At 43.0% G+C, this 72089-nt stretch overlaps 2 protein-coding genes across 2 annotated transcripts; both read left to right on the top strand.

Annotated features, from left to right (window-relative positions):
• Positions 1 to 21115: 21115 nt before the first annotated feature.
• Positions 21116 to 62760, top strand: LOC147611068 (Peptidase C13 family). The gene is made up of 10 exons (XM_086785716.1): positions 21116 to 21312; positions 21413 to 21454; positions 21555 to 21699; positions 54159 to 54388; positions 54541 to 54598; positions 54927 to 55004; positions 59803 to 59891; positions 60135 to 60216; positions 61944 to 62123; positions 62237 to 62760. The coding sequence occupies exons 1-10, from the start codon at positions 21158 to 21160 to the stop codon at positions 62378 to 62380; spliced, it is 1203 nt and encodes a 400-aa protein (XP_086641842.1). The 5' UTR covers positions 21116 to 21157; the 3' UTR covers positions 62381 to 62760.
• On the top strand, positions 38667 to 42063 carry LOC147611069 (uncharacterized). The gene is made up of 4 exons (XM_086785714.1): positions 38667 to 40544; positions 40675 to 41020; positions 41176 to 41337; positions 41469 to 42063. Exons 1-4 carry the CDS (start codon positions 39070 to 39072, stop codon positions 41889 to 41891), a joined length of 2406 nt encoding a protein of 801 aa, XP_086641840.1. The 5' UTR covers positions 38667 to 39069; the 3' UTR covers positions 41892 to 42063.
• Positions 62761 to 72089: the final 9329 nt, after the last annotated feature.

Genomic DNA, 72089 nt, shown 5'->3' with positions numbered 1-72089 from the left:
TTCAGTCCTTCTTTTTGCTCACTCTTACCTCCCTCCCTCTCTCTCTCTCTCTCTCTCTCTCTCCTCTCTCTCTCTCTCTCTCTCTCTCTACCCTTCTCTTGTCTCTCCCTCTCCCTCTCTCTCTCTCACTCTTTTCCCCAGTGCATCATGTTGCAAGGATCAATGATATAATTAGGTGACAAAGGTTGTGTATGATTTTGTCTAACTATACTTGTGAATGTAGCAAGAGTATATATCTATATATCTGCACAAGAGTATGAGATGATTTTTTGTAGCAAAAAGTGATGCTCAATGGCAACCTCTATGGTTAGTGTTGCTTACCTCTTGTCCAAAGGCCCTTCAATCTACGTTGTACATCGCACATTCATCAGGGTGTCTAAGGAGAAGCCAGAGCGCTTGGGTGTGAGCTATAATGGTTTCCATTTGATACACAGTACCGAGACGATGACAATAATAGAGCCATTTTTATCTAAGATGGTCTCACAAATCTGAAGCAATGCATGATCCTCTCCATCTACGTGGCATCAAAGTGACACACAAAAAATGTAAGCATGACACACACGCAACATATGCACAACAACATATAAGGTCTTAATGAAGGAAAAAGCATCTCATCACTCACATGTGCAGAGAGTCCATGGTGGGATGATGTCATTGGGGTAGCCATAAACAGAACCTCCTGTGGGGCAACCTCACTATAATACAATCACACGATGTGTTTATATTGACACCTTTAACAATAAAGGTCCTGTCTCCCCCACGTTGACCTACAACAACATATCAAAGACATGTTCTAGTAGGAGCTGCGATGGATACTGTTGGTTCAAAAGTGCATGGCCTATCTTCAAAGGATCCCGAACATATGCCATCATCTTTGTAGAATGATATCCTGCCACACCATGTTGAGTAGAGTTATACATCAATTGTTATTACAGGATATAAGACACACCTTTACAATCTTTTCACATGTGGTTACAATTGATTATTACACTTGTTAATGCCAAGGCTTCTATAACGATAGAGGAGGTAGCACTTTGATATTCTCTGGGAGCGCCGAGGACTACTGTCGTGGTACAACAAGACACTCCTACAAAGTATACCTTTTTTAAGTGCATGCACCACACAAATACTTTATATTGTCATTACCAACAATGAGTAAAATCATACTTGGCAAATTCATTTGGATTGGAGTCAAGTCACCTAGGCTAGGTGGATTAATTGGTCGTAATGGTGCATTTGGCGTTTCACCTCTTGCCAAGCTTATCTGAATCCATAACTTAATCTATGTTAGTATCCAAACAATGTAACAATAATACCAATGAGCCACAAGTAAAAGAGTGCCCTGCTTATGTTGCTGCATGACTAACTTCTTCAACCTTTGGGGTTGCCTCGATCTTGCGACTGCTATATCAGTAGAATCACTTTCATCATATTATGATAGAGAGGTATCAAAGTCGTCCTCTTCTTGTAGTGACTTTCCTTTACCCTTTCCCTTTGTTGCATCTTTTTTGGGCACTTTTTACCCTTCATCATCGTCATCCTCTTCATCTTCATCATCCCCTTCATCTTTTATAAGACCTTTGCCCTTGCCTTGAACATGTGATTTGCCCCGTAGACTTCTATGCTTCACAATAGAATTCACGATTTGAAAAGATATAAGAAACAATATTTAAAATAAAGCAAAATATTTAACTGTATAGTTCATACCATGGTTAATTGCTTTGCTTTACAAGAGCCCGAGTATACATCTCCTTCTCGCTCTTGGGAAATTTACCACTTGGAAAGTCAAGGAACAATCAAATACTTATTGTCTGAGGAATCTCATGTTGGTGTTCTTCGTAGATTGTTAATAGTTGTTAATAGCAAGCACACATATTGAGAAAGTAGAAGAGATTTCTTAAATCTATAAAAGTAATGTGGCTTTTGAGGTACCGAATGTACGTGATCCTTCAACCTCTCCAATGCAAGGAATGGAGCAAGCACGTGATAGCCATTGTTGGGTGAAACTTGCAGAGATTCATGTGAAGTTTCCTAGAGTTGTATGAAAGAGTTCTTGTGGAGGCTTATTTGAGTACAATTATCTCTTGTGTGAAAGCAGAACTATGAACGGCACATCGAATACAACATCATGGATTGGTAAGCTTATTATCTTGGCTTAATTTCAGTAAAATTTGATTTATAAGAGTATTTATTGAAATTTTGTAATTTTTCACATAATAGGCAAGTTCACACAGAAACTTCCCTCTTTGGTCTTAACAACGGATGGATATGGATCACTAGCTTGTTTCTACTCTGCAAGAACAAACCTGTATGTAGAAGAATGTGTGGTGCTACGGTGTACTATTGTATGCCTATACTGATCCACATGTGTTGAGATTCATGATACATTAAGGGGAACATTTGTGTGAGGTGCAAAGGGACACATCAATGCAGGCATTGCAAAAGATAAGAGAACTTGTACAAGAGGCAGTTTCAAAGGTGGCTACAAGTGGTCCAAGGAAGGTACAAATGGATATCACCAAACAACTCGTATTGGATGCAGTTGTCAGGAAGCATAGGAAGAATGAATCAAATATTAGCAACATGGAGTTGTCACTATTATTGGAACACATGCATCCCCTAATTCAATGTCAAAGGTAATGTTCTTTCCATATTGATTTTAATTATTTGGTAATTCATGAATGAATGTTTACATAGTTTGTTAAGTTATCCAATTCTCTTGTAGATTTAGGAGGATGGTGCGTGCTTCTAGGATCAATGGTTTAGTGCAAGGAGTAGAGTCAAGTATCCTAGAATTGAAGAGAATTTGCTTTTGAGTTCTTCCATGATGGTAGTCGTTTTCCTGGGCAAGCTTTGGAAGGGTCAGATGGATGTTATATGTTTAAAATGTTAACCACAAGTCTTGCATCAGGTTTAGATGTGGTGAACCGTATGTGCCAAATAGGAGACGGGGATTTGAGGAAGGCTTGGATTTATTTCATCACGTCAGGCATGTGCAAGGATGGACAACAATGGCTGCACATGTATATGATCCAAGGTACAATTTGGTCTTGTAAAGTTCTTAAAAATTTTGATCTTGTTTTTAGTACTTTTTCAATCGTCGTATGATGGTATGCAACGTGCAAGAGTTCATGACAATTTCAACTTGCAAAATGAAAGAGGAGGACATTGTGGCACATGTGCTTTTCTGGGAGATGTTTAACAATGTTGTGGTCCAAAAGGATTTTCCAAGCTAGATTTTTTTAGCTTCATGGTGGCTGATGAGGCTGGCTGGAGCCAACTGCTGCAGGAGGGTAGTTAGGATAGTCTATAATAATGGACCAAAGAATATATTAGAAGGTCGTGAGCGTTCGTGTATTTTTCATTGGGAACAAAGCTTGAACATCCATACAGTACAATATGTAGTTAGGAATTTTCAGGAAGAGCACAAGCGACTATGTCGTTAGTGGTGTTGTACACTAAAGGAAGAGGCACTTTTAAAATATAGACACATTAGATCGTGGTGGATGAACGGTAAAGTCGCTGATGCAAACTTACCAGCCATGGATTGTTGGCTTAGTTGGTGGCATAATAGATATCCCCATTGGAGGAAACATCTTGTAGGGGTAAGTATTATTTTCTTGGTTTTCGAAAAGAATAGCTTGTACTTTGAATCTGAATTATCAACTTAACTATCTGGTTATAGAATGCGGTTGGAGCTTGCAATTAACTTAATCTCCTGTTTTATAGGATTTCGACGATGCTTGTGTGCCGCACATGCCGACTAATAATCTAGCAAAAACAAAACATGCAAGTTGGTTTAGCAAGAGAGGGTTTCAAGGGAACCATCTCTTTATATGATGTAGTTGTTTCAGACCTCGCTAATGCCCTCTTGCAATCCACAAAGAAGCATGCATTCATGCAAGGTAAATATCACAGAGCAGGCCCTATAATAACAAAGTTGATGGAGAAGGCTAGAATATCAAAAGCTCCAAGTCCGTCAACCACGTAGATTGGTGGGGGGGGAAGCAGTGAGTAGCACACCATTGCACGTATAACTGAATTTTTTTGGTGATAACATTACTGGTTAGCCGATGTCAGAAACCCACATTTATAAATATTGAGGAAGATAACTCATCACATCATCCAGAGTATGCCATAGAAAACTAGCCACACAAGAAACAAGGTACGAGATTAAGCTTTCCACACTCACTATGCCTTTAGCTACAGGTGGTCAACACAATGTAGAGGGAGAGATAACTGAAGCAGAGGTGATGTTCAGCAGCATAGCGGGAGAATAATGTGAAAAGGACCTAGTACTGTTGATGACATTGTACTGTAGTTTGGAAAAGATCCTTCATGTTGCAATAATAAAAAATCCTTTGTCTCAATTCTCTAGCGGACTATTTACTTTTTCATTTTTTTTAATTTTTTAGCAAGATAATTAATATGGTTATATGTCAATGGCTTGAATATGTTCATTCCATTCATCTACTTTTTTGAATATTCAAGTGCAGCAATGGTTTTTGAGCATTTGGTCATTAAGGTCGGACAGATGGAAGTTTTTGTAATTGAGACTGAGGAATCAGTAGTACGCAATGAAAAATAACAGTCGAATATGGGAAAAAATCCATCGTGCACATGTCTTGATTTTCAAATCAGGGTAGGTGTTGGACGACCATATCGTGCACATGTCTTGATTTTCAAATCAGGGTAGGTGTTGGAGGACCATATTGTGCATGCAAGCACCTTTATTTTGTATATTTGCATATCTTTGGGTTAGTTGCAAACCATAATATGCTTGTATATATCAATCCACTCTAAAAAAGGAGGACCTAGTAAGAATGTTCAGCATAGCGAGAGAATAATGTGAAAAGGACCTAGTACTGTTGATGATGACATTGTACTGTAGTTTTGAAAAGATCCTTCATGTTGCAATAATTAAATATCCTTTGTCTCAATTCTCTAGCGGACTATTTACTCTTTTTTTTTTTAAGCAAGACAATTAATATGGTTATATGTCAATGGCTTGAATATGTTCATTCCATTCGTCTACTTTTTTGAATAAAGTGGATAGCCATGCATCTACTTTTCTAAATAAAGTGGATAGCCATGCATCTACTTTTCGAAATAAAGTTGATAGCCGTGCATCTACTTTTCTAAATTTAGGGAAAAGCCATGCATGTACTTTTCTAAATTTAAAAAAAATCCATGCATCTACTTTTCTAAATTTAGTGGATAACCATGCAAAGTACCTTTTTGCTTTTTGCTTTGTGTATCTATAAATTTGACCCCTGCGTCTTACTTTAATTCTCACTTCTAAATCTTGTTGCCTCCCTCTCTCTCTCATTGTATTTCTCTCTCTCACTATCGTTCTTTTCCTTACAACCCTCACCACCATCAACAACTAACCTTTGTTCATCTCTAATGGCTTCTTCTAATGGCCCCCCTAGCTATACTTTGAAGGAAACCCTGGAGAAAGGGAGATGCAATAGAACATCTCAAAATCACGACAGAGGCCCACAATCTTTGGACGAACATGCTAGCGGATAAGCCTATTGATTCTGGAGATTTGTTCGTGGTGGAACATGAAGATTGGAAGTGCCATCGACACTTGACAAAGGTTCAGATATACTGCCAAAGAGGCAGAGGAGTCCCTTCGGGAGGAGTTAAAGAATAGAGTAGCCCAAAAAAGTGTATAGGTGTAGGATCCGTAGGTAGTTATGGTATATTTTCAATTTTAAACAATGCTATATTCCAAAAGCCCATGTAATAACCTTTTTTGGAATAAAGTGGTCTCAATTATAGATCGCCTTGTCTTTTGTATTAATTACCGTGGTAAATTTTGGGTTTTTTGTTGTTCTGATTAACTATGTCAAATTATCGGTTTATTGTATGTTTTGAATAACAGTTATGATAGAAGAGTTGTATTTGGAAGGTATATGCAAATGAACTTGGCTTTATCTGTAATTGAAAGCGGTATTTTTTATCCTAAGGATGTAATGTCATCATGTTCTTATCCCTCTCACTCCCTCTTCTCTCTCTCTCTCTCTCTCTCACTCCCTCTTTCTCTCAAATAATTAGGCCATGTTCTCAATCATAATTGAATAATTATTGACCTTAATAAATTTACATTCTTCATTGTTTCTTACGCAAGGCATAGTAGATATCTTGCCTAGAATGAAATTATCTTGTACGTATAATTCTTGAAATCATTCAATTGCACCCCATGTCATGCAAACACAAAAATACAAATGTAGAAAATAAACTCATGTGCAATGCTATGCAATGCATGTGAAGATGAGGGAGATAGAGAGAAATGAGGTGGAAGAAGAGATCATGCATAGGGAGGGTGGGACAAGGAGAGAGGGAGGGAGAATGGGAGAGTGAGAGAGAGAGAGGGAAGAGGGTGGACAGGAGAGAGAGGGAGGTTGGGAGAGCAAAAGGAATGGAGAGAGAGGAGAGAGAAGGTGGGTGGGAGAAGGAGAGAGAGGGAAGGTGGGAGATCGAAAGGGAGGGAGAGAGAGGGAGGGTGGGAGAAGGAAAGAGAGGAAGGGTGGGAAAGCGAAAGGGAGGGAGGGAAGGGAGGGAGGGAGAGGAGAGGGAGGGAGGGTGAGAGAAGGAGAGAGTGGGAGGGTGGGAGATTGAAAGGGAGGGAGGAAGAGAAAGGGGGAGGGAACAAGGTGGGAGAAGGAGAGAGAGGGTAGTGTGGGCTGGGCGGTGGTGGGACAAGGAGAGATAGAGAGGGAAGAGGGTGGAGAGGAGAGAGAGGGAGGGTGGGAGAGTGAAAGGGAGGGAGAGAGAGGAGAGGGAAGAGGGTGGAGAGGAGAGGGAGGGAGGGTGGGAGAGTGAAAGGGAGGAAGGGAGAGAGAATTGAAGAGGAGAGAGGGGGGGGGAGAGGATATAGAGAGATACCAAATAGAGCGAAGGATAGAGAGAGTCAGGAAAGAGAAGGATAGAGAGAGTCAGGAAAGAGAAGGATAGAGAGAGTGAGATAGGGAGGACACAAAGAGTGAGAAAAGATAAGGATAGAGAGAGTGACAGGGGGAGGATGTAGAGAGTTAGCAAAGAGAGACAAGAATAGAGTGTGAGAGAGGAAGAGTGAAAGGGAGGGAAGAGGGAGAGGGGGAGGGAAGAGAGAGAGGGAGAGGGAAGAGGGTGGGAGAAGGAGAGAGAGAGAGTGGTGTGGGTTGGACTAGGCTGGTCTGGACTAGGCTTGCTGGGCAAAGATGGTGATGGCAATAGCTAGAGAGAGATTATTCAAGTAGAGAGAGAGGATAGCCAAGTAAAGCTCCCTCAAAAATCACACTTTGTAACAACCTTTTTGGAGTTACGTGAGGCTATCATGTTGTCTTTAGTAAAGTATGCAAGGATGCTTGCTGTAAACAACCTTTTTGGAATAAAGTCTTCTTTTAACTATAATTCGCCTTGAATGTAGAGAAATATCTAAATGTAAGGTTATCATGATAGTCAAAGCTCCACATAGAAGGAGATATTTTATAATCTCTAGACCTCGAAGGGTACTCTCATACATATCCATTTTGTAAATGTCTATTCGATAAAATATGTCCCAAAATACTTATTCAATCTTTTTACTTTTTAGAAAATGTAATTCTTAAATCTACTTGGAAATGGGAAAGCTTCACTTTTCCTTGACGGTTTGACCAAATTCTACAAAGCCTCTTGTGTAAACCAAAGCAAACGTTTGTGCAAACTGATATGTTTACTTGTTTTTGCAAGGTTACTTATGATCTTAGCATAGTACAAAAATAGCGCATGCATTCACACACACACACACAGAGAGCAACCGCCATAGAGAGATATGGCATGAAGAGACATAGTGTGTGTGTGTGTGTGAGAGAGAGAGAGAGAGAGAGAGAGAGAGAGAGTGAGAGAGAGAGAGAGAGAGAGATGACGAGCTTGGCTAGGCAGGCCTAGGAGGAGGATGTCGAGCTTGGCTAGGTGGGCCTAGGAGGAGGGGAGGGGCTAGGCTAGGTTATCCAAGTCTTGAGAGAGAGAGAGATGACGAGCTTGGCTAGGCAGGCCTAGGAGGAGGATGTCGAGCTTGGCTAGGTGGGCCTAGGAGGAGGGGAGGGGCTAGGCTAGGTTATCCAAGTCTTTCAAGAGACATTGTATTTTCATTGTTTTTTTGGAACTACCTAAGCTTTAAGTCACTTTTCTACACAAATCCTTAGCTTCCATTCATCTTGGTTACTACCACTTTAGGAAATAACTAATCACTATTAGTAGATACTTCCAAGGTAAAACTCTGTTTTCAACAAATTATCAATATCTTCCTTCACCCTCTTACCATAGTTGGGCTTTATCCAATGCATCCCAATAAGATGAGCATTGTGTTTTAGGGGAATCTTATGTTTACACACCTTGAGATCAACTCCTTTTTCAAATCAATCTGCTTCCATGTAAATATAATTTATACTCTTGGAATAGCTTTTCCATTTCTTTTCTTTAATCAACTTGGGTAGGTTTTGATTGAAAATCATTATCTGAGGTTCTTCTTTTATGTTAAGTTCGACTCTTAGGTTGCTTGATACTTGGGGATTGTCCACCACCCCTGTCTTGAGCTTCTCTTTCACTTAAGCTTTTTACTTTTCTTTCCCCTTCTTTGGATTCTTGAAAGTGCCTATTGTAAATTGAGCACTTTCAAGCTAACACACACACACACACACACACAAGAGTAGACAAGCACATAAGGGAGATGGATGGCTGAATTTTCTTCTCTTCTCTAAAACCACAACATAAAGAGATAAGATTACATACTATAATGGAAAGTACTCTCCTACTATAATATACAAAGATCGGTCCATAGTGTGAACTCGACTACATGAGATGGCATTATAACTATTATGCCATAACTCTCCTACTATAATATACAAAGCTCGATCCATAGTGTGAACTCGACTACATGAGCTGGCACTCTAACTATGCTATAAATCTAGTACACCAAAGTGACTTCATATATCTTGTAAACCATTGGTGACATACCACCCAAATCTCACCATTGGTGGCATACCACCAAAGTGACTTTATATAGCTTGTAAGCCACTGGTGGCATACCACTCATAATCTCACCAACAATGCTAGTGGCATACCACTCATAATCTCACCAACAATGCTAGTGGCATAAGTGTGGATCTGTCATCCTGATGTGTCATGTATATCCACACTAGTTGAGCTCGATATCTCAACATCCCCCCTTGAGCTCAACTCCATACCTTGTACTCCATACAAAGCACGGTCCTTAGTAGTGAACTCGACTATATGAGTTGGCATTATAACTATGCCATAACTCTAGTACACTAAAGTGGCTTCACATAGCCTATAAAAAAACCATTGGCAGCATACCACCTATAATCTCACTAACCATGCTAGTGGCATAAGTGTGAGATCTATCATCATGGTATGTCATGCATATTCACACTAGTTAAGCTCGACATTTCAATACTCCTTCTTGAGCTTAACTCCATACCTTGTACTCTAAGTAAGCTCCTCAATTTACATAGCTTCTCTGTACCCAATGCCTGCTTTCTTGGGATTTGCATGAAATGACTCACTAATCCAACAACATAGTGCAAATCTAGCCTGGTGATAGTCATGTAAAATTAAACTCCCTATAATGCGCCTATACATAGTAGGGTTCTCCAAAATATCACCTGTATCTATAGCTAAGTTTATGTTCCAATGGCATCGAGATTAGTTTAAAACTTGTCATCTCGTACACTTTAGAACAGTATGCCCAAAGCACCAAGCATACTACCTCTCAGAAGCCAAATTCCATCATGTGATCTTATTACCTCTATACCTAGGTAATATCATAGCTCACCCAAATCCTTCATTTCAATTGAGTTCTTAAGGAGTACCTTCACCTCATGAATATCACCGTCATTTCCCCTGTGACATTCAGGTCATCAATATAAATGACTACTAAAACAATGCCCCTATCGATCTTTTTCATATATAATGACAAATCTATTGTAAATATATGAAATAAGATACGCTTCTATCTTGTTTAACCATGATCTAAGTGTCTGTGTTTCAAGCTATACAAGGCTTTACGCAACCTATAAATAAACTCTGGGTGTGCATGGTCCTCATATACTAGTGGCTGCACCATGTAGGCCTCGTCCTATAATCACTATGTAGAAATATATTCTTTACATCCATCTGATCTAAAGACCATTCCTTAGTTGCTCTCACGATTGCCATCCTAGCAATCGGACTGAAGGTCTCCTCATACAATTTTGCCTTACACGTGCTCATAGATCTATATGAATCTTGCTTTACTTTTAAAGACCCACTTCCATCCAATTACCTTTTTCTCCTTAGGCAAAGACACTAAATCCCATGTCTCATTTGCATCCAATGCAGCTATCTCTTCATCCATGGCATCTTCCCAATGTTTATGTCTAAGAGCCTCCTCAAAGCATGTGGGCTCTATCTATTGTGTTGCTTTGACCATATAAGTATAATGATAGGTTGTATACCCAGCATATCTTAACTTGTATGTTGGATATCTAACCCTCATAGACCTATGCACACTTAGATCACTAATATGTGTTAACACAAATTTGACCCTTTATGCACTAGGTGTAACAATATTTGGGATCCCAAACTCCTCATCAAGGCTTTGTTCTGAGCCACTATCCCCATCAACAATGACCTACTAAAACATCATGTATTATAAACAATTGATCCAGCTTCTCTTTTTCCTTTTCTGATACATGTGAACTTGCTAAATTTTCAGCACCTATAGTACCACCAAATAACATGTCAAAATTCTTGGCATTCTACCTTAACCCTCTTGACCAAGGTTTACCAATAGACTCCCTCCTAAGGAACACTCCAGGTCCACTAAGCATACGTGATTGATGCTCTCCATTTGCTACAACCATATTATTATTTGCTCTCCATTTGCTACAACCATATTATTATTTACATCAACCTCTATGGGATCAACCTCCACTACTAAGCATATGTGATTGCTGCTCTCCATTCACTATAACCACATTATTGTTTACATCAGACTCAATGGAATCCTTTACTAGTGTGTACTCATCTCATAAAAAATAGCATCCTTGCTCACTTGCATCTCAAGTTATAACATATATAACACATTGAGATTTTAGTGATCTAGCATCCATTTGTATTAGTCCTTAGTGGATAAATGCTAAGTGCACCTTAGGGATAGAAGTTCTAAGGTCATAAGGTCTCCAATTACCATGGTTAACTAGAGTAGGCATGGTAGGTATCACCCTTGATTGAGAAGGAGCAGGATGAGGAGAACAAGAAGAAACAAGATAAGCAGCATGGGAGCAATCATCATGAGGCCAATGTGGCCACTGCAATATACACTTTTTAAAAATCTTTGCGCTACTTATATTTTTAGGGTCTGTGTGACACTTATTGTAACCCTTTTGAGTACACACCTTGTGTGGTATGGATGTAGATCAAGAGAGCGTGTTGAGATTTTAGTGATCTAGCATCCATTTGTATTACTCCTTAGTGGATAAATTCTAAGTGCACCTTAGGGATAGAAGTTCTAAGGTCATAAGGTCTCCAATTACCATGGTTAACTAGAGTAGGCATGGTAGGTATCACCCTTGATTGAGGAGTCACTTTATGGTGGGTATGGTAAGACAATCAGGGGAAGGTGGAGGCATCTTAGGGAGCCTAAGCTCTAAGCTTTAGGAGATCTATATATTTGAGTTCTCTACACTCATTGTATACATGAGAGGAGACTTTGTAATTGCTTTGTGTAACATAGCATTTGTTTGCAATATACATGGTGGTTCCTTTGTGGGAAAAAGGCTTCTTTCTCTTGTATTAAGGTAATCATGGTATTGATTGCTCATCATTTCTATCCATGATGTCTACTATCTAGTAACTTATATGCTTGGTGCATCTATTCACTTATTACACTAGCATTGTGTATGTTTATGTGTGGGATTGTTTATGCTTCTCAATCTAAGTGATTAACATCATTAGCATTGCAATCTCATCACGTATTTTCTAACATAACATTTATGCTCAAGGGAATATCTAATAAAGATACATTTTTCTTCCTTGGGATGATCTAGTTTGCTTCTCACTTTGTCTGGAACATGTACATAGGCAATGTAGCCAAACACTTTGAAGTGTGCCGAATCTGTTTTTCAGCTGTGCGAGTAAACTTCTAATCATGCATTATGTCATGAATTGATGTAATGGGGTTTCTGTCCATAATGTAAATTATAGTTGCTAGTACTGCTTCATCCCAAAAGTAACGAGGCATCCCTTTCTCATTCTTCAATAGACGTGCAACTTCTATAATGTGCATGTTCTTCCTTTTTGTAATCCTATTTTGTTATGATGGAGTGCACTTATATGTGAACTGCCTGTTTATATTGTGCTCTCTTAGACAATCACTGAACTCATTTGGAGAAATAATCTCCCCCACAATTTCAACTATTCCCTTACATATGCAAGTAGGCACAGGCTTGGTTAGCACAAGGGGACCCAAATTTTCTCACACAACCTAACATACCCATAAGATGCATTTTATGTGCATGCCTTTGTCTTTCTCAACCATAGCCCTAAAGCTTTAACATTGTAAACACTTTTCTTTTCTCTTTCATAAAGTAGATCCACACCTTTCTAGTGTGGTCACATCAATGAACGATACATAATATCCTTTGATTGATGCCATTTTTGTTAGATCCTAAACATCAGAATGCACCACATCCAATGGTCTTTGACTCATATTCATATCATGTGAAAATGATTGCTTAGACTATTTTCCCAATTGACATGCTTCAAATACCTTGCGCATTCCATCCACTTTAAACTTTGACAAACTTGTAACAATGCTTTGGGCTTGCATATTTTCTAGTCATTGAATATTAACATGACCAATATGTTTTTATGTCAAATGTCAATATCTACATCATACATGTACTATGTGCAAACATTGCAACCTTCACTTCAAGCATGTTTACAGCCAATTTAAACATGCCTTCACTACAGGTAGGTTTATATCCAATTTAAACATTTTGCCAATCATGTTTTCCTTCATAATTTGCAACCACATGGAATTGGTTATTGAAGTCTTCTACATAACATCCATGAGTGTTAAACCTCACTTGAACTAGTTATTGAAGTCTTCTACATAACATCCCTGAGGGTTAAACCTCACACTTGTAGAACCTACTCAACCATTTATCCAACTCAAACTAGGTTTTTTGCAATATTTGGAACATGAAGTACATCACCCCAAGTGCGTTATTTTGCCATCCTACATAGATAGTGGCACCTTACAAACATGCGCAATAATATACATAGTATCATTACTTGTTTCCACATACCCTGGCTCTTTCATTTTTAACATCTCTCTCTAAACCACTCTCCATGAATGATCATGTGTTTAGAAGCACCGATGTAGCTTTCCACTTTTAATGTCATTCTACTCTTATAGCACTCCTTTGCTATATGACCTCGTTTGCCATAATCATAACACCCCATGCTATTTCCACTCTGATTTCTTTGTCATCCACCCTGGCCTCTTTGGCTCTTCTTATTTTTGGAGTAGCCTCTTTCACCTATTTATACATTAGATTCATGTTGCTTGGTCTTTTGCAACTTTGCACTGATCCAAAAATTGTATATATATAGTCAATAGACACTTTCACATGCCTGCAAAAAACTTATAAAGCCAAAGTGGGCCGTGAAATGGCCTCGAATCTAAATTCTGAAATCACTATGATATAATGCCTCTTTGCTTCACTGTGAAGGGCACCTCGAGATATGACTGCACCTTACTATTGTGCCTACCTACTACTCCAGCCTAGCAGCAGCTACCTGTAGAGATTTGCTTCTAAATTAAAGGGAAAAAGATGAAGCTACTCTTACCTGTGTGTACCGCTTCCTTTGCTTACCTCTTGCTTGCCTCTTGGAGCTCTTCACATGAGACGATATCATTTTTACCAAGCCAAAATATACATAATATGCCATGAACCAAAGGAATAACCTTAAAAGCATGAAATGTGGAGTGGCCATCAAGGAGAAACAGAATCTCATTTGTCTTTGACTTGGAGAACTCTAGATGTCCACTAGCCATTTCTATCTCTAATGATTTCTTAGTTTCTTTAGCCTTAATACCAAGAATTTTTAGACATCGAGGAGAGATAATGAATGCGAGCTACCTAAATCAATTAATAGACGAAAACTTTTACCTTTGAAGGTGGTCAGAATCTTGATGATGGAATATTGTCTATTAAACCCTCAAGGTTCCACAATTGCATGGGGTGCCTCATGATTTTCATCAAAACTCTTGTAGCATTTGTTCTCCCTTCTTGGCTCTTTGAAAAAGTTATGGAGAGAGATTAGTAAAGGAGAGTGGGGTATTCCATTTTCTCAAACCAAGGGGCCTTGGAACCTTGGCCAACATTCGATTATCCACTCCCAGGAGGAGGAAGTGGAGGATTTTTATTCAAGAGGTAAGATTTATTTGAAGCTTGACTTGCCCAAGCTTGCCTTAACTCCGCATGGCTTTTTCCTTAGCCTTGGTCTAGAGTAGTGCATCTAAGATTGAGGTCCGTTGGAAGGCCTCTATTTTAGAGTTGAGAGAAGGTTTGGAGTATTGCATCTAAGATTGAGGTCCGCTGGAAGGCCTATATTTCAAAGTTGAGAGGAGGTCCCAATTTGGTGAGATAAACAACCTTAAATATTGTGCCTTTGACATGGGATGTGCATACTTTGAGAGTTGAATAAACTCTAAATGATACACACCAAGAGATTTGCCTCTTCTTTTGACATTCAAGAAAGGCATCCATCTTCTATAATTCAAAATTGATGGGGCGATACCTTTCCTTAAGAATGGCTTTGATTTGCTCCCAAGTAAGGTTATTCTCATTAATGTGCTCGGTCTGCTAACAAGTTGATTTCCACCATGTCTTGGCCAGTCCACACAGCTTTAAGCGAGCCATGATTGATTTATTATCCTCATTGTAAACGACCATGGAAAAGTAATCTTCCATGGAGTTAATCAATTTACTGAGGACCTCTCATATGTTGGAGCCTTCACTCGATAATGTCCCTAGTTGAGCACCACACAAGAGATCGTCATGTATGAGACCTTTGACAGCTCCACCAATTTGGCAAGGAATGGTTTTGAAAAAAATTATAGAAGTCTTTAGCTAATTTAATAGCTTCTTAGGGAAAAATCGCTCTCAAGTAAAAACTTTATTTATGTAAAGTATTTGCATCACTAAAAAAATCTTATAAAGCTTATTTATAAGCTTACAAATAAGCTTATAAAACTTATTTGCATCACTAAAAAATAAGCTTAATTATTTATATAGCTTTATAGCTTCTGAGAGAAAAATCAATCTCAAGTAAAAACTTTATATATGTAAAGTTTTTGCATCACTAAAAAAAGCTTATTTATGTACAAGGATCCCTTTCTAATTTTTTTAGAAATCCCAAAGATCTTATAGAATTCTAATCTTTTTTTCGGGAATGATTATCTTATGCGCATGGAGGATTTGTCTAAGCTCAGTGATTTCTCTACAAAGATATCATTCTTAGAGACATTATCAATGACTATAACCTAATAATACTCTACTAGCCTCTTCTAGTTGATGAGACAAATGATAACATTCTGGACAAGCATTTCTATGTCCCTTATTGGGATCTTAACAACACAAAGACGGTACTGGTCATCCCATATTTGGGTCTAAGAATCCCACCCACTATCCCCAAATAGCTCAATTTCATATTATAGGATCTGACAAACGGTGTGCGGATGTGGTCCCTTACATGTAGTTAGTTCACCCACTCATTGTAGTAAGAGAGCTTTGTCTTCTAGTAGTGATGCTTTCTTGAAAGATAAACAACCAAGGTTCTCAACCTCTTCATTCTTTTTTAAGGAATAATTATGACCATGGATCTAATTTGATACCACTTCTGAGGCCACTTGCCCTCAACTCCTTGACTACTTGGCATGTGTGGCTTGCCTCTACTTGGGTCTCAGAATTGCATTACCGAGACCAAGGGGTGAGTCGTAGCACAAGAACCTGCGCGGACACAATTTGAAAAAACATAGATAGCATTGATTTCATTCATTTCTCATCACTGGACAACAATCAAGTTGCATCTTTTTCTTTGAGGGCTGTTTGGATGACTCTGTTGAGCCGAAAATAAGAAAATAGATACATGTGAGAAAAGACATGAAGAAGTAGCATAAACAAAATGGCATGAGCCAAATTTGTAAAATTAAAAATAAATGAAAATGAGACAGTGAAGGAAGTAGAGACTTGAGCTTCTCACTCTTGCCTTGATACCCCAAAGGTTGCTCAAATTAGCAGCTCCATCTATAAGAGTGATAATCCTAGGCATTATGACATTTGAGGAGTGTCTCGGACCTTCATGAATAGGGGAGATGGGAGAGGAGTGGCAACGAGGAGACATAGAACAACATTGTTCTTGTTGGAATTAGGGTTGCAGGAAAGCACACAAAGCTTGGAGAAGAAGAAGCAAGAATGCACACAACACACAATGTATTAGATTGTGTCAATGTACAAAAGATAAGTTAACCCTAGAGTGATGGGTGTATATATAAGCCGGGGGAAAAAACCTCCTAAGGAGGGAAAAAGTGCCTCGGCGGTCCTAAGTGTGTTCACACACATCACTGCCTATATATATGGCAACAAATCTCCCTTGGGAGTGATGGTGTGAATGAGAGCTGGCACTCATGTATAGGGAAGTGCCATGCCCAAAGTAGATCAGTCCATAAAGGGGAGCAAGCCCAAAGCTTTGCGGAAAGCTTGAAACTTCTCACAAGGAAGTGCCTTAGTGAAAAGATCGACGAGGTTGTCCTGTGGTGTTGGCACATATGCCAAGCTGATCTCTCCTGCTGGCTGAGAGTCTCTCCGTGACATAGTGATAATGCACCTCAATGTACTTTGTGCGAGCATGAAAAACTAGGTTTCTCGCAACTGCCAATGCGCTCTGATTGTCAGTGTAGATAGAGGTGGAAGACTCCTGTCCAACACCCAAGTCAGCCCCATAAGTCGTCTGAGGAGCCACACACACTCAACCGTAGCTGTGAAAGCTGCCCTCCTGTACTCAGCTTCACAACTAGAAGTGGCCATAATAGGTTGCTTCTTGCTCAACCAAGGTATGCATGAGCTACCGAGCATGAAACAAAAACCACTTGTGGACACTCTTGTGTCATAACAACCAGCCCAATCTGACTCCGAAAAAGCATGTAAATCTGGCGACAACGATCCCCCCTTGGGATAAAACAACCCAAGATGTATGGTGCCACTCAAGTAGCGAAAGATGCATTTAAATGCTTTCCAATGCTGAGACCCTGGGCTATGCATAAACCTGCTCACCTGTGAGACTGCAAACTGAATGTCCGGTCTCGTAATGCATACATTAATGAGGCAACCAACAGCTGTCTGATAGAGTGTGACATCAAAGTGATCTCCAGCATCATGAAGACTCAACTTCAAACCTATCTCCATTGGAGTAGCAATAGGCTTGTAGTCTTCAAGGCCAAATCTCCGCAACAATGTCTCAATATACTTTGTCTGACACAAGGGAATACCTCCATCACATTGCTTAAATTGTATCCCCAAATAATGATGCAAATGTCCCAAATCTAACATCTTAAAAGAGGCATTCAAATCAGCCTTAAAATCAGCAATATGACTCTCATTTGGTCCTGTGAGCAGCATGTCATCGACATAGAGAGCAATGATTAGATGTACATCATCCACACGTTTAACATACAAAGTGCTTTTTGTTGGACTATTCTGAAAACCATGTGTAGTCAAATATGCATGTATCTTTTCATACCAAGCTCGTGGAGCTTGCTTTAAACCATACAAAGCCTTTTTCAACCTGCACACTTTGTTTTCCTGCCCTCTTTGAACAAAACCATGAGGCTGTGATACAAACACCTCCTCATGCAAATCTCCATTCAAGAACGCAGTCTTCATGTCCAACTGATGTACATTCCAACCATTATGAGCTGCCAATGCACAAATGCTACGAATGGTAGTCATACGACAAGTGGGAGCAAAGGTCTCATCAAAATCAATGCCCTTTTCTTGAGCATAACCCTTTGCAACAAGTCTAGCCTTATAGTGATCAATACTGCCATTTCGTTTCAACTTAAAAACCCACTTACATCCAATGACCTTTTTACCAATAGGCAAATCACACAAAGACCATGTACCATTCTTCATTATAGCATCATATTCACTTTGCATTGTAGCCAACCAATTTTCTGATTTTTGTGCCTCATCAAATGAAAGAGGTTCTTCCTCTTCACACATACTAGACACAACCAAAGCATAACAATCTGATGCATAAGAAGCATGCTGAAAACCTGAACGAGTACGACTAGACATAGGTGCATCAATTTTACTATCACGCAAGGTTTGCACCAACCATTTAGGCATACCTCTAGCTTGCTCATTTTTAGCCCTATCCTCATAAATTACATCCTGTAAATCTGCATCAAAAATAGGCTGATCTATGATGTCGTTTGAAATCTGTATAGGCTGAATATTTGCCTCATTAGGACTTACATTTGAATTCCCATCTGTAAACAGAGGCAACAACGTATCAAATACATCCCGTGAGCTCACACCTGTCTCTTTGGTACATGATAACAAAGTCTTCCATAAAAACAACATCTCGACTAATCAAGATACGCTTTGACTACGGATGATACAATCTGTAACCCTTGCTCTCAGTACTGTAACCAACAAAAATGCATTTGACAGCCCTTATCATCCAATTTTCTACGTTGTTGCACAGGCACTAAAGCATAGGCCAAGCAACCAAAGACACGCAAGTGACCAATAGAAGGCTTCCTGCCATGCCAAGCTTCGTATGGAGTAACAGACTGCAAGGCCTTAGTGGAGTAACAGACTGCAAGGCCTTAGTGGGACACCTGTTGAGTATATATGCAGATCTCAGCAAGAAAAACATTCATGTCATCATCTTCCTGCATAATCTTCGATTCTAGCTCTTTACGCAGGTAAGAGATTTTTGCCTCGTTATGACCTGCATACAAACTAGCTAGAATATCCCAAGCCTGTTTTGCTCTGTTTTAGCTGAACAAATATGTGGAGTGATGTTACGTTTGACAGAAAGTGCAATCAAGGCATGAGCCTGCGCATCTTTACCATCCCAACGAGCTTGTTCAGCAGTGGGTAAAACAGCAGTAACAGTAGAGCTGCTAGAACCTGTAACATCCTCAACAGATCCTACATCCACAGAACCTGGACGTACATCCATACCCTGCACAATGTTCCACACTCCTTTTGCAACCAAAACATGCTACATCATGTATGCCGAAAGTGGGTAGTTGCTGTCTCCATCCAATTTGTCATCAGCAACAACAGCAGACAACATGCGAAAACATCATTGCTATTATCAGCCATGGCAACTGACTGAAAATGATGTAAAAGCTACCTGTAATGAAGCAAAGAAAAAAACAACTCGTGCTATGTAGCACGGTCCACAATAGAATATGTATGCCTATTGTGCAGAAAACTGTACTGTCGGCACAAAATGACGAAAACACCTGTACAGAACTTGTAATGCAAAAACGGAGCCCGAAACGACCTCAGATGCAATTTCTGAGAGAATGCATAGCCCTATGGTCTTGTCTGCAGAGTATAGGGACTTGCAAGCGCTCGTGAAAGCTCACCTCAATAGAAAAACGTGTGTCGGAGGGTGCTATCGGGGTAGCCTTGGGAGCAGATGCCTGCTCTGATACCAATTGTTGGAATTAGGGTTGCAGAAAAGCACACAAAGCTTGGAAAAGAAGAAGCAAGAATGCACACAACACACAGTGTATTAGATTGTGTCAATGTACAAAAGATAAGTTAGCCCTAGAATAATGGGCGTATATACAAGCCCGGGGAAAAAACCTCCTAAGGAGGAAAAAAGTACCCCGACGGTCCTAAGTGTGTTCACACACATCAGTGCCTATATATATGGCAACAGTTTTCCACGCTAAGAAGAAGGAATATTCATTATTTCTTTGAGGAAAAAATTACAAAACATGGTGAGGGCAGACATGGTGAGGTCATGAAATAGATAAAGAGGAAGGTCCAAAGAACAAGATGTAGATCTACGAACCATGGCTGATAATATAGAAAGAAGAACAAATTAGAAAAGGAAATCGATGGTGCCAACATTACCTCGCTTGCTTTAGAAGCACACGATTTTTTTATCCCCATCCATGGCGATGCAACAACATAAATGAGCAAGTATGTGAAAACTTATCGTGCATGTAGACGACTGGGGCGTTGCATGGGGTGAAGACAAATGGCTAGAGACTTCCCAAAAAGAGAGAGGCGACTGAGAAATTACTAAGATTTAAAACAAGTTCACCTTTACTCCACTTTAGGGACAATAGATAAATATAAATATATTTATATAGTATATTTACAACTCCCATATTCAGTCACTACTCATATTAATATATTAGTGCCTAGCGGGCACTAATATATTAATAAGCGACTAAGGTTTTTATATTAATAAGTGACTAAGGTTTTTATATTAATAAGCGACTAAGGTTTTACCTTGGTCGCTAAGGCTCTACCAGGCCCACGACCTGACATCGATGGCGCTCTCCTCCTCCTCCTCTGCGACTTGACATCGACAGCACCCTCCTCCTCCTCCTCCTCCGCAAGGCCCGCCCACCACCCTTGCCCTCCCTCGTCAGGCTTCCCTCAGACATGCCTTCGTTCCTCATACACGCCATGCCTCTGTCTACACCTCAGCCCACCACGCCTCCCTCCCTCAGACATGCCTCCCTTCCTTTCAACTTCGGCTCACACCCGCGAACAGCAAAAAGAAAATCCAATCTTCAACTTGTTAAGCCTTTTAAAAATCCGCACAAAGGCTCCAGAACATGAAAACTTCAGATTGCAACGTGTCAATCTATAATTTTAAAAATTATAGATTGATTCAACTAAAAATCCTACCTTCTAAACATTTAATACCTAAGGTAGTCCACTCTCTTCATTAATTAATTAATGTGCAAACAAAATTTTGGTACCATATATTTAGATTAGAAATTTATTTAATAGAGATGGAAAACAGCATTGGGGAGAACTTTGGAACCCACAAGCTATAAGTTGCAAACTCGAGTATGCTTTGCGTATATGCTGTAAATTTTTCGCTGGCAGTCATGGCTTCCTGGCGCTTCAGTTGTTTTCTGCTGATGATTTGCTGCATCCACGTAGCACACTCCTTCTCCTTCCACACCAACAATTGGGCAGTGCTCGTCTGCACCTCAAGATTCTGGTAAGTGCAATGAAACCTCCGCGCGCGCGCACACACACATCCATTTACCTGTTTCAGTTTTTTGCTCTGTCTGAAACTCCTTCGTGCTGTCCGTCACCAGGTTCAATTACCGCCATATGGCGAACACTTTATCACTTTACAGGTTAGCCGCCCTAATCCATACACTACACAATTTCAATCACCGTGTAAATGAAGGTTCTTGTGGCATCTGGAATGATGTATGCAACATTGGGTTATTGTAGAACTGTAAAACGCCTCGGAATACCTGATGATCGCATCATCCTGATGCTGGCTGATGATATGGCATGCAATGCTCGCAATAGCTATCCTGCCCAGGTGTTTAACAATGAAAATCATCAGATCAACTTGTATGGAGACAATGTAGAGGTACACTCCTCATGCTACAAATCAAAATTTTCTGTAGCCCGGGAATGTGATACATGTAGGATATTATAATCACCCCGCCCGTGGCCAAAATCCCTTCACCTTCCTGGTTTTCCTGGGAATGTGATGCATGTGGGATTTATCTTCATAATATTCAGCTCGAATGTGGTTATCTGAAATTGAGCCCTTGTGCAGTCGTCTGCATCCATCCAACACCAATGGTTACATAGTCTCACAGCATAATCATACTGCTTTCATACTAGTGTAGTTTTTCTGGCAACAGTAAGTGTGCCTAGTCCAAGCTTTGTAAGGGAAGGGAACGTGGCCATGTTAAGGTGGAAGGTGCAAATGTCCAAACTCCAAAGCTGCTATCAGGAAGGGATGTAGGACGATCGATGAGGCAGACCAAAGCACTCCTAGCCATATATTTATAGCATGCAGCAGGGCCATCATCTGCTTCAGATTCTAAGCTGGCTCCAATGGGCAGTTGTGGTGGGTGTTCAAACAATAATATAGGCTTTAACAACCCCACTCGTACACATGTTAGTTGAAAAAAATCTTCAAAGGACAAGATAGATGCACTATTGGAACTGAAAAATGTAGAGAAGTGGTGACAAGTAAGCATGACCAACGCTCAAAGTTACAAAAAAGCGGGTTTTTTTTTTGGGGGGGGTGTGGGGGGCTGGGCCCGGTCAAGAAAAGGCTGGGACTCCAGATCTGCATGAAAGCTGCCCTGTTCTCCCATACAGCATGAGATTCACATGCTGTCATTGGGGGATGGGGTGAGGGGTTGGATATACTAGGTGTAGTAACTTGGAATGTGAAGAGAAAGATGCGGGGTGGAGACAAGGAAATGTTGCAGAAAATTACTATGGAATGGCACATCATTCAATATTTATCTTTTACTGCCATTCTTAGGCATCCCTGTATAAGGCAAGGTAGATAAAGACTCAATAGGTTCAGAAATTAAGGGGTGATGATGTCAGAATATGCAGTGGAGATGAAGACAAAATCTGAAAACACAAGAGTAAGTGTACTGCAGAAAAACACAGCAACAGAGAGGGAGAGAGAGAGGCGTGTAACTCTGCTATATACACAAGAAATCCCGAAATCTGGAATACAATGTGTGTGGGGGCTAGGGGCCATTTTATATGGCCCCAATGATCAAGTCGGCCAGTAGAAAACCAGCCGACAGCCCTCTGTAGGACACCCGACTGCTGCAACATCAGTTGGCCAGCATACAGATAGTCGGCCAGCATACAGACCAAGTCGGCCAGCTACAGAGAGGGGCGGGAAGCAGCAGGAGCAGTCGGCCACCACACCTGGATCATCCAAGAGCCACAGGACAGCCTCCCACACCAAAATAAAATGGGGAAAAATATGGAGGGTGGGGAAAAATGAGAAAACACCTAAATCGGACGGGCACACCCACAATAGAGGCTCTGGTGTAAATATACAGACAAGAGATTACTGCTAACAGATGATAGTGTTTTTTTAGTTGTTCCAACTTAGCAAGAGGGACATACTTCAATAAATGGAGAAATTTACAAGTTTGCGGTTTTTTGAGAGCTGAATCATTTACCTAGCAGATTTAGAGGTTTTTTGAGGTGATCTTGTTACACCAACATTGTTGTATCCCAAAGCCGTCTTCAGAAAACATAATGCCACTACAAAAAGCAAAAGAAAATCTGCTTGGCTCCAAACTCAAAGTAGAACTGTGAACACATCACATCTAATAACCTCGAACAAATGAACATGAAACACATCTTGTCCATAGTCTTTGCTGACCAATAGTTTTGGAACTCATCCGAACTATGAAGGAAACTTGGTTGATCCTGGAACTCATCCGGACCATCAAGTGAACTTGCCTGTCTTTATACTTGGAACTTCGACATACAGGTCCCATGCTCCAGATTTAATATAAGAGAGCTTTTGAAAGCTCCCTCTCCCGCCCACAAGACGTTTCTGGAAGACAGCACGCAGGGGGATGCCCTTAGGATCAGAGCAGGACACCAGCCATGTTCTCTCCAGTCTGTAAGGCCTTGGGAGAGCTGGGGTTATCACTAGACGAGTCTGTGTCAGTGTCATGTGACTTGTCTTTGCCCTTCTTTGAAGACTTGCCCTTGTCCTTTGACTGACAATCGTTTGACAGGTGGCCTTTCTTCCCACACTTGTAACACCGACTCCCAACTTTCTTCTGCATCATCGCGAGTGCCTGATCCGGTCCAATAGACGATGAAACTTTCGATTTCCCCTGTGAAACTAGGATGGATTCCTCTTCCAAGAGGAGAGTACACAGATCATAAAACTCGAGGGAACGTGTTGTGATCTGAACCCGCAAAGCTCGGAAAACCATGTCATAATCTGCAGGAAGCCTGATGAGGAGGAGAGCAGCTAATTGAGAAGAGGTCAAGGCAGTACCCATTGCCACTAATTGGTCATGGATTACCTTAACTTTCATCACAAACGACTGCATGGAAGTCCCTGTTGTAAACTCCAAAGAAAAGAGATGACCCAATAGGTTGACAGACCGCATTGTAGAGTCCCGTGCATATAGATCTGTCAGCTTTCTCCAAATAGAAGCAGCACAATCCAATTTTTGCACGGCGGGGGAGACCTCGGGTGAGATGGCTCGTACAAGTGTAGAGTGAGCTTTTGAGTCTTGATTCTCCCAAGTTGAAAGTTATGCGAGAAAGGCATCCTCCTGGTCCTGAGTCCACTTCCTAGAGCTGGTAGGGCGTTCGGGCTTTCGTTCGTGGCCCTGAACAATCTCCCAGAGTTCCTTGTGTGTGAACCAGACCTTCATCTGTAGCTTCGAGTGATCATAGTTTGAACCATTGAGCTTGTCCTCCTTGTTCGTGCAGGGGGGACCCATGTCTGCCTCAAAGAAGCTATGTTTCAAACAACCTCTGTAGCTAAGCAATCCACGTGCTCTCTCAAGCACCTTTCCACAAGATCCAACTAGGGACTAGTAGCCCCCTCTGAAGATGCAGGTTGGACAGCAGCAAAAGAAACCCAAAACACACCACCGGGAACCTCCTACCAGAAGGGGGAGGGGATCTTGGAGGGAGAAGAGCTGATGTGCCACTTCTTTGATACACTTACTGAATTTGCAGCTAGAACTCCTCCACTTGCCTCTATAGAAGAAAACACAGCCTGGGGGCTGGCCGACAGCGGTAGGAGGGCTTGTAGCTCAAAAAACGCAGCTAAGGAAGAAAACGCAGCCACTGTTTGAAGGATCTACAGCCTGGAGAATCTAGGGAAGCAAAAATCGCAAGGCATAGTTGAAGAAGGAGAGAGACAGAGAGCAGATTTTTGTGAACAGCCGGAGCCTAAGCGTTTGATACCATGAAAGAATGTGCACAAGCGGAAGCAAATAAACATGAGAGAGAGAAAGATTGCAAGCAAGAACAAGAGCTTTATTAGCTTGAGGTTACAGAGTACAAGAGCCAGCAAATAGGGCAATGTAAGATGATTGAATGAAGAGAGCAACTCTTATATACTTGTGCATGAAGCAAGTCGGCTGTAGAAAACATGCCGACAGGACCTCCACGACAGCAAAAGAAGATGCAATATTTTAACAGCATCCCATGTCACAAAACCCCTCATTGCTTCTTTTTCCTACTTTACAAGTGTGGCATATGGAGCTTGACATGTATGCCATATGGTGCCTGACATGGTGTGTTTTCCCAGGACTAGCTATCTTGGTGTTCACTTTGTATTTATGTTTTGTGAAGGTTCCGGAAGGATTTTGGATCCCTGAACATTTTACCTGATTGATACAACCGAGCAGATGGGTGTTTCTTCCAGTTAAGTTGCATTCATGTGGGTTCGTGTCCTTAATTTTTAGTTGACTTGTTTTGTTTGCTTGGACAATGCTTGAGATTACTGCTTGTGTTGTCCATGGAGCTGGGGATGCCTGGGCATCCTGTGGACGTGTGTGTGCACTCTTGTTTTGGTCTGATAGGTAATCTACATGTGTAAGTTCTCTTGAAACTCAATTTATAGCTTTATGTTTCACATGCTAATAATTATTGATGCAGGTCCACAGTCACTTATAAGTGACCGGACAAGTTATTGGCATATTTATGCTCCAGGACAATTGCTAGCCTGCTACAGCTGGCCGACGAGCTCATATGGGACATATATAAGGGATCACTCCCATCTCTTCAGTTCCCATCTCATTCTTGGATATTTGATGGAGGTCATTGGTTGTAGCAATTGTCTCTTATGCTTGTAAGCACCTACGGGCTTCCCTCCTGCTCATTTTCAGCAATAATCAACTGTTCCCAGCCTTCTACAGCTTGTGCTTTGGGCCTACAACTTGTGTTTGCTCTTTTATTCATGGTATCAGAGCCAAACGCTGATCTATAGGCGGGAAATTGCTGTGTTTTTTTGATTGGAGCAGAGGCTTCATCAATTTTGCTGCGTTTTTTGCATCCGTTCTTTGGGACTGCTGCGTTTTTGCTGTTGGAAGCTGAAGATGAAGCTCTCTTCTAGGAGCTGAGGAGAGGGTTCCTGAGAGATTTGTTTTCTATATTTCTCTTTTCCCACCGTCCCTCCCTTTCTTCTTTCTCTCCTCTTGCTATGCACAACTTGAGAGGAGGCTATTTGCTGTTTTTTTACAGCCGTCTTGATTCAGAGAAGTTTTCTTGTCAGAGGACATGGCTTCAAGAGATTTCTCTATTGCTACTCCTTCTCTAGTTGATACTCCAGCACCTTCAGTGCCTGGATTCCTAGCTTCCGCTCCCCAGGTGGTTCCTCTTCCCAATCGTTCTTCTCTAAGTTTCTCTCATCGAGGTCTTGCTCCCACCCCTACCCATATACCATCCGACAGTCCTCCACAAGTTAGTGACTCCATGAAGCTTACAACAACCAACTATCATACTTGGTCTTACACTTAGTTATTGCTAAGCCGGTGTGTGGATGTCCATCTCCACACCTCACTTGGTGGACCTTGCTTTGAGAAGTATATTGGATGCTTGGGCCGGTCTTATCATCATCCATTGCATGACTCTATCTATATAGGCACAATTTATCTCTACTTGGAGTAATGCTCATTAGATGTGGACGGAGATCCAACGGAGATATGGGAGAGTTTCGATAGTGAAGATTGCCAAACTGGAGTCAGATTTGGAGAAGCTCACAATCAATGAGTCCGATAACATGGTTGAGAAGATTGGAGAGTTCACCCGTATCAAGCTTCAGCTTGAGGAGTACAGGAGTATAATCAACAATCCTATCCATAAACTTCTTGGTAAATTGCCTGCTTCCTTTGATTCTTTCAAGGATAATATTTACTTCCGTGATCCTTTTCCCCCTTTTGAGGAAGTTGTGAGTTATCTCCACGACAAGTGCATGCTTCGCTGAAAAGGCAAGTCGGAGTTTGCTTTTGTTGCCTCTAACAAGGGCAAATGCAAAGGCGGAAAAGGAAACTCCAACAATAACAACAAAAACAAAGGCAAAGGCAAGGGTAAACAGGATTCAAAAGAGTCCAAGGACAAAAGCAATGAATGCGATTACTGTGGCGATAGCTCTTGAGCAGCCAAAGCCAAGTATAAAGTCCAGGATGCTTCCAAAGCATTTGACAAGGACAATACCAAAGACAAGGGCAAGGACAAAGTTTCAGAGGAGGGTTTTGCCAAAGTTGCATACATGGCAGTCACAGATTCATCCACTTCTTCACAGGATTCACTCCTTGTGATCACAGAGATGACTTCTCCATAAGAGGTCAGTGACACACCTGAAGCGGTGGAATGGGTTGGTGATAGTGGTGCTTCTGCCCACATGACCAATCAAGCCCATATCTTGGAGGACTACTAGACTCTCTCTTCTTCAGTTCGCTTCCTGTCACCAGTGTTGGTAATGTTTCTTTTGGTTTCATTGCCACCTTACATGATATTTTGTATGTACCATGGATTTCCAAAATTTTGTTTTTAGTGTACAAAGCTTCTCAGAAGGGACTTGGCGTGTACATTGATGATGAGGTCATTGAAGTGATCGACAGGAAGACTCTCTTGGTTGTTGCCAATGGAGTCCATGATGGGGGTCTCTACAAGATCACCAATTTTTCTTCCTAGACCCCTCACACTCACTCACATATTCATCAGCTTTTCTCCCCCTTAATGGCTTTGGTTTCTGAGGCATATACTTCTCTGTGGCATTCTCGCTTCGGTCATGTACCCATTGTTACCTTATAGAAGTTCCATTCTCAGCAGGTTGTCATTGGACTACCTCAGCTCAGGTCCCTTTCACACATTTGCTCATCTTGCACGATGGGCAAGCATCATCGACATGCATTTCCAAACGAGGCCACTCATCGAGCAACCCGAAGATTGGAGCTTATACATTGAGATCTTGCTGGACCCATGGAGATTGAGTCTCTTGGAGGGGCTCGATATTTTCTTCTTCTTGAAAGAATGTGCACAAGCGGAAGCAAATAAACATGAGAGAGAAAGATTGCAAGCAAGAATTGAGCTTTATTAGCTTGAGGTTATAGAGTACAAGAGCCAACAAATAGGGCAATGAATGATGTGATCGAATGAATAAAGGGAGCAACTCTTATATACTTGTGCATGAAGCAGTCGGCTGTAGGAAACATGCCGACAGCTCCACGACAGCATAAATAGAAAGATGCAATATTTTAACACCTGTTGAAATATCAAGCTCGTATACAGCTGGAGGATAGCACATGGGTGCTGACAGAGTGACAGTATGGTAGATAGATATCGTGTGGTGTGTTTATGACCGCGTCCAGCTGGTCATGTGTGGTGTGGACATTACACTAGGTTTACTTTGTAGTGTGGACATAACACTATGTTGTGTTCTCCTTTGTGTGTGTGAGAGAGATGGTGACTATGGCTTCTCTCCTTCTTTATGGTTGATGGTTATGGATTAGGGTTTGCTTCTCTTGTGTGTGTTACATCCTGCTCCTGTTTTTTATCATGGTATCAGAGCCAAGAGCTCATTAGCTGAGTTGTGAGAGTGAGTGAGTGAAGAGGGAAGAAGAAGGAAAAGCTGTGAAGGAAGCCATTGGAGCTTGGAGCAAAGGAAAAGCTGTGGAGCACACACCGGCATCAGATCTGAGAGCTAAGGACCATTGGTGAGTGTAGCAAGACCCCCTCTGTGGATTGCAGGTATCAAAGAGAAGATTCAGTGAAGATTGAAGTGCATAAAGCAAGTGAAAAATTCTGGTTTTTTCTCTAAGCTTTCATGGAAAGCTTGAAGTGAATATATACTCTTGGCAAATGTATACACAAAGGCACATGTATTTGGGCTTGCAAATGTATTAACAAAGTGGGCACAAGCAACATACAGAATCTTGAAGCAGATTGATGCATACAGATTTGAACAAAATCAAGTGAAAGTGGATTTATGTAAAAGTTTCTGTTTTTTCACACAAACAGTGGACATACCCCCCATGGAGGATCAATTGCAGAAGCTACAGAGAAAATTGAGCTAAACTCTTCATACCCAAGGTAGATTAGGTCATTGCTAACAAGCCTATCAAGTCAATTTGGATTTCCCCTCTCTCTACAGCCCACAAGAGCAGGCGGCGCATTCATCTGCAGAAGGATGGACAGTTTCACTTGATTTCATGCAATTCACTCATTTGGTCACCAAAGTGAATGCTTTAAAGCTTGGAGAGTTTAGCAAAGACATTGCTAAGGCCTTGTGATGCTTGGTTGCAGCTCATTTCATGTATTTGGAGCTCATTGAAGTGATTTATCAGAGGTGTGCAGGTTTGCAGAAATTCTGTCTAGAAACAGAGCATTTTTAATCAAGGCATTAATCTTTGTCTATATCAAATTGGCCTAATTCCTTTGGTACAAGTAAAGTCCTATGAGTTGCTAAACTTTTGAATCAAAAAGTTTTGGATTTGGAGAAGATTTGAAGGAGATAGAGCAATTTTAGTGAGAGGTGGTACCTGACAGGTGCAGAAAAATTCAAACCAGAGGTTACAAAAATTGGTGGTTCTCATTCCCCTTGAAGAATTGGATCAAACCCTTCTAGGATATGTTGGAGCAATGTGTTGGGAAGCTAATGCAAGTTGAATCATTGAATTTGGACAAGATTTGAAGGATTTAGAGCATAATCTTGACTGGTTACTGGCGAGAATTTACTGGCGAGAAAAAAACCAGAAAATTTTTTGTGAAGGAGTTTCATTTGATTTCAACTTTGATCGAGTGTACATTGTTGGTGAATCATTGTGGGATGTTAATGCACACAATTTGCAAGCATTTGATGTGATTTGGAGAGATTTGGAGCATTACAGGTACTTCGTACATTGTAATCGAAAGGGTACATCTACTCTATTTTTTTGCAACAATGGGAGATGGTCCGATACAGATTGTTGGAGAGAAGCTTGACCGCACTAACTTTCAAGTATGGAAGTTTCGAATGAAGAGTTTTTTGAAAGGCAAAGGTTTATGGAGTCTCGTCTCGGAGGAAGACCCGGAGCCATATCTACCTCCTCAACCAAATAATGCTCAGTTACTGACTCACAAGCAATGGGTAGAGCGGTCTTCGAAAGTGTTGCATTATTTTTCCATATGTGTAACAGATGCCTTGCTTATTCACATCCAAGATGCAGATACACCGAAAGAAGCATGGGGTATATTGTGCCGAATGTATGAGACAGACACTGGTGCAAGGAAGATTCAACTAAAGCAACAGATTCACAGTGTAACACGAAGGAATAGGAGTATACATGAGTATGTTCAGGAAATCAAGGGTTATGCTGATTCCTTGTCATCAATCCATGCCCCGATGGATGATGATGATTTGGTTGCTCTCACATTGCGTGGTTTGGGCAAAGAGTACAAATCTTTTGACACTTCCATCTCAGTAAGGTTGGGAGGAATGCCAGACTTTAATGAGCTTGTGTCATTGCTCATAGTGGAAGAATTGAAGCTTGGCCTTGGTGGTATGAGTGTTACAGGTGGTGCATCCTCGTCAAGCAATGATGAACATGCAAGAAATCAGGCTTTTTACTCATCTAGAGGCTCTCGAGGCAGGGGGAGATTTACCCCTCGAGGCTGTGGAGGACGTGGTTGGAATGACAGGTCTACTCAACCACAATCACATCAGAATTTTCAGAATTCACAGTCATCATTTGGATCACGTGGAGGTCGTGGATTTCAATCCCATAGGGGGAGATTTGGAACAGGTGCTCGTGGTAGAGGACGATGGCAAGGTCCTCAACATAATTTGAATGGGATTGAATGTTACTATTGTGGCAAACTTGGACATTTGGCAAAAGATTGCTACAAAAAGCAGAATGATGTGAGGAATGGAAGACCACAACATGGAAATTATGCATCTACCAGTAACAATGATGGGAGTTCGAATCATCTTTTTGCAATGAAGCATGTTATGGGGACAATGGATTCTCAGAATGCTGGAGATGAGTCATGGTATATGGATTCAGGTGCCTCAAACCACATGACATGTCATGGTGAGTGGTTTGAGAAGATGCAACCATTGGATACAAATGGTTATGTGGTCACAGGAGATGATACTCAGCATCTTATAACACATGTTGGCAGTGTGCCTTTGAAGATGCATGATGGAAATGTGAAAAATATGTCAGAAGTGTTATATGTACCATCCATTACAAAGAGTTTGGCATCAGTAGGCCAAATGGTTGAGCAGGGATTACAAGTAAGATTCAATGAGAAAGGCTGTTTTGTGGAAGATTTTAAGCATGGCTGTAGATTGATTGCCAAGGGCAAGAAGGAAGGAAGGTTGTTCAAATTGGATGCAGGCATACCAGAATTGAGCTCAGCCATGTTTTCAAAGAGCAATGGGATTGTGCAGGACATTGACATGTGGCACAGGAGGATTGGACATGTCAATATACAGAGATTAAAGAACATGCAAACAAGAGGCATTGTCAGTGGATTGCCTCGATTTAAATATGATGGACATATGCATGTTTGTGAAGCCTGTCAGTTTGGAAAGCAGGCAAGGTTGAGGTTTCCTAGAGAAGGAAACATGAGTAATAGACCACTTGAAATAGTGCACAGTGATGTATGGGGCCCAGCACAAAACCCATCTATCAAAGGAAGTCTATACTATGTGACATTTATAGATGATTTCAGCAGGATGACATGGATATATTTTTTGAGAGAGAAGAGTGAAGTGCTGGAAAAATTCATGGATTTCAAGGCTCTTGTAGAAAAACAATATGGCTGTTGGATTAAGTGTCTGAGAACAGATGGAGGTGGTGAATACACCTCAAAAGCATTTGAGCATTTCTTGCGGAAGCATGGGATAAGAAGACAGTTGACATGCAGGTATACACCTCAGCAGAATGGTGTGGCTGAGAGAAAGAATCGTGTCATATGTGAAGTGGCAAGGGCAATGCTCAATGAAAAGAGCATGCCAGATTACTATTGGACAGAAGCATGTGCTATTGCAGTGTATATCCTGAACAAATCACCTACAGCAGCCATTCATGGAAGCACGCCTGAGATGCGGCTTACAGGTTACAGGCCAGATATTGGACATCTGAAAGTCTTTGGATGTGTAGCTTATGTTCATGTGCCTGATGAAAGAAGACGGAAGTTGGATCCTAAAGCAGAGAAATGTGTCTTTGTTGGATATGCACAGGATCGAAAGGCTTACAAATGTTATAACCCTCAAACTAGACAAGTAGTCATCTCACGAGATGTTGTATTCGATGAGCTTGCTAGTTGGTATAAAGCCAAAGATGAGGGAGTCATCGACACACTTGAGGCGAATGTGCCTGTGAACTTGCTATCACAAGCAAGTTCTAGTTCTACTACTATGTTTGGGCCAGCAGCAGAAGCTGAGAGTAGTAGCAGTGTACGTCCATGGTCAGGACGTCTGAGACATGAGAGTGTGAGCACTGGGAGTAGTGCTATGGATAAAGGCAAGAAGAAAGTCGAGGGAATTGGGATCACAGGTTATGAGTCTTCTAGCTCAGAGAGTTTGGATGAGGAGCTCGGGATACCTGTTGTACGCACACCTGGTGCTAGGCAGGACAGATATGTGCCACCACATGCCAGAGTTACAGGTGTACAGAGTGACCCGCATGCATTGCGGAGATCCCAGAGAGTCAGATATCCAGTGGAAAGATTGACATATAGAGATTTTGCTATGCATTATGCATACATGACATCTATGGTAAAGCATGTGGAACCTACATGCTATTCAGAGGCTATTGGAGAGCATGTATGGCAGAAAGCCATGGATGAAGAGATGGATGCTTTGGACAAAAATGATACATGGGAATTGGCTGAGTTACCTAAAGGAAAGAATGCAATTGGATGCAAATGGGTGTATAAGGTAAAGTGCAAGTCAGATGGCAGCCTAGAGAGACATAAGGCAAGGCTGGTCGCTAAAGGATATGCACAAACTTATGGTCTTGATTATGATGAAACTTTCAGCCCAGTGGCTAAAATGGCTACAGTGAGGTCTATCATTGCATTAGCAGCACAAAAAGGTTGGGCTTTACATCAAATGGATGTCAAAAATGCTTTCTTGAATGGTGATCTACAAGAAGAGGTGTACATGGAACAGCCAGAAGGTTATGTACATCCAAAATTTCCGACCTTTGTTTGCAGGTTAAAGAAAGCACTCTATGGTTTGAAGCAAGCACCTCGTGCTTGGAGTGACAAGATCAGCAGATATCTTGTCAGTATTGGATTTGTGGTTGGAAATGCAGACTCTTCACTTTATGTGAAGAAGACACATGATGGTATCGTGATGATAGTCATTTATGTTGATGATTTGATTATCACAGGTGATTGTGGGAAAGGCATTGATGAGGTTAAGGCCTCCTTATGCAAAGAGTTTGATATGAAAGACCTTGGTGATTTAAGGTTCTTTCTTGGCATTGAGGTGATAAGAACAAACACAGGTATATGGTTGGTGCAAAGGCAATATGCACTTGACATGCTGGCAAAGTATGGTATGACAGCATGCAAACCAATGTTGACACCATTAGAGCAAAACATGAAGCTTAGGGCTGATTTGGGTGATGAGCTTGATGATATCACCATGTACAGGAAAATGGTTGGTAGTCTTATCTACATGACCATTACGAGGCCAGATATCAGTTATGCAGTTGGTTTGGTGAGTCAGTTTATGCAGAGTCCTCGTAAACCTCACTTGGATGCTGTGAGACGGATTCTGAGATATGTCAAAACTACCGCGCATTATGGTCTTTTCTATGAGGCAGGAAAAGACATGCATGTCTATGGATATACAGATGCAGATTGGGCCGGTAGTGCATATGACAGGAGATCTACCAGTGGCTATGTTTTCAGCCTTGGTAGTGGAGCTGTGAGTTGGAGCAGTAAAAAGCAACCTACAGTTGCTTTATCTACCACAGAGGCAGAGTATCGTGGAGCAGCCATAGCTGCATGTGAGGCTATGTGGTTAAAAAAGTTGCTAGATGATGTCAGGCTACACAGTGATATGAGTGTTGTCATTCATTGTGACAACATGAGTAGTATTCAGCTTGCTAGCAACCCAGTTTATCATGCCAGGACCAAACATATTGAGGTCCATTATCATTTCATCAGAGAGAAGGTGCTCGATGGGCATGTTGATTTGACATATGTGCAGACAGATGAGCAGGTTGCAGATATCTTTACCAAAGCACTTGGTAAGGATAAGTTCGAGTATTTCCGTACTAGATTGGGAGTCCTAGAGATGGACATGTCGAGCTTGAGGGGGAGTGTTGAAATATCAAGCTCGTATACAGCTGGAGGATAGCACATGGGTGCTGACAGAGTGACAGTATGGTAGATAGATATCGTGTGGTGTGTTTATGACCGCGTCCAGCTGGTCATGTGTGGTGTGGACATTACACTAGGTTTACTTTGTAGTGTGGACATAACACTATGTTGTGTTCTCCTTTGTGTGTGTGAGAGAGATGGTGACTATGGCTTCTCTCCTTCTTTATGGTTGATGGTTATGGATTAGGGTTTGCTTCTCTTGTGTGTGTTACATCCTGCTCCTGTTTTTTATCAACACCTCCTCTGCATCTTGAAGTGTGCAAAAAAGTCAAAAAAACTGATGACGAAGGTGCGACCATGGACACCTCAGCATGGCCATTATTGAGTACACCTCGGAAAATGCACATGTCAGCTTGTTGTCTTCAGAAAACATAATGCCACTATAAAGAGCAAAAGAAAATCTGCTTGGCTCCAAAACTCAAAGTAGAACTGCGAGCACATCACATCCAATAACCTTGGACAAATGAACATGGAACACATCCTGTCCATAGTCTCTGCTAACCAATAGTTCTGGAACTCATCCGAACCATGAAGGAAACTTGGTTGATCATGGAACTCATCCGGACCATCAAGTGAACTTGCCTGTCTTCATACTTGGAACTCCGACACACGGGTCCCATGCTCCAGATTTTAATATAAGAGAGCTTTTGAAAGCCCCCTCTCCCGCCCACAAGCCGTTTCTGGAAGACGGCACGCGAGGGGATGCCCTTAGGATCAGAGCAGGACACCAGTCATGTTCTCTCGAGTCTGTAAGGCCTTGGGAGAGCTGGGGTTATCACTAGATGAGTGTGTGTCAGTGTCATGTGACTTGTCTTTGTCCTTCTTTGAAGACTTGTCCTTGTCCTTGGCTTTGCCTTTGTCCTTTGACTGACAATCGTTTGACAGGTGGCCTTTCTTCCCACACTTGTAACACCGACTCCGAACTTTCTTCTACACCGTCGTGAGTGCCTGATTAGGTCCAATAGACGATGAAACTTTCAATTTCCCCTGTGAAACTAGGATGGATTCCTCTTCCAAGAGGAGAGTACACAGATCATCAAACTTGAGGGAACGTGTTGTGATCTGAACCCGCAAAGCTCGGGAAACCATGTCATAATCTGCAGGACGCCTGGTGAGGAGGAGAGTAACTAACTGAGAAGAGGTCAGGGTAGTACCCATTGCCACTAATTGGTCATGGATTACCTTAACCTTCATCACAAATGAGTGCATGGAAGTCCCTGTTGTTGTAAACTCCAGGGAAAAGAGCTGACCCAATAGGTTGACAGACCGCATTGTAGAGTTCCGTGCATATAGATATGTCAGCTTTCTCCAAACAGAAGCAGCACAATCCAATGTTTGCACGGCAGGGGAGACTTCTGGTGAGATGGCTCGTACAAGTGCAGAGTGAGCTTTTGAGTCTTGATTCTCCCAAGCTGAAAGTTCTGCGAGAAAGGCATCCTCCTGGTCCTGAGTCCACTTCTTAGAGCTGGTAGGGCGTTCGGGCTTTCGTTCGTGGCCCTGAACAATCTCCCAAAGTCCCTTGTGTGTGAACCAGACCTTCATCTGTAACTTCCAGTGATCATAGTTTGAACCATTGAGCTTGTCCTCCTTGTTCGTGCAGGGGGGACCCATGTATGCCTCAAAGAAGCTATGTCTCAAACAACCTCTGTAGCTAAGCAATCCACGTGCTCTCTCAAGCACCTTTCCACAGGATCCAACTAGGGACTAGTAGCCCCCTCTGAAGATGCAGGCTGGACAGCAGCAAAAGAAACCCAAAACACACCACCGGGAACCTCCTACCAGAAGGGGGAGGGGATCTTGGAGGGAGAAGAGCTGATGTGCCACTTGTTTGATACACTTATTGAATTTGCAGCTAGAACTCCTCCACTTGCCTCTGTAGAAGAAAACACAGCCTGGGGGTTGGCCGACAGCAGTAGGAGGGCTTGTAGGTCAAAAATCACAGCTAAGGAAGAAAACGCAGCCACTGTTTGAAGACTTGCCCTTGTCCTTGGCTTTGCCGTTGTCCTTTGATTGACTGACAATCCTTTGACAGGTGGCCTTTCTTCCCACACTTGTAACACCAACTCCGAACTTTCTTCTGCACCGTCGAGAGTGCGTGATCAGGTCCAATAGACGATGAAACTTTCAATTTCCCCTGTGAAACTAGGATGGCTTCCTCTTCCAAGAGGAGAGTACACATATCATCAAACTCGAGGGAACATGCTGTGATCTGAACCCGCAAAGCTCGGGAAACCATGTCATAATCTGCAGGAAGCCTGATGAGGAGGAGAGCAGCTAACTGAGAAGAGGTCAGGGCAGTACCCATTGCCACTAATTGGTCATGAATTATGTTAACCTTCATCACAAATGAGTGCATGGAAGTCCCTGCTTTAAACTCCAGGGAAAAGAGTTGACCCAATAGGTTGACAGACTGCAATGTAGAGTCCCGTGCATATAGATATGTCATCTTTCTCCAAACAGAGGTAGCACAATCCAATGTTTGCACGGCGGGGGAGACTTCTGGTAAATGGCTCGTACAAGTGCAGAGTGAGTTTTTGAGTCTTGATTCTCCCAAGTTGAAAGTTCTGTGGGAAAGGCATACTCCTGATCTTGAGTCCACTTCCTAGAGCTGGTAGGGCGCTTGGGCTTTCGTTCGTGGCCCTGAACAATCTCCCAGAGTCCCTTGTGTGTGAACCAGACCTTCATCTGTAGCTTCCAGTGATCATAGTTTGAACCACTGAGCTTGTCCTCCTTGTTCGGTGCAGGGGGGGACCCATGTCTGCCTCAAAGAAGCTATGTCTCAAACAACGTCTGTAGCTAAGCAATCCACGTGCTCTCTCAAGCACCTTTCTGAAAGAGTGCACAGAGCGGAAGCAGAGTGGCACTAGAATGTGCTGAACAGAGAGTGCAAGAGAGAGAGAGATATGGAGCAAACTATGCTGAATATACTGAACCAAAACAGTCCCAAGCAAGAGACAGTGATAGTCTCATAAGTGAGGGAGCAAATAAGTACAAGACTCAATGAAAAATGAGAGGCCAGCATCCACTATTTATAGTGGGGAAGTGCTGGCCGACTGGAGCTCATAAACAGGCCGATTGGAGCTGTTGGACATGGCTCACTGGAAAAATGCCAGAATGGCTGGGAAAAATCCCGGAAAAATAGTAAAAAAGGGGTGGCCAGCCCACAAGCAAGGGCCATACAAAAGGGGACCAAATGGGCACCATAAAGAGCAGAAACTGGGGATAAAAGTGCTAACACCCCCTCTCAGCACCAGATGCTGAACAAACTCCGAGAATCCGAAGATGAGGAGCAAAGGAAGCCTGAGAAACCGGCTTGGTGAACAAATCTGCAGCATTTTCTGCGGAAGGACAACACTCCAAACGCAAATCTCCAGCAAGAATCCGTTCACGAACATAGTGATACTAAATCTCAATGTGTTTCGTACGAGCATGAAACACAGGGTTCTTGGCGATGGCGATGCAACTCTGATTGTCACACCAAAGAAGAGTAGATCCGGTAGGAGGACAGCCAAGCTCCTCCAATAATCTCCGCAACCATATCACCTCACATGCATCATAACAAACTGCACGGTACTCCGCCTCGGTAGAGGAAAGCGCCATAGTAGGCTGCTTTTTACTGCTCCAAGAAATGGCTCCAGACCCAAGTGAAAAAACACAACCAGTGGTCGAACGCCGTGTATCTGGATCTCCAGCCCAGTCTGAGTCAGACCATCCAACAAGAGTGCGACCTTGGCCATAGAAGATGCCAAAATCCAGAGTGCCACGTAAGTATCGAAGAACTCTGAGAGCACACCGCCAATGCTGCTGACGGGGTTTGGATGAGAAGGAACTCAATAAACTGACTGCGAAGCATATGTCCAATCGGGAGTAGGTCAACCATACCAAACAACCGACGAGAACTCGATACTGTCCTTGATCAGTCCCTGGAGAAGCATCAAGTGAAGAAAGCTTCTCACCAATATCCAAAGGGGAAGATACTGGTTTGCACCCAGTCATCTGAAATCTGTCGAGAATCTCCCGAGTGTACTTTTGCTGAGAGAAGAAAATGCCCTTCGAGGTCTGCCAAATCTCAAAGCCAAGAAAATAGTGCAAGAGACCCAGATCCGTCATCTCAAACTCTGTCTCCAAAGCATCCATAACAGAACGGATCCGCACAGAATAAGAACCTGTAAAGATGAGGTCATCAACATAGACCATGGTTGATATATACGTACGTACGGATCTGATCCGTACCGTACGGCCGTACTGTACGGATCCGTACACGTACGGATCGATCCGTACGTGTGGGTTTTTTAATGCTGAAAATCGCCGAGCGTGTTAAATGGGCGCCCGCCTGGCGGCTGCCTTTGGGTACATACTAGGCCTTTCAAGTTTAATTATTACACTCCAGAGAGCGTGCGTTACAGAGAGGCGATAGCAGGAAGATTTCGAAAAAGCCCAGGCGACCACAGCGTTGGAAATTTGCCGCCAGGCGTGCGTGTAGGTAAACTGAGCATCTTCCTCTCTCTCTCTTTCTCTCCCTCTTGAGTCTTGAGTCTTATCTCTTTCTCTTGCATATGTGCTGCGTACTTGGCAGGTGCAGACAAAAGTCTCAAGAGCCATCATGCCTAAGCCAACTAACCCGTATTGGCAAGAGCACACCAATGTGATCCGCATTGTCAACACGCCAGGGCAAGCTGGATCTGGCACGCGACGATGGCAATGCAAGTATTGCAACTTTCAGCTCACCAGTACCATTTCTCGCGTCGTTATGCACTTGACAGGCATTGGCACAACCAATAACTGTGCAGGGTGCAAGGCAGTACCAAAGGACATTAGGGATAAGTTGATTGCTGAGAATTTTCCAGCAATGGGTGCAGGGAAAAAGGTGAAAGGTAGTCAACAGACACAGGATGCTCTCCATGATGCACTCTTGGGAGACTTGGGTGGTTCTTCACAGGTTCAGGAGGAGCAGCCCACTGGTAGTAGGAAGAGGGCTCGTACCATGCATGAGCAGCAGGACTATGTGGAGGATGATGGAGAGATGCAGGCACCAAGGCAGACTACCTTGCCTTCTCGAGTTGCCTCTCTTTCTTGGGTGAAGGAGCGCCAGAAAGTGGCTGAGATGGAGATTGCTCGCACTCTCATTGAGTGCAACATCTCCTTTCATGTCTTGAGGACTGAGCAGTGGCAGAGGATGGTCAGAGCCATAGCCCAGGTTGGACACACAGAGGATTGGTCGGGGTTGGAATACAATAAGATGAGGACCACTACGCTTGAGGAGCAGAAAGCATTGATAGATAAGGCATTGGTACCAGTGAAGGCAGGTTGGGGGCAGTTTGGGTGCACCATCATTTCAGATGGCTGGAGTGACATTCGTAGGCGACACATCATTAATATTCTTGTGTCGTCTTGCCTTGGCACGTACTTCTTGCGTGCTGTTGATGCAGGAAAGGCTGGAGAGCGGATTACAGGTCAGTTTATCTATGAGCACATCCGGCAGGCTATACTTGAGGTTGGCCCAGAGAATGTGGTGCAGGTTATTACTGACAACGCCTCCAATTGCAAGGCTATGGGTGAGATGATTGAGGCAGAGTTTAAGAACATTGTCTGGACTCCATGTGCAGCTCACTGTCTTGACTTGTTGATGGAGGACATTGGGAAGTTAACATGGGTGTTGCCTATTGTTTCCGATGCCACAAAAATGACTACTTTTTTTCGCAAAAAGCACAAGGCATTGGCTATCTTTAGGAGTCACAGTACACTTGACATGGTGCGGCCCTTGAAGACCAGATTTGCATATATGTATCTTGTGTTGCAGCGACTCTATGCAGTGAGGGATCCACTTCTACAGACAGTAGTGGACCCGAAGTGGAGAGAGATGCATCACGCACAGGAGGAGTCCACTAGATACATACAGCGGCGGGTGCTTGATGAGTCCTTTTGGTCGGAGGTGCAGGCTATGATAGTAGCATTGCAGCCAATTTATGTGTTGCTGCGTGTCACAGACATGGAGGGCTCCACCATGGGCCTAGTCTATCATCTCTTCTCAGAGATGAAGACACACATCAGAGGCTGCAGATCACTGGCGCTTGATCGGTATGTACTTGCTTCTGCAATGATTACTCTCGAGTCTATGAACTATTTAGTACAATACTATAATGTATAATAGTAAATACTATAATCAAAATTCAGCCTGTTAACTAATGTTGCGTCAATGCTTTTACAGTCGGGAAGAGATCTTGGCTATTGTAGACAAGAGATGGACATTTATGAGTCGGCCCATTCATGCGATGGCTGCATTGCTTCATCCTTTCTACAAGAAGCCAACTCTTTTTAATGACAGGAGTCTACTACAGGGCAAGGATGCGTACATTGGCTTGATTTGCGAGGAGGATGAGCAGTTGGACATTGATGCAGAGCTCGCAAGCTATGAAAATAATTTAGGGTCATCCTTTACTAGAGCTGTGGCGTTGAGGCCGGAGGCAACGAAGTTCTCTCTTACATGGTGGCAGAGTTATGGAAGACAAGGTCTTCCAAAGCTCACTCGTATCGCTTTACGTGTCCTCTCACAGGTAAAGTTTTCTATCTTTACATTTTTCATACATGTGTTTTGGACCTGGGACCATGGTTCATTGTCCAATCATCAATGTCTATTGTCTATGACCATGTCCAATGTCCATTGTAATTTGTCACCATTGACACGTCACAATGCACATGTGACATGTAGGATTGCTCTGCTGGTGGATGCGAGCGCAATTGGAGCGCTTATTCGCTAATTCACACGAAGATCCGTAATCGACTCAGCACTGCACAGCTAGAGAGATTGGTCTACTGCCGAGCAAATATGAAGCTTGTGCGAGATTACCACGCTTTGGGGACACCCAAGCAGGTTAGAAAGTTGAAACTTTGGGCTAGCGTTTATACATATTACAAGGCTCAAGCGAATATTTGTAATTACTAATTACTACTTTCTACGCTGTTAATAATGTGAACACTGAATTGCATTTTGTTTTTTAACAGACAGATCCATCGAAATTGAAGTTGGTCTCGGAGGGGAGTGCAGAGGAGACTGAGCAGCAGCAGCAGCAGCTTGTGAGAAACGATCAGGAGGAGATTATTCGCATGCTGCACAGAGAGCTGGAGAGTGTGGATCGACGTGTGACGAGGTCACGTGCGCGAGTTCTCAGTCTCCCGTTAGTCGGGCGAGATGCAGGTCCAGAAGTTTCACGACGAGAGACCATTCGGCGAGGAAAGCTTCCTGTCCGTACTCCTCGGAGACGGGCAAATGAGGCTGTTCCTCTCATTCAGCCTACGGAGGATGATGATCCAGGACAGCAGAGTATGATGGCAGAGCCAGAGTATGATGAAGAGGGCAACGTCCTGACAGATGGGGACTTGCTCTCTTCAGGAGTGTCATCATCCTCATCCGATGAGGAGTTTTGAGATTCAAAGAGTAGAGTCTCGAGAGTCGAGTCGAGACTCTTTGTTATTGCTTAGTGTTTTTTACTTTTGAGTCTTGACTCTTGACATCAGACATTTATGATTTGTTATTTGTATGCTCTAGTATGAGCCTTTTAGGTTGACATCAGACATTTGCTATTTTGTCTTGACAGCCATTGTGTCAAGTATATGATGTGTGTTTTGAAATTAGTACGTACTACATGCAAATTGGTTTATTTTGATTCTTGAATGTTTCAAACTTTTATGTACCTTAAATGTAGAAAGGTGTTGAATGTCCTATTGTTTGCCAATGGTACGTATTTTTACGTACATAAAAAATTTTACTGTACGGAACACCGTACAGTACGTACATATACACAACGTACAGTACGTACACATCAACCTTGACATAGACCACAATGATAACAATCAACCCCCTCTCAAGGAGGATATAAAGGTTCGAATTTGCATGAGAACGGCGCAGGCCGAGCTTCTGAAAGAACTCATCAATCCGCTGGTACCAAGCCCGCGGAGCCTGCTTTAGACCATATAAAGCCTTCTTCAGCCGGTACACATGATCCTGTTTGCCTGGAACAACAAATCCTGGCGGCTGATCAACATAAACCTCCTGTGTAAGCTCTCCATTCAAGAAAGCCGACTTGACGTCCATCTGGAAAACGGGCCATCTATGATGTCCTGCAAGTGCAAGAACGGTGCGAATGGTAGTCATCCGGGCCGTTGGAGCGAAAGTCTCATCGAAGTCGACACCAGGGCGCTGAGCATAACCCTTGGCAACCAACCTCGCCTTGTGCTTGTCCAAGCTGCCATCAGCTCGGAACTTTGATTTGAAAATCCAACGCACACCAATCACCTTACGCTGCAGAGGCCGAGGCACCAAAATCCAAGTGCCATTTTGTTCGATAGCATCCAGCTCTGTTTGCATAGCATGACGCCAAGACTCATGTGAAAGAGCCTCGTCTATAGAAGTGGGATCAGAAGGACCATTAATGATTGTAGCCATAAGAGCATAATTAACAAACATGTTGCCCTCATGAATTTGTTTCCCTGTAACTCTGGAAGAACGCCGAAGAGAACCAGGCGGAGGAGCAGAAGGAAGCTCACGTAACCCAGAGTCACGAACTGTCTGATAATACCAACCAGGTACAGATCTGCTCGAACTCGCCGGAGGAGGAGCAGGGTCATCATCATCTGACTGAGAATCCTCAGCTGGAGGTGTAACAGTAACAGTGGGAGCAGGAGGAGGAGTAGGAGGAGGAGAAGGAGGTGCAGGAAGAAGAAGCTCACCACCCCCCTCTGAAGATGTAGGAGTCTCGTCAAACACCACATCACGGCTCACAACAACTTTACCGGCTTGAGGATCATAAAGACGATATGCCTTGGACACAGTGCTGCATCCGAGAAAAGTGATGCGCTGAGACTTCGAGTCCAACTTGGAGCGGTGCTCCTTAGGCACATGAACATACGCGGTACATCCAAATATTTGGAAATGAACAACGGAGGGCTTCTCACCATGGAAAGCCTCATATGGAGTTTTGTCAGGAAGAGCAGCAGGAGGAGACCTATTCTGAATGTAGACAGCAGTGGAAGCTGCCTCAGCCCAGAAACGTCGAGGTAATGAAGAATGCTCAAGCATAGCACGGGCCATCTCCATAATGGTCCTATTCTTCCTCTCGGCAACTCCATTCTGAGATGGAGTATATGCTGTAGTAAGCTGTCTCCGAATGCCATGTGTCTTGCAATATTGCTGAAACTCCTGGGATGTAAACTCACCCCCTCCATCGGTCCTGAGAGCCTTGACCGAGTGACCGGTCTCTTTTTCCACCTCGGCTTTCCAATCACAGAAGTGATGAAAAGTCTCATCCTTGGTCTTCAGAAAGAAAACCCAAGTATATCTGGTAAAATCATCCACCATCACGAGCATGTACAACGCCTTACTCAAAGACGCGGTACTCATAGGACCACATAAGTCTGCATGAATGAGAGCAAGTGATGTCGAAGATGTGTGTCGCCTCCTTCGGAAAGGCGGCTCGGTGTTGCTTCCCCTGTAAACAAGAGGAACAAGTAGAAGACGGAGCCTTGATGGTTGGTAATCCATCAACCAACCCATCCTTCGAAGCTCGCTGCAGAAGCTGATAGCTCAAATGGCCGAACCGAGCATGCCAAAGAGCAGAAGAAGCACCAGAACAAAGCAGAGCGATCAGTTTGTAGAGGCCACTATCTTGGACTCCCTGAGCCAAGATGCTACCAGTCGCTTTATCACGAATGGTAATCTCATAACGAGAAAAGATCACCTCCGCACCCTGAGCTGTAAGAGCACTCACTGACAAAAGGTTAAAAGCCAAATCTAGAATATACAGAACGTCAGAGAAGTACCTCTTGTCCTCATCAGAACGGAAGATGGGGATAGTGCCATGACCATGCACTGGCACGGAAGAAGAATCACCCAGAGTGATCTCGCCTGATCTGGCAGTGAAGTCCTCGAACCAATCTTGATGGGGTGTCATATGAGCAGTAGCACCGCTATCAACAATCCAAGACTGTGACTGAGAAGTCACAAGAGCAAGTATACGCCGAGTACCTGCTAAGAGAAGAATTCCATCATCCTTCTTGGGTTGAGACACTGCCGTTGAGGAAGAGTTCTTTGCTGCTTCATCACGCTTCTTCTTTGTGACATTGGGGTGACTTGTGACCCTTCTTGCCACAATAATGACATTCAATGTCCTTATTCTTTGAAGATTTGTTGTCTTTATCCTTATCGGAATCCTTGGAGTTCTTGTCAGAACCCCCTTTACCTTTCTTTTGTTGAGACTTCCCTTTATCTCGTGCTGCCAAAGCTCCATCAGCGCCACCGGAGGTGCCAGTCCGCTCCTCAAAGCGAGACTCTATCTGCATAATGGAGGGGAGAACTTCCTCCCAAGTAATTGGAACAGGACGAGGAGAAGAAACCAGAGACTGAAAGTATGCATCAAACCTCTCTGGAAGTTTGGAGAGCAGCTGAATAGCCATATCCTCTGTGGAGATGTCCTTGCCACAAACAGCAAGCTCGTCCCGGAGATCTTTCATCTTTGAGATGAAAGCAGATAACGATGGAAACGCAGAAACTGATAAGTTCATAAGTTGCTTTTCCAATGCCAAAATCCGACCCGGAGACTTAATCTCATAGAGATCTGCAAAAGCCTTCCAAACTTCATGTGCAGCATCTGCTGTACGCACATGAGAGAGAACAGCATCCTGACAGTTCAACATCAGGAAGGAGAAAACACGTCGATCATTCGACTGCCAAATATCAATCTGTGCCTGAGTCACACCACCGGAAGCAAGGGTGGGAGGGGTGGCATTGGCTGGTGTAACAAGCCAATCCCAGAGATCCACGCCACGCAAGGCCGATTTCACCTTCACCTTCCATAGGGTGTAGTTGGAACCATCCAACTTAGCAGACTCAGCAAACATATGAAGAGAAGTAGGAGCAGCCATCACAAGAGCTTGGGCTCAATCTCAAGAAATGCACAAACTCTGAAGAAAAAGGTGTCCTCCATAGGTACCAAGAGTGCCACCAAAGCCTGCAACACCACAAGCCTCCTCTGCAAAGGGAAAGGACCACTGGAGAGGAAAACGCAGCAGTGAACAAGTGCTGTCCTGTAGAAAACAGGCCGCCTGCAGTCCAATCTCCAAGTGGGCAATGAAACGCTGATCTACAAGAGCCAGACGGCTGAATCGGTGAAGCCAATCTGAAGAAAAAACGACCAGCAGAGTGCTGTCCAGAAAACGCAGCAGCAAAAGCTATGGATCTGGAAGAAAACGCAGAGGAGAAGGTACTGAAAACAGGGCTGAATCTGGGGCAGCAGAAAGGTTGCTAAACCTGGAGCGATGATACCATGAAAGAGTGCACAGAGCGGAAGCAGAGTGGCACTAGAATGTGCTGAACAAAGAGTGCAAGAGAGAGAGAGATATGGAGCAAACTATGCTGAATATACTGAACCAAAACAGTCCCAAGCAAGAGACAGTGATAGTCTCATAAGGGGGAGCAAATAAGTACAAGACTCAATGAAAAATGAGAGGCTAGCACCCACTATTTATAGTGGGGAAGTGCTGGCCGACTGGAGCCCATAAACAGGCCGACTGGAGCTGTTGGACATGGCTCACTGGAAAAATGCCATAATGGCTGGGAAAAATCCCAGAAAAATAGTAAAAAAGGGGTGGCCAGCCCACAAGCAAGGGCCATACAAAAGGGGACCAAATGGGCACCATAAAGAGCAGAAACTAGGGATGAAAGTGCTAACACTTTCCACAGGATCCAACTAGGGACTAATAGCCCCCTCTGAAGATGCAGGCTGGACTGCAGCAAAAGAAACCCAAAAAACACACCACCAGGAGCCTCCTACGGGAAGAGGGAGGGGATCTTGGAGGGAGAAGAGCTGATGTGCCACTTGTCTGATGCACTTATTGAATCTGCAGCTAGACCTCCTCCACTTGCCACTGTAGAAGAAAACGTAGCCTGGGGGCTGGCCGACAGCAGTTGGAGAGAATGTAGAGCAAAAAACGCAGGTAAGAAAGGAGAAACGCAGCCACTGTTTGAAGGATCTACAGCCTGGAGAATCTAGGGAAGCAGAAAACGGAGACAAACAGATTGTGCAGCAGCCAAAGCCTAGACGAATGATACCATGGAAGAATGTGCACAAACGGAAGCAAATAAACGTGAGAGAGATTAAGATTGCAAGCAAGAACTGAGCTTTATTAGCTTGAGGTTACAGAGTACAAGAGCCAGCAAATAGGGCAATGAATGATGTGATAGAATGAATAAAGGGAGCAACTCTTATATACTTGTGCATGAAGCAATTGGCTGTAGGAAACAGGCCGACAACATAAATAGAAAGATGCAATATTTTAACACTTCTTGTGGACGATTTCACTCGCAAAGTCTGGGTATGCTTTCTGGCTCACAAGACAGAGACTCAGATGCTTTTGCTAGTTTTCGGACTTGGATCGCAATGGCGGAAAATCAGTCTGGGGGTACAGTTTCCTTTCTTTGGACTAATAATGGTGGCGAGTTTGTACCGTTTTGATAACTTCCTTGTGTCAAAGGGCATTCACTGACAGACCACAATTTCTTACACTCCTTAGTAGAATGGAGTCATGGAATGAAAGAACTGGACCGTAAAAGAGATGGCTCGTTCTTTGTTGCATCATGCAGGTCTCCCTCTTGCTTTTTGGGGTGAAGCTGTGGCTACCTTAGTTTATCTCATTAACCGATCTCACAAAAGCGGTTGAGGAGATTACTCCAAAGGAGGCTTTTACAGGACTCAAGCCTTCTGTTTCTCACCTACGTGTTTTCGGTTGTGTTGTTTATGTGCATGTCCTAGATCAGAAGAGGACCACCTTCGCACCGAAGTCAAAGAGGATGATCTTCATAGGCTACAGTCTGAGATCCAAAGGGTTCCACTTTTGGGATCCGAAGGTTGATGACATCATCATTTCCCGAGATGCTCCGTTTGATGAGAGCTTGTTTGGCATCGACTCGTCTCCACGTGATGCATCTTCCGACTTTCTGGATGATCCATTCGCGACAGATGTTAGTGATCTTATACCTCTTCCACGTCCAACTCCTCCTCCTCCTCCTACTGCAACTCCGGTGACAACTGCTCCTTTGCAGCCATCAGTTCCTGTTGCACCAACTTCTACAGCTCCCAGTCCTTCTACGAGTCCTGCTTTGACTCCGGGATTACCCTGATCAGTGCTTACTTCATCACCTCTCTTAGCAACATCGAATGAGTCCTCTTTTTGCAGCTGGATCTTCTTCTTCACGCTTTGAGAGGAAGGTTGTCCTACCTCGGTTGTCTCACTGATGCACAGCTCCATAACCAGATCTCTACCACCACCCTTGGACCTCGTTGTTCATCTCCTGCTTTCACATCTCGTCACACAGTGAATTATGCTCTCATGAGTTCTCTCCAGGAGATCAATGAGCCTGAGAGTCCAGAGGGGCCCTTTCACAGCCGTAATGGCGGCAAGCCATGGAAGCAGAGATGTCCTCTATTGAGAGGAATCACACTTGGTCTTTGGTGCCACGGCCTTTACATCGTCGTGTGATTGGTGTGAAATGGATTTTCAAAGTCAAGTTTCATGCAGATGGTACTTTGGACAAGTACAAAGACCGCCTTGTTGCTCGAGGATATGCTCGAACGGCAGGGGAAGACTTTGATGAGACAGTTGCTCCTACAGCTAGGTATACCACCATCAGGATTGTCTTGGCTCTGGCTGCACACTTTAGATGGCCCGTGTACCAGATGGATGTCAAATCCACTTTTCTTAATGGAAATTTAGAGGAGGAAGTTTATGTTGAGCAACCTCCTGGTTTTGTGATTCAGGGACAGGACACCCATGTGTATCTTTTGAAGAAGGCTCTTTATGGTCTCAAACAGGCACCCCACACTTGGTATCAGAAGATTGATGCCTTCTTGTTCTCTCTTCGCTTTGAGAGGGCATATGCAGACATCAATCTCTATGTGCTTCTTTCTGATGGGGATATTTGTGTCATTGTTTTGTATGTTGATGACCTCATCCTTTTTGGCTCAGATACTGAGTTGGTCACAAGGGTTCAGTCCAAGCTTTCAACGACATTTGAGATGACTGATCTTGGCCTTCTTCATTATTTTCTTGGGTTGGAGGTTTGGTAGAAAGTTGATTGTATCTTCATTTCTCAGTAGAAATATGTGAAGAAGCTGCTCTCACTTTATGGGTTGTCAGACTGTACACCTCTCTCTTGTCCCATGGATCCCAATGCCAAGTTATCCAAGGAGGATGATACACCCTTGGTCGATTCCACAGAGTACCGGCAGATTGTTGGCTCATTGCTTTACCTTGCCAACACTCGTCCAGATATCTCCTATGCTATGAGTGTTCTCAGCCAGTTCTCATCGGCCACTCGAAGGTCTCATTGGTAGGCAGCCTTGAGAGTTCTTCGTTATCTTCGAGGTACTTCAGATTACGACATCACCTATTCCAGCGGTGCTGATTTGCTTGGTTTCATAGGTTCTGATTGGGCAAGCTGCATGCTTGGTGTTGGATTGGTTTCTTGGAAGTCTCAAAAGTAGAAGATTGTTTTTGCTTCTTCCACTGAGGTTGAGTACAAATCCTACCTTCTCTCCTCCACTGAGCCACTTTATTCTGGAGCATTTGTGCTGTGCTGACACTTCCCCGGTTACCATCTTCTTGGATTCTCAGAGTGCTATTGCTCTAGCTTAGAATCCTGTGATACGGGGATGATCCAAGCATATTGAGGTGCATTATCATTTTGTACACGACTGGATGGAGTTGGGACTTCTTCGGCTGGCCTAGTGTTCTACCAAGGACAATGTGGCTGATCTCTTCACCAAACCACTTCCGAGAGCTACTTTGGAGGTGTTACTTCAGCGTGTTGGTATTGGACTGCCCCTCTCGGTGAAGAGGTCTACATGTACCTTTTCATGCTTGTACTGGTCATTTTTATGATGGCCTGCATTAGCATCTTTTGTAGACATTATTTAGGATTTTTCCAGCATTTTATGAGCCTTTTTTAGGCTATTTAGGCATATTTATGCTCCAGGACAGCTGTTGGCCTGCTATAGCTGGCCGACCAGCTCATATGGGACATATATAAGGGCTCACGCCCTTCTCTTTAGTTCCCATCTCATTCTTGCATATTTGCTGGAGGTCATTGGCTGTAGCAACAGTCTCTTATGCTTGTAAGCACCGACGGGCTTCCCTCGTGCTCATTTTCAGCAATAATCAACTGTTCCTAGCCTTCTACAGTTTGTGCTTTGGGCCTACAACCTGTGTTTGCTCTTTCTTTCAAGGTTGTGTTTGGTTGGTTGCATGCTTTCTAGGTGCATGGGGGGGTGGGGGAGCTGGTTGACTGTTGGAGAATGCAAAGGCGGAAGCGTAGACAAAACAAGAGAGAGGAGGGAGCAAAGGAGAGAGAGCTTGTGGACAAGATAACCTTTTATAATAGCATGAAGCTTTACAATGGCAATAGCCAGCAAGGAAGTGTTGAACTTGTGCTTAGATTGAACAACCTCAACTGAATATGAGAAGAACCCTTTTATAGTGCATATGGGAACTAGCCAATTGCCTCTAGAAATAGGCCGACTGTCCACAACTTACTAAAAATAGGAGAAAAATGATAAAAGCCCATAAAATAGGCAAACCTCATAAATACACTGAGATGTACAATTCTAACACGCCCTTTGCAGCTCATAGTGTGTAAGAGTTTGAAGAAGATAAGCTGATGAAGATGCAACCATGGACCCTCCAGTATTGCAAATACTGGAATCACCTCGGAGAGAGCACCCGCCAACCTGTTTTCTCGAAACAAAAATGGCACCACGAACAACAAGGAACTTTGCTTGGCTCCGAGTTCCCACACAAGTGTGCAGTGAACTCCAAGAATAAGATGATGAGTGCTGGACACGCTGCGTCCGTAAGTCCCAACAGTGGATTGTGAACACATCACGTCCCAAAAACCTTGAACAATGAACTCGAAACGGATTCAGTCCATAATCGCTGCTACACCTAAGATGACCATGTCTTGCCAGATTTTTAATGCTTGGAACTTCGACTCACGATTCCCATGCACCAGCAAATGGAGCTGCTACCAGCCCCCTCTTCCGCTCACAAGCCTCCTTTGACTGGAAGCACATGGGAAAAACTGCATATATACTAGAGAAGTATACCATCTTGGTCCTCCTGAGCCGGAAGCACCGTGGGAGCCCTAGATGTGTTACTAGAAGTATCTGAGTTACTGTCGTGTGTTGCGTCTTTGCCCTTCTTCTGAGATGAAGACTTTCCCTTGGTCTTGTCCTTCTTCTTGGACAAACAATCCTTGGAGAGACGTCCTCTTTTCCCACATGAGAAGCAAGACTTCGACCTTTTTTCTGTACTGAAGTAAGTGCAAGATCTGAATTGTTAAGAGACACCTTCATCTTACCTTGAGAAACGAGGACGGACTCTTCTTCCAAGAGAAGGGAGCTAAGGTCATCAAAATCCAACTGAGTGGTTGTGACCTGGCACCTCAAAGCTCGAGAAACCAAATCAAAATCCAACTGAGTGGTTGTGACCTGGCACCTCAAAGCTCGAGAAACCAAATCATACTCCAGGGGAAGCTTGGTGAGGATAAGTGCCCCTAATAACTGAGTAGGGGACAAAGTAGCACCCATTGTCAGTAACTGGTCATGGAGACTCCTTTTTAGTAATCTAACCATAAAGAGGAGGGGGGGAGGGGTCAGCCCATCTTCTGGCCCCTAGTGTGGTGTATTGTGCAGAACTGTCTTTCATCTCTCTTTCTCAATCATGTTTATGTGTTTAATCAGGGTTTAAGATAGTTAACATTTTTGTGTTACAATTGCCCTTCCGTTACATTGGTATTAGAGCTCGGTTTCCTACATAGCTTATACCTTGCATGATGCTGGATATGGCTGCAAGGAGTCATTATCCGTGAAAGAAGGCTAGGATTCTGATGTAGATCTTAAAACAGATCGTCAAAGTCTAAGGCACTTTCTCACACAGCCTAAACTTTTAGAGAAGCATTTAAGGTGAGCAAATTTCTTGTCCATGTTTCATTTTCAGATTTTTCATACTCCAGGCAAGAAGAATTTGGTAGATACTCCAGGCAAGAAGAATTTGGTAGCGGATGCTTTGTCACGCAAGCCTCAAGTGCATGCAGTGACTACTGCCTATCATCAAGACTTGTCAAGGATGCGAGATATGTATCTCATTTGGACACAGATTTCCAACTTATTTGGGCTGATTTGATTGGGGGTATTGTTGTCCTACTCAGTAAGAGATAGGTTTCTAATTATGCAAAACCGCATTCGTGTGGTCAGAGATTTGCGTCATAAAGTTATGGAAGAGTGTCATGCTCCTCTGTATGCAGGACATCGTGGTATTCAAGAGGCCTTGCAGGGGCAGAAGTTGCTACATAGGGAATTTCATTAGCGCGGATCTGCGAACCCCCCCTCCCCCCCGCTTGCGTTTTTTTCTGTTGCCTGTGCCCTTTCCCCTTTGTAATCTCCAGCACCTCCCCGCCCCCACCCCCCCTCCCCTTTCCGCCTGCGTCGCCCTCCTTTCCCTCCTCACTTTGCTTTCCTCCCTCCGTCCCTCCGTCCCTCCCCCCCACCCCTCCCTGTGCCGCCCTCCCCTTCCCCTTTTTGCCAACGCCCCTCCCCCTCCTCTTCTCTCTCTCTTCTCCCACCTTCCGCCCCCGCTCCCCCCCCTTCGGTGTCTCTTCCTTCCTCCTCTGTAGCCTCTCCTTTGACTTCTTTACCCCCTCTGTCTTTTCAAGGCAGCCTTCTCAGTTCTTGGGGCGTTTTCCATTCGGCAAGTCTCGGCATTTTTTGGTCTTCACCCTCAAGAGGACTCCATGGCAGCCGCTTTGTCAACCCCGACCGAGGCCATCGTTACTTGCGTATCTTTCTTTGAAGTGGACCTTCAGCTCCTCGCTATGAGTGTTGCATCATTAGAGGCCTCCACTCTAGTATGCAAGATTGTCAGTAGCCGCCCTGCGCGGAGACAACTCAAAGATCTTTTGCAGGCGAGCCTCATCGGCGGGCCTGCAAAGATCATAGACATTCATTCTATGAGGCGTGGCTACTACTAGGTTGAGTTCGACTCACCAGTGGCGTTAGATTGAGTCATGTAGCTGAGCCCCGTTGCACTGCGTACAGCCGAGGCCTTCTTTGCATGGTGGCAACACGGCTTCGACCCCGCGTCCGACCCTCTGGCTGGTGTGTCGGGATCGAGTCATGCAGCTGAGCCCCGTTGCACTGCATACAGCCGAGGCCTTCTTTGCACGGTGGTAGCACGGCTTCGATCCCGCGTCCGACCCTCTGGCTGGCGTGTCGAGCTTCCGTCCAAATGCGGGATGCACGTGACACCAACAACATCATGTCGCTATATAAGCAGTCCACATTCCCTTGCATAAATCATCTCATTTCACAGAAGTTCATCAAGCAGATAGTGAATATGTGTGCCTAAAAGCCTCCGGTTTTCTAGAGCATACAACTCAGCCTTCAAGAACCCTGTGCTTCATCCCCTAGGCAGCATAGAAGCATATCTACATATCCTTGGACCTCAGCAGTTCTAGACTTGCATAAGTGGCTTCATAGAGTCTTCTACAGTGCAATTGGGTTAGCATATGGTTCAGCTTGCATTCGGTCTTCCTCGTCCTTGCGTTTGGCAGTCCAAAATCATCATTCACATCATTGTACAAAGTTCTCCAAAGTAATACAAGCAAATACTCCTGCCTGTAGGGGGGCCCTTCAGTGGGTAATTGGAACCCAATCCGACGTCGACTCTAATCTTCTCTCTGAACTCTTCTCTCTTAATTTAAGTGGATTGCATAAACTCACAGGTTTAAAGAAGGCTTTGTTGTACGGTCAACCTATTGCATGCTACAACCATGCACGTGAAGGTAATGGTGGCAGCCGTGTCAACGAGGAGGGCAATCCAGCCCGTCTGACCCGCTCCCTCACACCGTCTTGATGTAACTCCATATAGACTTGAGTGCTAGGCATGGGAGAGGCGGTCTCTGTAGGCAACGTCTGAAAGAGGGTATCTATAACCAGTGGGGCCACCCCAAACTTTGCACGTATAATGTCATGTGGTAGTGATGGCTTACTCCTGATCACGCGTGATAACGAGTGGGGCCAGCACAAACTTTGCACGTATAATGTCATGTGGTATTGATGGCTTACTCCTGATCATACGTGATATCATTACCACTTGTAGCCTCTCTATGTTCCTCCACTCATCCTTGCCTAGGCCTGCTCCTTGAAGGCTGCTCCCTGGTTGTACTAAAGTAAGAGCCAACACTAAGTACGGCGGCAGAGAGAGAGAGCGTTCAATTAACGTGTACTAAAGACCTAAGGGTCTATCAGACCAGAAGTGTTACAATGTGTCCATGAAGTGACAAAATCATGGAAAAAAACTTGATTAAAAAAATCCAACTAGAGCTGAGAGAAGAAACAACAGCCTTGTAAGTGCCACTGGTACAATGCTACAATAATACAGTCTGAGGGGATCAAAGTGGGTCCTTGACGTCTATGAGAGAGAGGTGTTAGTAATGTCTATGAAAGAAGAGTCTATGAGACCAAAAAGATGTTACATATGATCTATGAGTAAACTGCATGTCAAGACAATATGAAAAAAGAAAACTGAGAGAGAGAGAGAGAGAGAGAGAGAGAGAGAAAGAGAGAGAGGTCATTTGGCTTCATGCAGGTAGATTATCGAGGCTATGAGGTGACAGTTGAAAACTTTCTCCGAGTTTTGACTGGACGGCATGATTCAGCTGTTCCTCGTTCTAAGCGATTGTTGAGCGATGAAGGCAGCCATATTTTGCTGTACATGACAGGGCATGGAGGTGACCAGTTTCTCAAATTTCAAGATTCAGAAGAAATACAAAGCCATGATCTGGCTGACGCAATTGAGCAAATGAAAGAAAAGAGAAGGTTTTTTTTTTTTTCAAATCAAGTAAATGATTTGAAGCATTAAACTATTAAGTGAACTGTGAAAGGAGTTCAAACTCCAAAGAAGAAATGCATCACCTGTGGTGGTTTGATGCCCATACGTCGGAGCCTGGTTTGCGGGATTGTATGTACAGATTTAAAGAGCTTTTGGTGATGGTGGATACATGTCAAGCTGCAACTCTCTATTCACAGGTAATGCTTTGGTCTTCTTGGTTATGCTGTTTCAGCAGCCTCCTTGTAAATCAAAGGCTTTGACCTATTAGTCAATTGAATGAATTAGTGCTAAGGCCTGAAAAAACTTGCATTTTTAAATCTGAAAAGTGAGCATATGAAGAGAGCTATCATGCTATCAACAATTTTTGGCTATGTTATATGAGTCCATTGACAACTCAAAGTGTCTTTAGCAGAATGTTCAACCAAGTATTCAAGTGTTAGGCCCAACCGTTCCCTTGTTGGATCTAATGATAGAAAGTTTTGAAATTGTGTGTTCTTATCAACATCATTGGCTGAGCTTCTGCAGCTATATTCACCAGGAGTTCTAGCTATTGGTAGCAGTCGGAAGGGGGAAAACTCATATTCTCATCATCTTGATGCTGAAGTAAGTATGTGTTTTTTACTTCTATGCTGCTTTTTGTGCAACTTTCGTGTCTATTTCCATTAAAAATGACCTATTTCAAGTCTTACCAAGGTGCATATCTTCCTCCCTGCTTTTAAGAACTTATCTTGTTTTTTTTTTTTGGAACGTGTATTTTGGCCCATTAGCTATCCACCATATATACTTAGATGATATGAAACATCCACTTTCAGACTCTATGACTTGGGTCAAAATTCGGAAGGTTGTGTGTAGTTATCTGTCAGAATATGCAGCGGAAATGATAACCAAACTTGGGTAGACAAGAGCAAGTAGACTGCAGAAAATAAACAGCACAAAAAACACAGAGAGATAGGTGTGTAAACTCTTCTCTATACACAAGATCCCGGAAAAACTGAATGAGGAAGTGGTGGGGGCAAAGGGGCTATATATACATCCCAGGAAGGGCAGTCGGCCAGCAGATGTAGTGCCCACGACTGATGAAAACGTCCCACGACTGCATAAATGCAGTCGGCCCCAGCAGACAGATGCCCACGACTGATGAAATCCAGTCGGCCAGCAGCCCAGTAGCCCACGACTGATGAACATCCAGTTGGCCAGCACTGGAGTGCACCTGGCATCCTCTGGCAGCTCCCACCACTAGGAAAAATGGGAAAAAATAGGAAAAAAATACGGGGAGTGTGGAAAAATGATAAAACACCTCATAAGGGCGGGCACACCCACAACAAAGGCCCTGGTGTATAAAAATAGACAGGAGATGACTTCTAACACCCCTCTCAGCTCCTGGCTGTGAAACCAACCCAAGGGAGCTGGAGTGCCGCCTGAGCGTAGCCTGAGGTAGAGACTTCGTGAAGAGGTCCGCCGCATTGTCCTCCGTCGAACAATAAAGTAGCAAGATGTCACCAGCCAAGATCTTCTCACGTACAAAGTGATACTGTATCTCTATATGCTTGGTCCGGGCATGGAAAACCGGGTTCCGAGCAATAGCTATACAACTCTGGTTATCGCACTGGATGATTGTGGGCTCCCTCTGTGGAAACCCAATCTCGCCTAGCAGCCTCCGCAGCCATACGACCTCACAAGCAGCACCACAAGTAGCCCGATACTCTGCCTCTGTCGAAGAAAGGGCAATAGTTGGCTGCCTCTTGCTGCTCCAAGAAACTGCTCCTGAGCCGAGGGTAAAACTGTATCCTGAAGTAGATCTCCTCGTGTCTGGATCTCCTCCCCAATCTGAGTCACTCCAAGCTTGGAGCTTGACTCCATTCCCTCCTGTGTAAAAGAGTCCCAGATCCTTCGTACTCTGCAGATACCGCAAGATCCGCAATCCTGCGTCCCAATGAGACTTCAATGGCGTCTGCATAAAAGAGCTCAACAGCCCCACGGAGAAGCTCAAGTCCAATCTGGTGTTCAGCAACCAGATCAATGAACCAACCAACTTCCAGTACTGCGAGGCATCAACTGGCTCACAAGGATCTGTAACGGTTAACTTTGTGTTCGGGTCCATCCCTCATGCACTGACAGAAGATGAAAACCCAGAGCAGGGACATAAAGAACACGGGAAGCATGCTTGCCCCCCTTGCCGTCGGGAATAATCTCCATCCGGCCCTCACTATGTATCGGAATAGTGGAGTTATCGCCAATAAAGATACGACCTGACTGCCGTTTCAGATCCAGAAAGAAGTCATGGGATGGAGTCATGTGCCTGGAAGCACCACTGTCGAGAATCCATTCCCGGGTATCCTTCGCGGCGGTGAAGCCAATTGCCTCCTCACTCGAAGATGATGAAGCATCAGAGTCCACCATCTCTAAGTGCACAAATGCCGGAGTCTTCGCAGCTGAGGTTGAGGAATCAGCACTCTTCCCTGTCCGCTTAGGGACTTCCTCCAGTAGTGGCCTTTCTCGCCACAATCATTACAAGATCTTTCGGCCTTCAGCTTCTCTCGTTTTGGATCAGGCTTCTTCTCAGAAGACTTCTCCGGTGAAGCCTTTCCTTTGCCCTTGTTGGTATTCCGGCCTTTCGACCGTTGGCCAGTTAAGGCCTCCAAACCTCCGCCGTGAGGAGGGTTCGTGAAACGTTCCTCTTGGTCCAGGACCATTGGCACAAGCTCCTCCCAAGTAATGGTGCTGAGCCTGCCACTCGTGATCAACGAGGAATAGAAAGCAGAATACTGACTAGGCAAGTGGGAAAGCAAAGTGATGGCCATATCCTCGGATGATATCTCTTTCCCAGCTTGTAGGACTTCCTGTTGAAGGGCCTGCAGCTTGTTAATGTGTTCTCGCATCGTCGAAGACTTTGCAGGGTTCATAACCTGCATCTGCACTTCCAAGGAGATCCGTTTCATGGGTGACACCCTGTTATACAAAGAAGCCAAGTGCTCCCATATGCCTCTCGCCAGCGTCATGTGCTTCACATGATTGATCACTTGTGGTGTGCAATTGAGGAAAATAAACGATCGGACCCTGGCGTTGACACGGTCCCACATGTGTGCCTGTGCCTCGCGGTCCTTCCTCGTCGATAATAACTCCCCTTCCTCAGCTTCCGGCCATGGCACCCCGATGATAATAAAATCAGCAAGGTCATATGACTCCAGAACTGACTCCATCATGACCTTCCAGATGCCATAATTGGACCCGTCCAACTGACGATCCACTGGGAACGTGGGGAGAGTCGGAATCTTCACGTGCTTCTCAGTCATCTCTAGTAAATCTGCCATCGCGGAGAGTAACCTCAAAAGGGTGGGTGGGTGGGGAAAAAAAAATCTGTAAACCTGCAAGTGGGTGTCCAGCACCTTGGCCCGCCTTCCTCTTGCACCTTCTCTTCCCGTTCAGCCCAGAACAGTCCACCAATCAGTAGCCTAACGCTCCTCCTCTTGCTCAAAAAAACGCCCAAGATCTGTCTAGAGCCTAGGGCTCTGATACCATGTCAGAATATGGAGCGGAAATGATAATCAAACTTGGGTAGACAGGAGCAAGTAGACTGCAGAAAATAAACAGCACAAGAAACACAGAGAGATAGGTGTGTAAACTCTTCTCTATACACAAGATCCCGGAAAAACTGAATGAGGAAGTGGTGGGGGCAAAGGGGCTATATATACATCCCAGGAAGGGCAGTCGGCCAGCAGATGTAGTGCCCACGACTGATGAAAAAGTCCCATGACTGCATACATGCAGTCGGCCAGCAGACAGATGCCCACGATTGATGAAATCCAGTCGGCAGCAGCCCAGTAGCCCACGACTGATGAACATCCAGTCGGCCAGCACTGGAGTGCACCTGGCATCCTGTGGCAGCCCTCCCACCACTAGGAAAAATGGAAAAAAATAGGGAAAAAATACGGGGAGTGTGGAAAAATGATAAAACACCTCATAAGGGCGGGCACACCCACAACAAAGGCCCTGGTGTATAAAAATAGACAGGAGATGACTTCTAACATTATCATGCTATTTGGAATCCTAAAGCTAGTAGTAAGGATATTAACTGAAGCTTTTTGCTAGGGGGTTGCAATTTCTATATGAGACCACAGAATCAGAGGTGAGGGGTCTCTCTTTCTGTAAGTTGATTTCACGCACACACACACTTACACGCGTGTACACATAGAGAAACACATACATACATGCATACATACATATATGCATATACATATATGTAACTCGCTTGGGAAGAGTGGGAGTGGGTGTGCATCGCTTGACCATGAGCACAATTAAACATTTCGGCATTTAGTCACAGCCATTAATCAATCCACAAAGCTGAAAATAAAAGTTGTACATATAACACCACATTGAAGCCGGAATGGGCCGACCCCCCTTTGGAGTATTTCATTATCCAAGGAGAAAGAGAACATGTTATCCAAGGGCCTGTTTCTGTGTCCAAGAAACCGTCTCGAGTGCTTGGACCATGCTACAAACACTTGGTCCTCGATTATCCTCCATTCCCAAAGCTTGTACATTCTTGATCTTTTGGGCATTCAAAGCCCATTCACACACATGAATTCTGGAGATGCCCAGAATGGTTACATATATATATACACACCCACACATATATATTATGATGCATGCTTTTGTGAAAGCTTGGCAGATTTTCCCTCTGCGGATTTAAACGTGGACATTGTGGAATTTTCTGAAGAGAGCAGCACTTGTATGGAGAAAGTAGCAAGCGACATGGTGGGGATTTTTTATCAAAGGGCAGCTGCCGTCGACCAGTTTGGAGACCTGCAGATGCTCAGGGTTGGTGTTTAAAGCCTGCACTTCTAGCCAAAAGTACAAGCAACATGTAGTCCACTTGAATAGACCTTGGCTGTCTGAAAATGATGTCACTGGTTCAATTCCTGGCTGTTGCATTTTCTAGGTCCTTAGTTATTGTGATGTTCATGGATCCTTGGTGATGCTGTGCTTGTGGGACCTAGTGCTTAACAAACAAAACTTTTAAGCCTGCAGGGTGATGCTGTGCTTGTGGGACCTAGTGCTTAACAAACAAAACTTTTAAGCCTGCACATGTAGCCAAAAGCACAAGCGGCAGTATGCAGTCCACTTGGTTATAGCTTAATACTTTCGCTAGCTCAATTCCTGGCTGCCGTGTTATTGGGTTCTTTGTTATTATCATGTTTGTGAATCCTTGAGGTCCTTGTGCTTAGTAAATAAAACACTTTAAAGGTCTAGAACCTTTGGCTCATGGTTGAATTCTAGAGGTGGGTGTTGTGGTGTTTGGGCTATCTTGTGAGAATTCTTTCGATTATGTCTTTTTGGTTTGCCTGCACTTATATACCAGCCTTGGCATGTGACCTTTCTTTACTGTCTCCTTTGAGAATAGGTGGGGGTATCAGTTGTGGATCGCTTTACATTCTACACACTGGCATTTTTTGAGAACCTTGATATTTATAGCAACTCTTCCCTCATCAGGTACCACACATCTCAAGTCATTCTATGCGGAATGCAACTTTTGCTGGCAGCTTAATTCAAAATGAATGCAGGCATTAAGGCTGGTTACAGAACATTTCCTGCCCGTGATGGGATGGAGGGAGAGCTGGATGAGCAATACTGCCTGTTAATCAGCCTTAATGAGCACTGCAGACATATGTGTAATCATTGCAAAACACATGTAGGCTCATATGTTTTTCTAATTTTGTGAGTGATTTTCTCCAGACTCTTTCAATCGTACAATCCAACCTTGCTTATGTCACATGCCGATTATCGAGATGACTTGTTCAGCCGTTCCCTACATGAGGTAAGTTGTGGATCTTCTTCCATGTGTACACATTCCATGTTTGTTGGAGCTAGTGAACCGTGATTTAAGGTGAAGGACAAGCCTTTGCTGATGAGAGATTTTTGGGAGTAGATTTGCTAGCATAGTTACAAGAAAGTTCTGGGTTTTTTTTGTTTTGAGGTTTCTTAAATTTTGCTGAGGAGAGATTTTTGGGAGTAGATTTGCTAGCATAGTTACAAGAAAGTTCTGGGGTTTTTTTGTTTTGTTTTGTTTTGAGGTTTGTTAAATTTTGCTTAGAAACATTTCATCACTTGGCAAAAACAAATATGTTTTAAAAAATGAAAATGTTAATTAATTTCTAAAATATATGGAGCTTTTAAAATTGAAGTCCAAATTGGATTTGATGAATTTTGCAATATCAAATCATTTTTTTTACGAAAATGGATGCGAAAGTGTGAAAATCCCCAAACTTCGTCTGGGGTTTTTGCATATGAAATTTCAAAACCCATCAAATTGGACTCCGAAGGTTTTGAAATGTCGCTTCAATTTGGTGAAATTGATGCGACATTTAAAAAATCCTTAAATCCAACCTGGGGATTTCTGCAATTTTGCATCAATTTTTCAAAAATGAATTACACCCCAAAAATTGAAGCTCAAGAAGAGGAAAGAGGATAAGAAGACCATGGGAAGAGAAGAGGAGTGCCAATGAGGTGATAGCTGAAGAGGAGTGCCAATGAGGTGATAGCTGAAGTGGTAAAAAGGTGTTTGTCTAGGACCAGGAGGTTCTAGGTTCAAAATTCCACTAGGTGCTTCCTCGGCGGCATCGCCTACGGGCGGATTAAAAAGCGCCTATGGGCAGGTGCCTACGGGCGGATAACTATGGGAAGATCTTGGGCCTAAGGCCAGTTAGAAGGGAAGAGAGGAGTGAGGAGGAGAGAGGAGGTTGGCTTAGGGGGCATGGGCTACAAATGGGCTTGAAACAGGCTGAAACAACCTTGAAACGGGTTGCATACCTGGGGCTGAACGTGCAAAACAAGGTGATAAAAGGTGCATGAAATTGGCAAAAAAGGGGGGTTAAAAAACAAGAAAATTTGGCCTTCAAATAATTAAGGCAAATTCTTTTTCTGGGAGCCTCTGAAATGTTTGGAGGTAGAAATGTTTGCAGGTTTCATTGTCTTTTCTTTGTTTCTATGTTTTCGAGGCAGCCTTGTGTTTGTGACAGGAGGAGGTGCAACAACTAGGAGATTGACTTTGATGGGTAATGGGCTACTACAAATGAGCTCAAAACAGGCTGAAACAACCTTGAAACAGGTTGCATACATGAGGAGATTGAATTTCATGGGCCACAGGCTACAAATGGGCTTGAAACAGGTTGAAATGACCTTGAAATGGGTTGCATACATGGGGCTGAACAGGTTGAAACAAGGTGATAAAAGATGCACGAAATTGGTGAAAAAAAGGAGGGAAAATGAGAGGATTTGGCCTTAAAATAATTTGGGTGTCTTTAAAATGTTTTGAGGTAGAAATGTTTGCAGGTTTCTAATCCAGAATATGTGTTTTCTAGGCAGCCTAGTGTTTGGGACAAGCATAGGTGCTACAACTAGGTGGTGCAGGGTAGGCAGGCATTGAGGGCAGAGTTGGATGGCTAGCCCACCGCTTGTCATATAGGGATACACAGTGAAGTGCTTGTTCTTTTGGTTTTGTAGAGCATTTTGAAAGGATGTAATTACGGGGTCTCTTTAATGTAGGTACCAGTAACAAACTTTTTTGGTTCTGTGATGGAAACTGTCCACACACACTCTGCATATCATGGCTTCCGTGGTGATGAAAGTAGCCAGAGCTTTTGTGAAGCACATGGCTCTGCAGAATCTGACGACTGCAACCTGATGCAAGAGCAGCATCTTGACACAACCTCACTGCAAGCTCAGGTTTAACGGGGCGACAAATGATTGCCACGTATTTATAATCAGAAGAAAGTTGGAATTTTGTTTGTCTGTGTGCCTACTTCTAAGCAAGTGCTCATTTTGTCACCATGCAACAGGTCCCAAAAACTGAACAAAGGAAGGTTTTGGAGGGGCTAATCCAACAGCTAGACGATGGTGCTAGGGACAATGCTGTCCATATAGGGCTTGCTGGTTTAGTTGTTATGGTGATCCTTTCTGCATGCTTGTATCCGAGAAAGTGAAGTCCTGTTTCTACGTTAGTTTTTGAGATACAGGCAAGCTTGACTTGTGGGAGGTGAAATGTCAGCTACGCTGCCAGCCTCTGCTCCTGATCCTCCAAAAGCTTGAGAATCTTATCCTCAAAGGACAATTATACACGCATATGCAACTACAAGTACACAATTTATGTAGGTGTAGAGTACATTTGACTGTTTGAGGGATTTTGCCGTGGTATATAAAATTATCCCAAATCATGCTCTGGGCAGTACATTTTCTTGACCTAGAGGAGCAAAGGTCATTGCAGACAGGTGGGATTTTGAGAAAGATCTACATATTTACAGGCTGCATGTATACAAGATCCACATATATCTATATACATACATGTGGTGAATAGGTAACACAATTCACAGAGGGGGCTCTTATTTTGTATTATGTTGTGTTGTTGCATGCTCTCTCACAAGGGGTAGTTGTGTGATCTTGAACAAATAAGAACGTGAATGATATGCTTCAACTTAAACTCGGGTTGTCAGACATGCTTGAATACTGTGGACGAGATTCACATGGGATCAAGCTAAGGTATGTATGCAAATTGACATAAAGCTAATGTGTTTATGTTGTACTGTGTAATAAATAGAAAGAGAACCTAATCAAAGAGGAGCTAGTAAAGCAACCGAGGCCGACAACAGCCCAAGAATCTATGAGACACGCTCATTCCGCCAATCACAGGGTTTAGACGACATTGGAACATATAAAACGGCCTTACCTTGAGCTTAATGTCAAACAAGGAATGCCTAAGAATGTTTTAAGACTAGTAATACTACTTTTAAGTTTAACCGACCTAATGTGAAAACTATATTAAAGTCACTAAGCAATAGACAATTATTCCCTTGCAATATAATACTTGTGAGCTCTCCTCTTCTTAATTCTCTCTTGCATGTATGCTATTGAAACTTGCTTGTTTGATATCTACATGTTAGATAGGTTTCTTTGTAGGTTTTCCTTTTACATTAGCTTCTTCTTATTCCCCGTCTTTTGACAAGGAACCACCGTGAAAATGGATCTCGATTTGCCTCCACCTAGAGGCAAAGAGAGCTCTTCTTTAAAATGGTGTGACAATGAAGTGAAGACGCGACGGACAAGCTAGCGCACCCACATCAAAAAGTTACAATCACGATTCCAAGGCAAGGCCCAACGACACATGATTCGGTAAGGCTAGGGTAAGCTCTTGACTAGGAATGAATATCCAAACGTCCGGCACATTGTAATATGCTTGATTTCAAATAATAGACAAGAAAAATTTCTTATGCACAGTTGCCAAAGGTTGGCATGTAAAAAGCCAGAGTAATCACCCCAATATTTATCATGAGCTAGAGCATCTTCTATATACATGATTATTTATGTTGGCCTTGATTACAGCCACATCTGAAGGGCTTAGTCCATATTTCATATTACGGCTAGTGTTGCAAAACTATCAATCGCCCATGACCTTGATGCACATCTTGAGCTTGAATTCTTTGCAAATAGCTCCAATAAGATGCATAGATATTGTGATACACAGTCCTATTTTTTTTTCAAAAATTTTTAAAAGGTTTTTATTTTTTATTTTTGGTTTTTGTGTGTTTGTGTGTGTGTGTGTGTGTGTGTGGATTTTTCTTCAAGGGAGAGGGCCTATGGAAGAAATTTTGGAGGGGAGAGAGGGAGGTTTAGAGGGGGGCTATGTGCGCGTGCATGTATGTGTGTATGTTATCGTGTGTGTGGTGTGTATGTGTGGGGTATACATGGGAGTGATTGCGGGTGCATGTGTGTGTAGAGTGTGAACGTACAGGTGTGGGTGTGTATGTACTATGTGCACGTAAGTGCATGCTCATAGTTTTAGGTTTTAATTGTTTATAGTTTTGTTTTGGGTTCTAAGTTTTGACCATTCTCGCGTATATGTGCATGTACAATTCATATAGGAAGTGCTATGTTACGTATCTACAACGGGGTTTTAAGGTTTTGGCTTATCATATTGAGTGAAGGGGAAGAATCTCTTATCTATCCACGATGAGAGCTTTGATGCCACTACCATCTTGCGCTTGGATTAAGCGTTTGTGTTACGATATGGCGCGCACATGTTTTGTGACATCGTGGTGATGTATTTGAGTCTCGGGGTTGCTCTCGACGGTGCCATGGAAGTGTCATGGATAAGATACTGCCTCTTGCTGCTTGTTGGCATGTGGTCTTCTCCAACTTCTCTAAAGGTGACGTCGGCACGTGAGGCGAGGTAAAACCCACTACTCTCCATTCCATCGTTGGGGTTGGCTCAAAGGCATGGCTTTTGGTCTCTCCACTCCATCTTTGGTCTAGCATTTGATCACGTGGTTGTAGAGGCTTGTGGTACATGTTTTCTTGACTTTGAAACCCAAATGTAGGGCTTCCCTTCATTGAAGCCTCATGCTTCTAATACTCTGGTTGGGACCAACCAAATGTCAGTTGGACTCTCTTTATCTTTGGAGATTGGGGTGTGGTCCACAATGTTCTTGGGACCCTAATGAAAGGGTTTCCATCATAGAAGCCTTGAGCTTCTGACATCTTGATGGGGATTCACAACGAGGCTTGGGGTATGGGTAAAACTATGTTACTTGGGACTCGCGCTTGGCAAATCTCCACTTATGGATAGGCTTTTGGCTAAATGGCAGGTGCTAGGTTTTTGATTCAGCATCGTACTTTCCTTGGCTAGAGAGGGCACTCTCGGGTACCCAATCCTTCTTGGTGACCTCCTTACAGGTTTGTTGAGGTTGAGATTTGGTCTTCGTCTTCGCGCCGATGAGGTTTTGGATATCTCCATAATGGTTTGAGGGGTTGGTCATAGGTGAGAGGAGTGGGTTACTTGAGGTGATGGATCTCCAAAGCATTATCTTCTCTCTCTCCCCTTATCTCTATACACACACATCATGGATATCTTTGACCTTCCATAGCTCTATCATTTGAAGCCTCCTCTTGGCCCGACTTACCAATATGGTATCAGAGCCTCGTCAAGCCCTTTCAATCTATGAGTTACACATCTATCTTCTTACACCTCTTTTGAAAATCTTCTACAACACATCTTTGGGTTGTGCCTAGCAATGCTCTTTAGCAACAACAAAACAACAATTCTATGATAAGAGTAGAAGAGAGATGTGTAGCCGGGGCCTAGCCAACCCTGGTGCCTTCAAAGGCGCTTGGATCACTGTAAGCCCTTTGTAGATATAGATGGGAGAACATCATAGGCGGCACTCTCCACAAAGGAACATCATAGGCGGCACTTGACAAGGGTGTTTTTTCTGGACAGCATACTTGTCCTTCTTGGTGGTACCTTCCAGGGGTTCTCATGCGTTTGTTTTCAGGATTGGACATCAACATAGTTGTCCCAAACAGGATGCATTTTTTGGCCTGTTTGGGCTTGCTTTCCCAGCCCTGATCTTGGAGCTCTCTGGGCTCCCTTTTGCCTATCCTTTCTGGTTATCTTGTGCCATCTCTCCCACCCCCTGATTGTTCTCTGCAGCAGTTCTTGATATGACGCTTCAACGTTTCCATATTCAGCCCCTTATACCTCTGTGTTTTCAGATTTGCAGCCATGGTTGCTGCGTTTTTCTGAACCGATCTTGCTGGTAGCTCTACCTTCACTTGGGCTTCTTCTGTTGGACCCGAAGGTACCTTCTCTTCAACGTTTTTCCTCATATGAGGTGTGGACACTGGTTGACCTGAATTTTCAGGTTTGTAGCCCTTGTTTGGCTGCGTTTTCTTCTCCAGTGGACACAGATCACTTGTAGAGAGGGTTTCTTGATTGGATTGTGGCTTTGGAGGCAGTTTGGTACTTGAGGAGGATTCTGAATTTCAGATTTCAGTCAGCGTTTTGCTGATTTTGGAGTGTGAGGTCCCTGCTCCCCTCCGTGGTGCCCGGCCCCGACGGCGGAAGCGGCGTTGGCCTCTCACGCGGGGCGGGGATCCACACTCGGGGCCTCGCCCGCCGCGGATGTCTGGGAGGACGAGAGGCTAGTCCGGGCGGTCCCTCCGAGACCGGCGGGCCCGGAAGACTCTCCTCGCCCGAAAGGCACACGGGCGATTCCACCATGGGAAAAATCTTCTAACGGGGGAATTACTCTAACGAGTCAAAGTCTTAACTAGTTAAACTGATCTGATCGAACTTGAAGTCACATACTCAGATCAAGAAGAGACTTGCACTTGGTCCATGGAATCACCGCTTTTTTCCTCATATACGAGGCACAACCGTTGATCCCCTCCCACAAAACAAGGTCTTCTCAAGATTTAAACTAATTAACGTAACTAATCGTATCTAGTTGTTTTTCAGGAATCCTCCAATCCAGCCTAACCCCATTCGACCCATGGGTTAGCCAACCACCCGACCACTATATTGGTGGGATTCCTTTATAAAGATTTGGTTGTGTTTTTGCTTGGGTACCAAGGAAAAGAGTTTCCAGGCTCCCTAGCCGGCAATTCATGTAAAAATTAAGGTAGGCATACCACGTACACACCTAATATGAAATTACCATTTATAACAGATTCGACTGGCTTTAAAACAATTCTTCAATAGAAATCATAATATTTCTGATCATCATTTTTTAAAATTCCGAGTCCATTGTATTACAATAATATCCTCTGGACTCTCCGTTGAAGACCAGTTGGCTAACCAACGAGATCCAGTATCAAAATTTGGTTCCCAAAAATCTTTCCTTTTTGTCCATCCGAAATCTTTCTCGACGTATGCATGGGTGTCCAACAACCGCGAGCCCGTGCATCGCCTGGTTAGAACCCTCTAGGATCCTCCTTAGGTGCCCTAGCACTTCACTAAGGGACCGCTTCGTCGGTCCTTGCCCATCGTACCGGAAGCGCACCATTTTAACCGTACTGAGACTGGTCAAGATCTCGGCAGGCTTTGCCGCGAGCGACGTCCCTTAACGACTCCCCGCCAGCTGTTCCAACGAACCTCCTCTAAGAAAAACATAAGTTAAATGCTTCCTCCAGCATTCTGGCGTAAAACGGTCCTTTGAATTAAAAAAAAACAGAGGTTCCAATGCAAGTAAAATTTCAATTTGAGATTGGTTCCAAAAACCCTTTTTCCATAAATCCCAGTTTCAAAATGAGGATCCTTGATCTCTCATCAGGGTAATCTACCCATCATTCAGTCTAATTGTCCAACTAGATTCTTGGTGAGTTTGGTCAGGAAAAACTAGTTTAGTTCCGGTAGTCTATTCTTTGATTAGAAACTGGAATTGGTCCTCACGAAGTTTTTACTTGATTCAGATCGAGAGATGGATAAGTAGGTTTACTGTCCGTCCCTCTCGTAGTCTAACCAAATTCATCCAGTTTAGTTCTACAAGGATTCCCTTCAGATAAACATCTAGTTTTGGGTAAATATCCATTTAGTAATTTTACCAATTAAAATATCTAAAAGATATTCCTTCTATCACATAATTTTTCAACCTTAATTCATTAGGTAGAATTATGGTGGAAATTCATCTTTTGACACTAAAATTTAATTCAAATCCATCTTTTCTTGATTATCACAAAAATTCTTCTTTTAACTAAATATCATACCTATTTTTTTTGAATAAACTTGAAATCTCTCTTTTTTCTCATTTTAATGAGTGTTATCCAATTATCATGGGAATTCCTCTTTTACCATAAGTTAAATCTAATTAAAATTCTCCTTAAAAATTATGTAAAAATATCCATTAATTTCATTAAGCTAAAAATTTCACTTTTCTCATTTAAATATTTGAATTTCAATATGGTGGGAATTCCTCTTTCATCATTTAAACTTATCTATGCAAAAAGATAAATTTAACTAAATTTTCTCTTAAAATTTAAATAAAAATCTCCATTAATTCTTTTACACTAGGAATTACACTTTCCTCATTTAAATATTTGAATTTCAATATGGTGGGAATTTCTCTTTCATCATTTAAACTTATCTATGCAAAAAGATAAATTTAACTAAATTTTCTCTTAAAATTTAAATAAAAATCTCCATTAATTCCTTTACACTAGGAGTTACACTTTTCTCATTTAAATATTTAAATTCCAATATGGTGGAAATTTTTCTTTCATCATTTAAACTTATCTATACAAAAAGATAAATTTAACTAGAATCCTTCTTTAATTTTTAAATAAAATATACCTTATTTTAGCATCACAATTTTTCTCTTACTTCATTGGAATACATGGATTTTCATTGTCATGGAGATTACTCTTTTAACATAAAAATGGATTACTAGAAATTCTTCTTTTTTCTAATTAACTATTTATGCATAAACATAAAAATTAAATTTTTCATGATTATAATGAGAATAATTCAATTAATCTAGGATGATTAATCCTAGAATATGGTAGGAAGTCCTCTTTTCATATTATGAATGAAAATGATTTATGTGTTAATTTTTCATAAATTTTGCCATAGCTTCGCTGCTATTACTGATAATTCTCAATAATTTGAAAGCATAAAGTTTAGTAATATTCCTATGATTAGAATAACCATTAATTGGATCAATATCCAATTATGGACTTGATTCTTAATTTTTTTATAAATTAAAAGCACTAAAAAGCCACTTATTCGGCCTCTAATTTGACAAGCATAGAAATTACTTTTAGATTAGAGAATTGCTTCATGAGAAGCTTCATTTGAATATAGAATAAGTCATAGGAATGGCCATTCTTTGGGGGAGAGAGAGAAATGCTTAAAAAATATTATAATTTAAGCATAAATGAGAATTTATGTGTTTTATCACTACAATTCATTAAAGAACTTCAATTGTATTCAAAAGCCATTCAATTGAATGCTTCTCAAGCTTGAGAGGGGTTGAGAAGAGAGAAACATTTGGAGATTAAAGAAAAAAGACCATAAACCACATTTTACCTCCTAGATTGCTTGATTCTTTGCAAAGTAGAGGCCCCCCAACCAATCAATTGGTTTGGTATGTTGATGAAGTCTCCAAGGAAGATTGAAGAGAGAGAGAGAAGCTCCAATCTTTTCAATTTGAAGAGGATTTTTAGAGGATAATATAAAATAAACTTATCTTAGAGTAATACCTGCATAGTTTAGTTCACAGATGAGAATACAAAAGAATGAGGGTCTATTTATAGGCGAGGGAGGCCACTAACTGAGTCCACCTGAGTTCTAAAATTTTCCAGCTTCAGTTTGGTTGAATTTGGTTAAGTTTTGGACCAGTTTGGCTCCCCTTTTTCATTTGGTTTGATCTAGGAGAGAGGAGAGATAAAAATATCCTATTATTTTTGAGTTTAAAACTCATCCACACATGTGAAATAGGCCCCTCCTTGAAGGGTCCCCTTCTCCTTACCAATGTATCGAAAATGAATGATTACTTTAAAATATCTTATTTTTTTATTAATACTTCATAATTTTTAACTAATAAATCTAGTACTTAGTCAACTCTTCATCTTATGTAAAAATTTACTCATTTTTGGATATTTTCTTTTATTCTTTGGATTTATCTTATCCCAACACTTGGATTAATCTTATTGGTCCATAGGAACCTTAATCCAAAATTTTCAGAAAATCTTGAGCCTTAGGCTAAGGTCTTCTAAATCATTTTTAATTAATTCCAATTGCACCTTGGAAAATCTTTTTTGATTTTTTGTTTCAGGAAAATATTTTTTTGATATTTATAAAATTTATTTATCCAAAAATATCCCAATATTGATTTACCACTCTAGAAATTTTTATCTCACTAGGTCAAACAAGGAAAAATAATATTTTCTTGTATTTAGAAACATAGAATGATTACAAGGGATTGAAGTAGAGGCTTATTCGTTATTCAGGCTGAGGAGGAATCTTACATCCTCTCCCACACTTGAAAAACGTGAGATGTCCTCATCTCGCAAAGTGGGAGTAAACTTTCGCCAACTCTTCTTCTTTCTCCCAGGTGGCGTCTTCTAGAGGGAAGAACTTCCACTTTACTAATAATTTCGCTCTGAGGACTCTGCTCCTGAGAATCTTCTCCCGAATGTCAAGGATTTCCTCAGGTTGTTGGAGTACCATTTGGCCTTGAGTCGAAGAGATCAATTGTTCATCATCAAGCATGTGACTCGGGCTAGGTACATACTTCTTAAGCAAACTGACATGGAATGTATCTTGAGATGGGGAGGCAGAAGAAGTTTGTAGGCTAGATCGCCCACTTTCTTTATGACAGCATACGGCCCACAGTATCTCGGAGAGAGCTTCTTGTACTTCCCTAAGGATAAGGAACTTCTTTTTGGTCGTACTTGAATGAAGACCATATCTGACTCATCAAACTCTCTCTCTGACCTCTTTTTATCTGCATAATACTTTTGTCTGTCTTGGGCTGCCTTTATATATTTACGGATTGATTACATCTGCTGGTCCGTCATTAAGCATTTGTCTGGATATTTCGACGCTGATCAATGGGTCAGACCAAGTCAACGATGTAAGGTAATCTTGTCCATACAAAGCTTTGAAAGGACTCATCCCAATGCTCCGATGATAAGAAGCATTGTAAGCAAATTCGACCAGATATGCAGATGACTTAACCACTTCTTGGGTTCCCTGCCCACGCAGCATGACCGAAGGATATCTTCTATTACCTGATTCACCCTTTCCGTCAGGCCATCAGTTTCGGGGTGATAAGCTGTGCTGAGATCCAAGAAAGTTCCTACTGCTTCAAAGAACGCAGTCCTCCAGAATTTCGATGTGAATTTGGGATCTCTGTCACTTACTATCCTCTTGGGTAAACCATGCAATCTGAAGATCTCCTTAAGGAAAACTCTAGCAACATCCATTGCAGAGTATGTTTCTTTCACTGGAATCAGATGGGCAACTTTGGTTAGCCTGTCAACTACCAAAAAAATGGAGTTGTAACCTGATTGCACTGAAGGTAATCCAGTGACAAAGTCCATACTGATGCATTCCCAATTCATCTGTGGAATGTCTAGAGGCTGCAGTTTCCCTGGGATCTTGACTCTCTCTGTCTTGACTCTTTGGCACAACAAGCATTTCCGCACATGATCAAGTATATCCTTTTTGAGTCTTGGCAGAAGAAGCTTTTCTTCACAGACATATAGGTTTTTATAAACCTTGGATGCTATTGTTACCATATTATAGTAGTGATGTGTGTGAACACACTTAGGACCGCCGGGGCACTTTTTCCCTCACTAGGAGGTTTTTTCCCCCGTGCATTGTATATACGCCCATTATCTTCTAGGGTTTGTCATCTTTCATTTTTGGCACTCATAATACACTACTGTGTTGTGCTCAAACTTCCTCATCTTCTTGAAGTTGTGTGTGCATTCCTGCAACCCTAATTCCAACAATTGGTATCAGAGCAGGCTTTCTCCTCCCGGGCAGCATCACCGGCACCTGCCGCTTCATCTCCTCCGATTGCGACGAGGTTTCACGAGCGTCTGCAGGTTAGTATATGCCGTGGGAGAGCCCGTAGGGCATGTTCGTTTCAGAATTTTGATCTGAAGTCATTTCGCCCTCCGTTTTTGCATTCCAAGTACTGCGCAGGCAAAATCGTCCTACTGTGCAGATTTTCTGTCAAGATTAAAATCTGCAGGACAGGTGCCCATTCGTCTGTTTTGGGCTGTGCTACATAGCACAGGTCGTTTTATACAGGTTTACCTCTTACAGACAGCATTTACATCTAGTAGTACAGTCATTGGCCATGGCTGACAACAATGATGTATTCCGCATGTTGGCTGCTGAGGATAAGTTGG

Source organism: Cibotium barometz, chromosome 48 (assembly GCF_041138505.1).
Source record: "Cibotium barometz isolate CiBa-2024 chromosome 48, ASM4113850v1, whole genome shotgun sequence".
In the NCBI taxonomy this organism is placed as follows: domain Eukaryota; kingdom Viridiplantae; phylum Streptophyta; class Polypodiopsida; order Cyatheales; family Cibotiaceae; genus Cibotium; species Cibotium barometz.
The sequence above is the reverse complement of the archived record's forward strand: the minus strand, read 5'-3'. Positions and strand labels throughout refer to the sequence as shown.

Bases quoted from the DNA above. Each gene is read 5' to 3' on its own strand.
- LOC147611069 (XM_086785714.1), top strand. From the start codon at position 39,070: ATGCCTAAGCCAACTAACCCGTATTGGCAAGAGCACACCAATGTGATC. The intron at 40,545-40,674 runs GTATGTACTTGC...ATGCTTTTACAG, and splicing joins AGATCACTGGCGCTTGATCG to TCGGGAAGAGATCTTGGCTA. The intron at 41,021-41,175 runs GTAAAGTTTTCT...TGTGACATGTAG, and splicing joins CTTTACGTGTCCTCTCACAG to GATTGCTCTGCTGGTGGATG.
- LOC147611068 (XM_086785716.1), top strand. From the start codon at position 21,158: ATGCTTTGCGTATATGCTGTAAATTTTTCGCTGGCAGTCATGGCTTCC. The intron at 21,313-21,412 runs GTAAGTGCAATG...GTCCGTCACCAG, and splicing joins GTCTGCACCTCAAGATTCTG to GTTCAATTACCGCCATATGG. The intron at 60,217-61,943 runs GTAAGTTGTGGA...TCTTTAATGTAG, and splicing joins TCAGCCGTTCCCTACATGAG to GTACCAGTAACAAACTTTTT.